General features: G+C 39.0%; 2 protein-coding genes and 1 long non-coding RNA gene across 3 annotated transcripts in view; 1 reads left to right on the plus strand and 2 right to left on the minus strand.

The window, feature by feature from the left end:
- The window catches only part of LOC138888678 (uncharacterized), a 408-nt gene extending 178 nt beyond the window's left edge, over positions 1 to 230 (minus strand). Inside the window, exon 1 of the mRNA XM_070170584.1 lies at positions 1 to 230. This exon is cut by the window's left edge and continues 178 nt beyond it. Within this exon, the coding sequence (XP_070026685.1) occupies positions 1 to 230 (230 nt within the window).
- A 41,756-nt stretch (positions 231 to 41,986) lies between these two features.
- LOC138888786 (uncharacterized) lies at positions 41,987 to 51,847 on the minus strand. The gene is made up of 2 exons (XR_011406354.1): positions 51,726 to 51,847; positions 41,987 to 42,441 (listed from the first exon to the last, which is right to left on the minus strand). It is a non-coding gene; the product is annotated as an uncharacterized lncRNA (long non-coding RNA).
- On the plus strand, positions 42,093 to 43,320 carry LOC138868090 (E3 ubiquitin-protein ligase RSL1-like). The gene is made up of 2 exons (XM_009775312.2): positions 42,093 to 42,808; positions 42,958 to 43,320. Exons 1-2 carry the CDS (start codon positions 42,093 to 42,095, stop codon positions 43,028 to 43,030), a joined length of 789 nt encoding a protein of 262 aa, XP_009773614.1. The 3' UTR covers positions 43,031 to 43,320.
- Positions 51,848 to 60,948: the final 9,101 nt, after the last annotated feature.

The following is a 60,948-nucleotide window of genomic DNA, read 5'->3' on the forward strand; positions in this document are numbered from 1 at the left end:
CCGTTCCCGTCATCTACCATTATTCTTTTCACATCAGTATTTGCAATACGTAAAGTGATAACAAGAGTATCGTAGTGAGGGAAAGACAAACCGCCGACATCCAACTTATCAAAGACGATACTATCTTCGAGATCCTCATATTGTTCATGAGTGATTGACCATTTGAGTTTATCTGTGGTGGTGAACTTTACATGGTTGATTGTTGTGTCGTCGCCACCACCGATGACCATTTGTATAGTGCGAGCGGGAGAATGCGATTTTGGAGGTCCCTGGGTTTGCTTATGTCTGCGGGAAAAGTTAGCCCGTCCTCCATCGCTCAGCTATTCTTTCAGGTGTCCCTGATTTAGCATTCTCACTACCTCCTGCTGCAGTCCTATGCAATCTTCGGTTTTGTGACCCCTTTTCTAGTGGAATTCGCAGAGAGCGTTCGATTTTTGAGTGTTTGGGTCGGACTTCATCTTTTGTGGCCAATGTACCTCGGTACCGAGTTTCTCCAGTGCGTACACTATTTCTGAAGGAGAGACACAAAAAAGCGGAGTCATACCTTTTTCGTGTCGATGTGGTGCTGCATGTCGAGGAGGAGCATCCGTGTGCCGCGGAGGGGGGGGATAGATGTCCTGACATAGGGCTGATGCCTTTCTCGGCCGAAATGAGGCCCCAACTGATCTCTTCGAACGTCGTTACAACGATCTTTCCTTGCTTCAGTTTGAACTGCCATCAACTATTGGATCAAACCGTTAAGTTTGTCCTCGTCAGCTCTTACCTCGACGTAGTAAGCGTTATGGATTTCTTCCCAAGTGGTTGGAGGGTATTTCATGAGCCTGCTTAGCAATTTTCTGGTCGCTCTCGACCCGTTCCTGTTCAGTCCGTTCTGGAAGGTTTCTACCGCCGTTCCTTCTGACACATTTGGTAAGCTCATTCTCATCCTATTGAACCGGGCTAAGAAGTCCCTGAGTCCCTCGCCATGCATTTGCCTAACAATAAAGATGTTGTTCACACTAGCTTCTGCCTTTTTGGCTCCTGCATGGATGGTGACAAACTTGTCTGCCATTTCCTCGAACGTTGCTATTGACCGTGCTGGTAGTTAGGAGTACCAGGTCAGGGCTCCCCCTGTTAGGGTTTTGCCGAACTTTTTTAGTAGCACCGATGGTACCTGTTCGTTTGAAAGATCGTTACCTTTCACGGCTGTGACGTAGTGAATGATATGATCTTTTGGATTGGTGGTACAGTCATATATCTTCAGGTATGGTGGCATTTTGAAGGTCTTTGGAATGGTGTTGGGGGCTGCCTCCTCATTGTATGGTTGCTTGATGAATCGACCAACGTCCCGTTTTGGCAACAACTTTGGGGCGCCCGGTATTTTGTCAACCCTCTCTAGGTGCCCCTTCATCTGGTCACGGAGTGCCTTATTCTCATTCTCCATCTCCTCCATTTTCTTTAAAACGGCTGCAAGTGTATCATTACCTCCATCATCAACAACATGAGTGTTACCTGTACGGGGGGTATCTCGCTCATCAACGATTGTCGTGACATCTGCATGTGCCACATTCCTGTTATCCCTTTGGGCGGGTTTATCAAGTATGTTGTTCAGAGTATTTGTTTGACCAAAAGATATTGAAACCTTTTTTATTAAATCAATTAATGAAGATGAAGAGGTAAATCTCAGCCAAGTATAATAAAATCTAGATTAAATGATGCAAGAGAGAAATAAGGTGAATGATGCTTTCTAGGCTGTCGGAACCAAATGATTATTCATAAATGTGTTAACTTCAAATGTAGAAAAATATTGCAATGAATGTGATTGACCAAGATAAAAGATGATGTATGGATTTCAGATCTGTAGTAAGCAAAGTTGTCTTTTTTGCATTCACTTTCTCTCCCTCTTTATAAAGTGTTCTCCCTCTATTTATTATGGACAATCCCCTTTTAAACCCTAAAAAGGTATAACATAAAGAATATTTGAAAAGCATATTCCCACAATATCCTACTATGCTTACTCTACTGCAGACATTGTACGTCCGCTAACCACTGTCGGTGATCACTCTTTATAATGACCAAAGGACGCTACATCGTAAGGATCTCGTTCCTCAGCGTACTCAGTAGTGGTCGTGGCCGTTTAAATTTGGACCTATACAGATAGTCCGGGGTCCAAGTAAAATACATGACACACCGTTTTTTCTTTTGGTTTAATACTTTAACTATTTGATATTTGAAAATTATTAACCCGACTAATTTAGTGCACCACCTGTGGAACCATGTAAGAGGAAAACGCTCTTTATCAGAAAATTTCCATCCGTTTATGCCATACATTGTATACAACTCATAACCAGGGGCGAAACTATGTGTTTGAATATTTTTAGGTGAAAAATTATACGGTATATAGGGTAAATTATTACTTGATATAGGTAAAAATAAAAAGATTTTGAATACCCTTCGCACTGTTCATGACTAATTGTTCGAAATCCTCCTATATATTGGAGAGTCTATACCCAATACAAGTATCCCTTTTCTTTTCTTAGTTGAGCAAATTAACGCGCTATAGTATTTTATTCTTCACAAAAATGAATAAATATGCATGTGTCATGTGTGTATGTCAGTATATATGTGGCCACTGGCCAGCGCGCTCACGCTTTGCACGAGATATCATAATTTTGCTTCCATTAATTTTCTGCGAAATTTCATAAAATCTGAACACAAATAAGACTGGTTGGTATTCAAGAATAAGGATTATTTTTCTCCTTGATTAATTATTGTTTATGGGCCCGTCAAGTAATTTAGCCAACTGATTTGACCCTTATTCAGTAAGTATTGATATCGTCATTTGAAGCCAAGGATAGTTACTATTGGGAAAGAACACGAACATCTATTTTTAGGAATACTATTTAGAGTTTAGCATATACTTATTTTGTCCTGGAAATTTAAATTTAAATTTTTAAATTCAGAACTTTGTGTCCTGAAAAATTGAACTAAAAATTAAAATTCAATTTTCTCGACCATTTCAACACTTTTAATATGTGTGTAAACACACTTTTTAATTCTTAAAGGTGTCGTATATTGCTGCTGCAACACGCATTATTGGATTCTATTAATACAAAAGTAAATTACGAGGAAATCACCATTGTCGACTTAGGCAATAACTCCAATAAAGAAGGAATCAATAATGCATGACTTTTTTTTTTTATATGTATGGTATATATATGGTAGGAAATTTGATTTCCTTTTCAGCATTCTTTCCTCCAAAATTTCCACAAAGACTAGACTTGTTTAACCTGTCTATTTATATATAGAAAGAGTTCACTTGTACAAACATTCCATTGAGTTAATATTAATTCCAACAAGAGAGTTAATTAATAGCTCTAAAGAAGAAAATTAATCTATAGAAGCTTGCAATGGAGAAGATTTTTTCAATCTCAGCAAGTAGCCTCTCATTATTGGGCAAGAATCTAGCTGATGATCTCAAACAATTTTTTTGTATCATTTTAAGGTGTACCATTCTCAGCATCCGAAATACATTTCAAGATTTCTATTCTTGTTTTTCTTTTTTATTCCGAGCCATTCTTGCCTTCTTCGTCACTGTCCAAAAATCCTGGACTCGAGGTAAGTATGATAATTCTAATGCTAACGCTAAAAATTCATCAAACAGCTTGAAAAATTCAAACTGTGGCCATGAAAAACTGGATAATGAGGATTTACAAAAGGAAGATGTTGAGGTTGTAATTATGGATAGGCTAATGAATTTCTGCAACCAAAATGGGGATAGAATTGAGGATATTAAGCCAGAGTTGGCCGAGGTTTTGAGTTTGTTTGAGGAAGTAGAGCCTAGTTTTGAAGAAATTAAAGAAGCTTTTGATATGTTTGATGAAAATGGAGATGGATATATTGATGCAAGTGAGTTGATGAAAATTATTGGGAGAATGGGTTTCTCTGAATTTTCAGTGGAGGATTGCAAAAAGATGATTATGGCCTTTGATGAAAACAAAAATGGAAGAATTGAATTTCGTGAATTTGTGAAGCTCATAGAGCAGAGCTTTCGGGAACCTGATCAGAGTTAGACCGAGTTTTTTTTTTTAAAAAAAATAAAAAAATACCTTACTAGTTACTATTATTAAGTATTATCCTAAGGTATTGAGCATTCAGAGCAAATGATGTAAATCCATTAATAATGTTATCATGTACGCAATATATTTAAATAAAATTAACAAAACGGAATGTTAAATTTACTTTTACGCATAAGAGATTTGAAATATATCTGAAAAGGTCATTTCCTAATCTACCTATCTATCAATTCAAATTATAAGTGGCCACAACAAATCATTTTCTCGATCAATTGTGATTGTTGTTTGTTGATATTAACCTTATCGGATACAATAAATTCTTTAAATCAGCTGTAACGACCCGATTGGTCGTTTTGCTTTCTAAAATCCCGCTTTCCTAAATAAGACTTCTCTTACTTGCTTTAACTGATTTATAACTTGCGAGGTTGGTTGGTTCGGGATTTAGAAGAGTTTGGGTTGAAATCGGAACACTTGGTTCCTTAAGGTTGACTTAAAAGACCAAGTTTGACTTCGGTCAGCATTTTTAATGAACGGACCCGGACTCGTATTTTGAAAGTCCCGGAGGATCCATAGTAAAATATGGGGCTTGGACGTATACCCGGAATAGAATTCCGAGGTCCCTAGCCCGATTAATGAATTTTTGTTAAAAATTGTTAAACTGAAAATCTAAGGATTTAAAGAAAATGAATAATGTTTGATCATGATGGTATCAGACCTGTATGTTGATTCCGGAGCCCGGTACAGATCCAATATAACATTAAGTCATGTCTACAAAATTTGGCGAGAAACAAGATTGATTTGACGTGATTCGGACGTCCAGTTTTAAAAATAGAAATTTTAAATGTTCTTAAGGATTTCACGTGTTTTGGTGTAAAATCCGTAGTTTTAGGTGTTATTTCGGTGATTTGATCGCACGAACAAGTTTGTATGAAGTTGTTAGACTTGTGTGAGTATTCAGTGTGGAGCCCCGAGGGCTCGGGTGAGTTTCGGACGACTGTTGGGAGTGAAAACACTCCAGTTTTATGGTGTTTCTGGGCAGTGTTGCAAGTCTCGCAAATGCGAGAAATTGTTCCCATTTGCAATGACTGCATTTGCGAGGAAGGCTTTGCAATTGCGAAGGAGCCTGAGCTAGGCAGTCGTCGTATTTGCGACCCTTTTGTCGCATCTGCGGAGGATGCCCAGGTTCGCATTTGCGATGGTTTTGTCGCAATTGCGAACCTGATGTCGCAAATGCAACATCACAGACCTAGACACAACTTTTAAAAACGGGACTTAGGCCATTTATTTCATTTCACTTCTAGACTTGGGCAATTTGGGAGCTTCCAAAGATGGGATTTCAACCTATCATTGTGAGGTAAGTTATTTTCACTTAATGTGAGTTTAATACTTGTGTTTTGGGTAGATTAATACATAAAAATTAGTGAAAATTATGAGATTAGAATAAAACATAAGGTTTTAATAAAAACAAGATCTAACCACAAAATTTATTATGGAATGGAGTAAAAATCATATATTCTTGATCCTTAGGTTATGGGTAACAACTTTCTTAAAAAATATCCGGAATCCGGGCACGTGGGCCTAGAGATGAATTTTAGGAACTTTGCAATTAGGGTTGAAAAATTACTCTAATAGCTAGAATATGAACTCTTGAGCTTGTATTGACTAGTTCTTACCTCGTTTGATTAGTTTTGGATCGTTCGGCTTCGAATTGAAGGTTTTGAGCACATTCTTGAATCGAGATATAGGCTTTGGGACGAGGTAAGTCTCTTTTCAAACCTTGTGGGGGGAAATGTCCCCATATGTGTACTTAATTATTATATGATTAATTGTGGGGGCTACGTACGCACGAATTGACGAGAGTCCGTATATAGCTACTATTCCAGTTATGTCCGGGTAGCTCTAGGATCACATCATGCTTCGTGGTCGTTATTAATTGCTTATATATATTAATGGTATGAACGGAATTAACTTGAAGGAAATCTAAAGATTTACGGGCTTCAACTGAATTGTAATCATTTTTGTAAAAAGGGCATTAAAGAATTTTTGTATTTAAATGATAAAAATTATGTTTACCACGCCGCACGTATGATTCGCAAGCGGGGTTATATTTTTACCGCGTCGCATGTATGATTGACGAGCGGGATGGATAGATGCATCTATGGTTCGTGTCGTTCGTCCCTTGGTTGTGCATATTTTATTTTTATGTTGGATCAGGTCGATCGTCCTCGGTGGTATTTGTGTGTGATAATAGAACCGTAACCTTTATAATTTGTATGACTTATTGCTGGAAAGATCACTAATTTAAATGAGGAAAGTGCTTTATTTTATTATATGGATGAAAGGATTTTCAATAATCATTCTTGTTTGAGCTTATTGTTATCTACATGCACCGTGAATGAAATATGTTGAACTTCATATTATTTGCTGGCCTAGTAAGCATCGAAGTCGACCCCTCGTCACTACTTCTGTGAGGCATCACTCTGGCGCATAGAGTGGTCATCTCAGCTCGAGACTTTCCGATGAGCTGCCCTTCCCAGCCGATCTGCAATAGCTGGAGTCTCTCTTTTGTCTTTATGTTCCTGTCTATTTCTATTGCATACAGTAGTGTGAGCATGTGATTTTTGCCCTATATGAATTACTCCCATAATTTCAAAACAAAATAGTTTCTTTTCATTATTTGCAATTTTATGGATTTTCGTGGCATTTTATGTTAAATATTTGCATTTGTTTGTGCATGTTTATTTTATTTTAATTAATGAAAAATACAAAAAATGTGTTGCATGTGCATTTAGGAGTTAATTTTGCATTTTAGGAATTAATTAGTAATTAAGTTATTTTATAAGAAGGAAAATCACAAAAATAGTTTAATTTGCATCCTTTTAATTTCAATTTTGATGTTGAGTAATTTTCATTTAATTTACTAATTGTGGTAATTATTTATGATTAATTAGTATTTTTGATAAATTAATTTGGCTTTATAACTTAATTTAGGATTTTAGTTTTGATTTTTGAAAAAAAAGAAAAGAATTTGTGCAAAATGATGAAAAGGAAAAAAATTAGAATGAGAAGGAAGTAGTTTGGGTCAGTCTTCAGCAATTTTCACTCGAGCCCACTCTTTATTCTCCATACCCGTCCCAATTCCAGGCCCAATATTACACCCAACCCGGTCAGCCATTCCTAATACCACAAATGACGTAGTTTCGAGTTCCCAATCTAAAATGAATCTGAGCCCTTCAATCTAACACATCCAACGGTTCCCACACTTTTCCCATTTCTCTTAAAAGTGTCTGAATCCACCCCCAGAGACCAAATCAGTTCTGCCCCGTCTCCTTCATCTTCTTCATCTCTTACTCCTCTAAAAAAATCCTAATCCACCATTTTCACAGGCAACAAAGCTCCAACCTCACCCAAATCAACACCAAATCACCATCACACTCCCCTCTCTCCAAATCCCAAGCCAGTTCTTCTCGAATGAGGCCAGAATTCGCCGAATTCGAAATCCAAGGTTTGAAGTTCCAGGGGACGAATATCCTAACATTTTCTCCAATTTTAGCAAGAGGTTTAGAGTCGAAACTAGCCTCGCTTGTCCGTTATTGACAAGAACGCATGATTGAGACCAAGTTCGGCTCGAAATCGAAAGGTCCGGGTTCCATCAAATTTCGTTTATCTGCGTCTCTTGATTAGATGCCCCTGTTCTTCTCCTTTTCTCCATTCTGTTGTTCGTCACCCCATCGTCACCTTCTGCTGTTCATCTTTTTTGTGCCTTATTATTGTTCACTTGTTGAAGCAATGTTTGCATGATTAAAGTGAAAGCATGTTAGTTGCATTTATTTGATTATCATGTTAGTGTTAAGTAATTCGTTTTTGTTTGTTTCTGATTGCAATTCGTAACTGATTTAGGTTGTGAATTTTGGGTTGTGTGCCTTGTCAATTATAAAATTGGGATGGGTTCCTGTTAAAATCTGAGGCCCAAAGTAAGGGAAGTCAATCTGGTTTTTGGGGCTAAATCTTGGGTTAACTTGACCCATAAGCTGAAGGTTAGAGAGCTGAAACTAAAGTAATTTTCATGGGTATGGGGGGGGGCAATTTGGGTAAGTTCATCTAGGAAATCTTTTGGTAACCACCTGAAGAAGCTTCCTAGAAGCTGAAAATCGGTTTTACTTGGCCAACAAGTCAATAATCTAGGGATTTTTAAGCAAAAAGAAAATTCAAAAAGGTCTAAAATGCAAAACTGAACATTTTAAAGCTGCCCTAGTAGCTTGCCTTTAAAGAGATTCCTAAAGAGAGCTGAAAAGGGGGGGGGGATAAAAAGAAGAAAAAAATCGGGTAAAAATTCTGAAAGGGATTATGAAAAGTTGAGCTGAAAGTACTGGAGAATTCTTGCATTTTTTGGTAAAATCAGACTGGTTTTTGCAACTGATCCTGATTCTGAAATCTTCATAACTTTTCTCTTTTTCTGGGATTCAAAGACTGATTCGAATGCTGCTGGTCAGTATTCCATTACTGGTTTTGAATTGATTTTGTTGCTGTCTCTTCTTTGCTAAACTGCTCCTGCAATTGGGTCATAACTTCAGGCTTTGGTGTTGTTTGTTTGCCGTGAACAGGTATTCTCCAAAACTCCATGGACATCACCTAGGTGTATTTGAAGTTTGGCTTTGGAATTTGAACAATAATGATGAAATCCATGTTGGATCTCATTCATTTTGTCCAACCTCATTTATGTTTGTAATATTCAACCTTAAAAATGTTTCAGTTAATATAATGACCTAAATTTGCTATTATGGCGTGTATAAATGGGACTGTGCTGTGAATTGTGAAGTTTCATGGTAATTGTAATTGAATTTTTCCTAGTATTTGTTGATTCAACTTGTTTTGGATGCATCTCTTAGAAGTTATATTAGTCGGGCTGTGGTAGGATCAACAGGGGAGAGCCTTAGGATTCTCTTAGCAAATGTGAATGTTAAATGAAGCTAGATTCAAAGCTTGCATGTGTGTCTTTCTCTGTCATTTTTCTATACTCATTTGTTAAAATAAGTCCTTGCGATTGAGGATGTGACGTAATTTGTTAAGATGTGAGTGAATCTGCATATCGACTTCAGGGGTTTTAATAATATTGGATCATGCTCATCTCAATTTGAATTTATTAATTAGCTGGTAGTGTAAATGGCATGTGTTAATTTTTACGATTAGTCGTGCATGAGCAATTTAAGTTACAGTGGTGTTAGAATTCCAGAAAGGTTAATTAACTAATTTGTATTTAAATAACTTGCAATCCATAAGTAGACAGTTAATACTATCTCATATTTCATGTAGTATCTTGACTGACTTACAATTAATTTGTTGCACACAAAGGTGAGGTTTGAACCTGGACCTGGTGATGACCCAATTAATGAAATCAGGGCCATTTTGAGACTGCCAGTGTCTTTCTTTTGAATTGGATTCGCTTTTTGCTTCAAATAATCTTATGTTTGCATGTTTGGACTCGATCTAGAGTCCCATTTCTGCCGATGCTCAATCCTCCAAGAACATGAGCTCACGTTGGGCCTGGGTTAAAAATCGGCCACATTTCGTTATGTTCAAGGCCAATTGTTGGAGCTCGAGCGTCTCTGGAGATCATTTCTGCCTTTTCTTTCGATCTTGCTGACCTTGGACATGGGCTTGAGATTGGTTCAAACATTAGTTTAAGATAAAGTGATAAATTCTTTTGAGCTCTTTTAACTAACAAATATCTTTGAGGCACGCCGAGTCGAGTAAAATATAGTTATGGCCCTTAAGAAATTAGCTTGACTTTCTCCTTAAATTAGAATTGAGGCGTGCCATGCTAATTAAAAATTATTATTGCATAGCCCTCGGTTGGTTACTCTTGTTTATCCTTAGAAATCGAGGCGTGCCATTTAGAGAATTTTCACGGCCCTCGCAAAGTTGCAAATGCACAGTTGCTTTTAGGCGCGTTACTTTAATAATTTACCTTCTTAAAACTCGGGTGCGCATTTATGTGACCCAAATCCAAATCTCAAAAATGTTAAAATATGTCAAAGACCACGGGTGCATTTATGTGACGTGGTCCAAGACGTGTTTTAATAGTGTTGCAATCTTCCTAAAAATGAATAAAAGCGGTTGTCACACCTCCTTTTTCACCCGCGCCGCCGCAAAGGGGCGCAGAAGGGAGTTTTTTCAATTAAAGGACAATCGAAACGGGATTTTATTTAAAGATTCAAAGTCGCCACTTGAGAGATTTATGGTGTCCCGAGTCACCAGTTGAATCCCGAATCGAGGAAAATATTGACTCTGTTTAACAGTCTGCGCACCAGAAATCCGGATAAGGAATTCTGTTAACCCGGGAGAAGGTGTTAGGCATTCCTGAGTTCCGTGGTTCTAGCACGGTCGCTCAACTGTCATATTCGGCTTGATTATCTTATTTTATACAATTATGAACCTATGTGCAAATTTTAACTGTTTACCGCTTTTGTTATTATTTATTCAAATAATTGCAACGTCGTGAGAATGCATCTCGAATTGCGCCACATAAATGTACCCTCAATTTTCGATGCATTCCAACTTCGTTGAGATTTGGATTTAGGTCACATAAACGTGCACCCGAGTTTAGGAAGATAACATTATTAAATACGCGCCTAAAGATACTAACGCGTTGTTATTTTGAGAAAAGCCGTAAAGTTCGCTATGCGGCCTGTCTCAAAATCTAAGCATTCGAAATAACTGTTCGTTGAGCGCCCCACAATTTGTGTATTCTTGTTTGTCGAGGCTCGTCTCATTCATTTTAAAAAGGACAATCCTAAAGTGACTACATTTTTCTATTAAGTTCGTCTCTAAAATAAAAGAGAAGAGGTCCTAATTAGTTACATGTTTATAAGCTCGCGCCTCTTATTGTTTATTAGATTAAGACAAATGCAAACAGAAAATTGCAACAGAGCTTACTCAAGAGAGATTGTATTGTCCCTTATTCTATTAGTTAATAACACTAAAGTTGAGATTATGAATAGAACACGAGATCGATACCCAGTAATATCAAAACAAACTAACTATTCTTTGATTAATTTAAACTAACATTATTAGATGAATTGAACTATTGGAACTAACTACGTGTAATACAAAGCCACTTTTAACTCTTTTTATGACTTGTCGAAGAAATGCGTCAATGCTTTAAAGCTGACATCAGGCTAACATCAATCACTAACATTTGAGAATATTAGTTACTAACATTATTCACATTGCTATTTAAAATGATGTTACTTACTAAGTGAACTCGCAATTTCAGAACTAACCCTATTAAACCAACACGCTAATCTCCATGAACTATTTGAACCTGTTTTGTGGCATAACCTATTTTAAATTATTACACGACTATTAAAAAAAACAATTAACTACACTATATTTGATAACTAGTAATCACAAACTAAGATTAATTGCAATTGATATTCACATGTTTGTAGGAATAGATTCAACAGTCCAGTTTATGCATTCCAAAGTCATGCTAATACATGCTATGCGATATCAAATGAACTACTGCTTATACATCAAATTAAACACAAAGAAATAGTTATTTTCAGAAATCCATTCCAACAACTCTTTACTTCCTTTTCTTTAAATTTGAGAGTTGTAGAACATGTACCTGGATAATGGAAGTACAAGAAGATGAAGGAGCAGTCGGCAACAGTAGTAACACAGCAAAACAACAGCAACCCAACAGCAGCAATTCAAACCAAATTCAAGGCTCAAAAAAATTTGAAGAAAACCAAACAATCTCGAAAGAACAGCCCCAAAAGTTTGTAAAAGACTAAACAACAACAATACTAATTCTGATATTCAACAGTAAAAGAAGAGACCCACTTTTCAGTTTCTTAGCTCTCCAAACACTGAACCTTTTGGACTAAAAAAAACCAACCTCTTTGTTACTCTCAAATTACTGAACTTTTAATTGTTAAAAATCCAGCCTAGACTCTAAGAAAAACTGGAAGAGAAAACGATTTTCTTCCTCCAAAAAACCAGCCCCAAACTCTCTCCAAAAATCTGCCCCTTTTGGTCTTGAAATGACCCTATTTATATCCCAAAACAGGTATGGACAACATATTTTAATCAATCCTTTTTTTTAATCTTTTCATCCCATTATGTTTTGTTTCCCACACTTTCATGCTTTGTTTCCCACTATATTAAACAAATGTATTAGTCCCCACTACCACATGTCTTGTTCCCCACTATATTAAACAAATGCATTATTGCCCACTATCACATGTCTTGTCCCCCACCATGTATTAAACAATGTATTAATTCCCACCATCATATGTCTTGTCCCCCACTAGGTATTATTTTAATATTATTAATGCCTAGTAGACGGAGCACTCAAATTAATCACTTTTTAAGACTCAAAATCTCGAAAATGCCCCTGAAAATACTGAAATTACCATTCTACCCCATCAGCCATATCCAATCCTCCTAAGTCAATTAACCAAACTTTAGCAGCTATAACCAATTCATCTAATCAATTTTCAATTAATAATCAAACTCTGCATAACAAACTCGCCAAACATACTCCTAATCGACAACGTTCATGAATTAACAACAGAGTCAGATTCTTAACGGAACAAACGAGTAGATTTCAATCACTAACTTGAGCATCAATCGAACTCAAAACAGTAGGAAAGTCGTCCAAAATGCACACACACACAATTTCAACGAATATGCAGTAGGAATATCATGCGAAAAATGTTCAAAAAAAATGAAACCACATACTAAAACGAAACCAAAGAAAAAGCAACAAAAATCCATGAACGAACTAAGGCTGACCTTTATGCTAACGATCCGACGTCGAACAATGTTGAACTTCCAATGAAACACAACTTAGTTCGCAACACTGTTTCGACGCTTGACTAACAGACACGGACTCGAACGGAACCTCGACGTACTATGTGTGTGCGTGTGATGGAGCTGCTGGTCGTGAAGGTATTGAAGACGACTATGTGTGTTATGGGTGAGATGTTGGTCGTGAGGTGGAGCTGGACGTTGGGTTATGGTGGATCGTCGACGGTGGTCGTTTGGGGAAGATGAGGACGGGAGGTTGGGCTGTTGGTGGTCAGCTGGAGACGATGGGTGAAGCAGCGGCCATGACGAAGAAGCAGCAGCAGCAACGTTTGGTTTGTTTTGTCGCCGGCTTGGTGGTTCGTCGACGGACTATGTGAGACGACGAAGGGGTCGTTGGCATGACAGTGTAGTTGGAGTTGCTGACGAAGAAGAAAAGCAGCAGCAGCAGCAGCAGCAGCGCTGCTTGACGTGAGGGACGATGGGGACGAAGAAGATGCAGAAGGGCAGCCAGGAGAGGGTGGTCGTTTGGACGAAGATGAGTGAACCAACAACCGCCATGGAGGTGAGGGCTTGGAGCTGGAGGGGTCGCTTGGGGCAGATGGTGGTGAGGGGGAAGGAGGGCAGCCATGGGAGCTTGAGGGGCTGCTTGGGGATGGAGAAGGAGAGGGGGGCGGGTGTTTTAGGGTTTAGGGGTAAAAAATGGAAATGGAAAATGGAAGAAAAGGGGGGGGTGTTTGTTTGGGTTATGGGGCGGACCGGGTCGGGTCGACCCGGTGGGGGTTTGGTTCTTTGGGCCTGTGGTTTAAAATTGAAGAAAAGGCTCAATCCGATTTTCTTCTTCTTTTATTTCCATTGCTTCTTTTGCTTTTTCTTTTTCTTCTTAAAATAAAACTAAAATTCTAAAAATTCTAAATTAACCTATAAAACTAAATTAATTTATAAAAATGCTAATTAACTCTTAATAACAATTAACACATAATTAAATAGCAATTACGATAAAATCACACAATTTGGACATTAAATGCTAAAAATGCAACGTACATTATTTTTATGATTTTTTGTTCTTGTAAAACAAACTTAATTGCTCCTAATTGTAAATGCGACATATTTTGTATTTTTTATTAATTTAATAAATAAACATGCACAGACAAATATAAATAATTATTCAAAAATGCCACGAAAATTCTCAAAATTGCACACAAAGGAAAATATTTTATTTTGAATTTTTGGGAGTAATTTTCACATAGGGTAAAAAACACGTGCTCACAGCAGTTATAATTGTTAAAATTGAACCATAGGCTAAAACATGTATTAAAATCAGATAATAGGCCAATTATAACAGTTGAGCGACCGTGCTAGAACCACGGAATCCGGGAATGCCTAACACCTTCTCCTGGGTTAACAGAATTCCTTACTCGGATTTCTGTGTTCGCGGACTATAATACAGAGTCAATCTTTTCTCGATTCGGGATTTGAACTAGTGACTTAGGACACCATAAATTATCCCAAGTGGCAACTCTGAATCTTTAAATAAATAAATCCCGTTTTGATTGTCACTTTAAGTTGGAAAAAGCTCCCCTTATACCCCTTCATGGGGGTGTAGGTAAAAAGGAGGTGTGACAGCTCTGACGACTCTGCTGGGGAACGAACCCAGAATTTCTGGTTTAGGGTTCAGATTCGAGCTTAGATAAATTGTTATATTTGACTTTATCTGATTTTGTTACATGTTTGGGCCTAATGTGCTAAATGTTGTTTTTTTTACCGCTTTGATATTATCTGAACTGTATATAAACTCCTACGAAACCCCTCTCTTCTCTCTCCTGAGGAGTGCACGCTGGTCGTGACTTCTTTCTGTTAGTGTCATATCCCAAATAGGACGAGGTTCGGATAAGTTGCAAAGTCGGATGATCTTTTGGTTATCGGTACGTAGCCCTCCCTCGGCTCGAGTTGTCTGCTCGGGTAAGCCAGGTCTAGAACAAATAAACCCAGGCTTTTAAACCTAGTAGGAACGTTTGTTTGCATCATGTGTATTTTGACTTTGGAGACTCAACACATGGGTTAGGTCTGTCTAGGACAGGTGTACCAAAAATGAAAAAAGACCATCATGATGCATCTTTCCTGCTACTTGTGCATTTATTTGCTTCGGATTTGCATCCTGACCGGCTTTTGAATAAAAGGAGAGAGTTTGGAAAAGAAAATAGCGGTGTAAGGGCTAAGGGAGGTAATTACCTGTTTTTAAAACCAATGTCCCAAAATATACCGAAACTCTGCCGAGATTTTGAAAAAAAAACAACAAAAGAGATTTTTTTTATTGTTTTCAAGGAAAAAGAAAAAAAAGTTGGTTTTTGTCAAAATTGCCTGAACTACGCCAGTTTGATTCTCACAGGGTATGGGATACGTAGGCAACCCTCATCGAGTCCTACTTCCCTTTTGCAAAAATAGCCCAAAAGAACAAAAACATTACTTTTATTTGAAAATAATTAGGGTGATGTCATTCTTGTCAAAAATAGCTGAATGTCCCTAAAAAGGCGTTGAAAGGTTGCTTTTGCAAGAACAGCCGCATGTAGTCATTTTTCAAGGTTTCGCTGGTTAGCCAACACAACCTTAAAATCTTCGTCTTCGAGGTGCTGAAAGGCCGTATTTGCAAAACCGGATTTTATTTTTAATTTGAAAAAAAAAGAAAAAAAAGTGTCAACTTTGTCTTTGAGTTAAATGAGTCTTGATTTTTGCTTAATCACCCTAATAAATATGCAGAATGAGCACCAGTCTAAGTTTGCCGATAACAGTCAGGAACAAGATCCCTTTGGAGTTGCATATGTGGTAGGAGGATCTGGGAAAATCGGAGCAAGATAAGGTCAATCTACATTTGGAAGGTCTCACCGGGTTGTTAAAGATCAGACCTAAAGGAGATATCATAAAGGCTTTGGTTACGCTTTGGGACCCGGCCTATAACGTATTTCACTTCTCGGATTTTGAACTCACCCCAACCTTGGAAGAGATAGCAAGTTATATGAAAAGTACTGAAGGGCTGAGGCATAAGTATCTGATCGCTCCAAGAGCCGTTAACTCTCACAAATTCATGGATTTGCTAAATATAAGCAAGGAAGTCTCGTACTCCAAGTTGGAGGGTGGTTTTTCCACTCTACATTTTATATACCAGAGGTACGGGCATGTAAGAGGGTTCAACGATCCAGAAAGCGGGGTTTGTAGCAAAGGGAACCTAACAAAATGGTATGAGCATAGGCGTTTCGCCTTCATGGTCGATTTCTTAGGCCTTGTGGTGTTTCCTCGAAAAGACGGGAATATTGATTTACGGGTGGCTGGAGTCATCAAGATCCTGATTACCAACGCCAAGAGCACTTTTGCCCCTATGATAGTGTCTGAGATATACCGAGCTCTCACAGCTTGTAAAGTTGGGGCATATTTCTTCGAGGGATGCAATTTGCTATTACATATGTGGATGGTCGAGCACCTGTGTCATCGCCCTCAGTATATGAGTTACGGATCCACAGAGAAAAGTTGCATTGAAGAGTTTGACACAAGGATTTCAGGGTTCAAGCTGCCAGAGGGGTTTGGAGATTGGGTATCTCGCCTTCGTTCCATCACTGCAGGACAAATAGAATGGACACTGGGTTGGCTTCCTGTTGAAGAAAATGTGTATATGCCCGCGACTGGTCCTTACTTCCTCCTAATGGGTCTGCGAGGTATTCAGCCATACGCTCCTTACCAGGTGATGAGACAGTTGGGAAGGTGTCAGGTGATGCACCCAAATGAAGATCTTAGTGTTTATGCGGTCAAAGTCAGTTCCGACGGCCAATTCATGAAGAAACAGTTCGTTCTATTTGGAACGAATGCCAGCATTTGATGGTGAACACTCGAGTGCGTGACATATCTAGAGGCGAAGTCTCACCCGCCTATCTTGCCTGGTATAGAAAGAAGAACTCTGCAAGGGCCGAACCATAAAGACCTGCCAAGAAGCCTCATATTCAGGGATTCGTTGAGGCATCGCAAGAACAGTGGGTTTGGTTGGCCAAGGAGAATGAGTACAGGGACACAATAGGAAAACTGGAAAAGCAAGTCAGGGATCTCCAAGTCGAGAATGGTTTGCAAGCCGCGGCGGATGAGGGTGAAAAGAAAAGGCTAGCCAAAGAAAATGAGGCCCTTCGAGCCCAAATTCAGAAATGAAAATAGCAGCTGAAAATCCCGCCAGAAGTGCAAAAGATGAAAAGCTTATAAAGAACCTTAGGCAGAAGGTGAGTGAGTATGGCTTCGATTTGAACAAGGCAGATGGCGAATTAGCAAGGGCTCGAACAAAGCTAGCTAAAAATGCGGAGGAACGAGAGCGCTTGGTTTATCAATTAAAAGAGAAATATGATAATGAGGTTGTGGGGTTGAAGAAAGGGGTCACCATCTTTGAGAACAAAATGATCAAGCGGGCAAAAGACTTTAAGGCAGAAGGGGAACACTGTTACGCAGCAATGGCACAGTTAGAGAGAGATTTGCAACAACTTCAAGAACAGAATCATGTAGCCGAACAAACTTTGGAAGCCAGGGCCCAGCAGATTGGGCGTTTGTTGCAAGAAAATGGTGTCATAAGAGAGAGTCAGAAAGATCGCCGACTACATTGCAATGAAGTGCAGTAGTTGTGAGGATATGACTAGATCCATGTTCTTTGCCACCGCGATGACCTTTGTTCGCCAGATAATGGAAGATCTCTACCACCTCCAAGGGGAGTTAGTGTGTAGGCCTGTGGCTAGACCGAATGATGTCCCGTGGGCCCCAAGAGCAGTTGAGGCATTGATGTATTCATGATTTTCATTGGAATCTGTTAGTCCGTTTTCGAATCTGTGCTTTCGTCTTTTGTTGGAGTCTGTTAGTTTGCTTTTAAGTCTGTATTTCCATATTTTCATCAAAGTCTGTTAGTTTCTTTTGAGTCTGTTAGTTTTTGAATCATTGTAATCAAAGCATTTTCTTTCTTTATAAAATTTGAAAATCCCAAAATATTTTATTACTTATTTTTACATTTATCTCTAGAACTACGCTTGGTCTGATTCATGCGGGGTCATGACACGTAGGCAATCTCCATAGGATTCGACCATAAGAAAAGGAAGAAACCGTGAGAAGGAAACAATGACAAAACAAGAGAGGGAAATGAGAGAATAAAAAGGAAATCAAGCAAAGGAAGGAAAAGAAAGGAAAAGATAAAAAAGATAAAACAAAAAGAGAAGAGAAAAAAAAGAGAAAATAGAAGTTGAAAATGGAAATAAGGAAAAGCTGGAATGACGCAAGCAACCGATCAAATGCATAATAGAAACGGTTAACTGCTTAGGTGCATTCACTCATAAAATGTGTGGTTGCCTATCTGTTAAAGCCCTAATCGCTAACAAGTTTGTTATTGATGAAAAATAGTTAGGTAGGTGGTTAGTTTGATTGGCATTCTGGCAACTCACTCCTACAACACCCAGTCCAAAAACAAGTTGAACATGGCCAACCAGGAACTTGAGGCAAGTATTGTCGATCAGTCAAAAGAGGTGGAAGAATCAGAGGTTAATCTGAAAGATGAGTTGTATAAGCTGAACCAGCAGATGGCTGAAATGTACCAAGCATGGGAAAAAGGGCACCCACCGCCAGTTTACCCCGCCAACCCTATTTTTATCCTGCCATTAGCTCAGACCCAGGAACCTCCCACTGTGAACTCATCTCTGGCCTTTCCCCTCTACCAACAGTGCTATGGCACCACTTCCCATACATCACAAGCTCCACCACCCAAACAAGTCCCGTACCCTCCTCCACTAGTCACTCCTGTTTTTGTGGCACCTCCACCTGCTGCATTACACCGGTCCTCCAGTGAGCCTCTGTTCCAGACTTACGACAACCAGTATTACCCCCCGGAGCCCACTTTCAAGGTCCCCGAACCCTATTCCTACACTCCTCATTGTGATCTCCCTGCGAAAACTGAAAAACCATCTAAAAATCCCAAACAGGAGGATATGTTCAGGAAAAGTTAAAAGCCTGGAACAATCATTCAGGGACATGCGGGGATTGGGAGGTCAAGTAAGTGTGGCCTACAAAGATCTATGTCTATTTCCAGATGTGCAATTGCCGGTAGGGTTTAAGATGCCCAAGTTTGATTTGTATGATGGACACGGTGATCCAGTGGCGCATTTGAGAGGTTTTTGTAGCAAAATGAGAGGAGCTGGCGGGAAAGACGAGTTGATATTGGCGTATTTCAGTCAGAGTCTGAGTGGATCAACGCTAGAATGGTATACTCGGCAGAATCACGGAAGATGGTACACATGGGATGATCTAGCCCAGGCATTTGCTTGTCACTTCCAGTACAACCTCGAGATTATTCCGGATTGTCTGTCTTTGACGAAACTTGAGAAAAATCACAATGAGAATTTCAGGGAGTGTGGTTTTAGGTGGAGAGAACAAGCATCAAGGGTTGACCCTCCAATAAAAGAAAGTGAAATGATGGATTATTTTTTGCATGCCTTAAAACCTACTTATTACGATCATTTGGTGTCAGCTATAGGCAAGTCCTTCAATGAAGTAGTAAAGATTGGCAACATGGTAGAAGAAGGGCTCAAGACAAACAAAATCATGAGTTATTCGGCTATTATGGCAACCACCCAAGCCATTCAAAGCGGAACTGGGGGAGTGATTGGGAAGAAGAAGAAAGAGGATGTAGCAACGATTGATTCAGGAGTTTGGTTCAGACCTAGGGGTTTACCGCACCACTATCATCAGCCTCGTCCCCATCACCAAACCTACCCCCGTACCCCGTATAATCCACCCCAACACTACTACCCACCACCAAACCCCCATTTTTCTGTCTACCATGCCCAAACATACAGCCAACCTCCGGCCCACGTAAAATGGCGTGTGCCAGTCCCACAAAATACATACCCAGCTCCACAACATGCCTATCCACCCCTAAGAGCCTACCGAAACCCTTTTGGATCAGGTTTCCGACCCAACCAAGAGTTTAAGAACGAGAGGTTGCAAAAGAAGAAAACTTTCACTCCATTAGGAGAATCATATACCAGTTTATTCCACAGGTTGCGACAATTGGGTATGATGAGTCCGATCGAGCCAAAACTGTCAAATCCTTCCCCGAGGAACCTTGATCATTCTGTGAGTTGCGAATATTATTCTGGTGCTCCGGGGCACGATACAGAGAAGTGCTGGCAATTGAAAACAACTATTCAAGAGCTCATTGATACTAATCGGATTGAGGTCCAAGCTCCGGAGGCACGCAATATCAACCAGAATCTGTTGCCAGCCCATCTTGAGACAAATATGATCGAGATAGTGCATAGGGGAGGGGAACCCAAGAAGCCTTCATAGACCGTCATGATGATCCGGTCCAGTGAAGTTAGGCCGGTTGAAAAGCCAACAAGTGAGAAATTAGTAATCCGGTTGAGCGAGGCAAACAATGAACCATCTATAGTAGCCAAAAAGGGGACCCCAAGTGATGTGGTAATAAAACAAGAAGTAGCCAAAGTGGTTGTGCCAGGAGTGGAGAACAAGCCTGTTGTAATTGTGGAAGGTGCCCACATAGACCCTGTCATTATCAAGCCGGTAACTCAATTATCGATAGTCAACAGCAGGACGGTCCCGTGGAATTATGAACGAGTGACACTGACTTACAAGGGGAAAGAAGTTAAAGAAAAAGTTTGTGAGACCCATGGTTTGACTGGATCAGGGAGATGCTTTGCCCCCGAAAAGTTGAGAAAAGCTAAAAGCTCCAAAGACAACCCAGTGCTAGTGAAGAAAGTTGTGACCGAAGAAGAAGCAGAGGAATTCTTGAGAAAGATGAAAGTGCAGGACTATTCCATTGTGGAGCAGTTAAGGAAGACACCGGCTCAGATCTCACTATTGTCATTATTGATCCATTTAGACGTGCACCGTCGGGATTTGATGAAGATCCTGAATGAGGCCCACGTTCCTGACAAAATCTCAGTAAACCACCTGGAAAAGATAGCTAACAAGATATTTGAGGTAAACAGAGTCACTTTTTCTAATGATAAGTTGCCCATAGAGGGTACCGAGCACAATAGAGCCCTCTATCTTACGGTGAAATGCGAAGATTCTGTGGTTACCCGAGTATTGGTCGACAATGGTTCCAGTGCAAACATTTGCCCTCTCTCCACTTTGAATAAATTGAAGGTGGATGATGAAAGAATTCACAAGAATAGTATCTGCATTCGGGGATTCGACGGTGGAGGGAAAAATTCAGTCGGGGTCATAGTGCTTGAGCTTACAATAGGGCCTGGTAAATTTACCATGGAGTTCCAGGTGCTCGATGTGGCTGTTTCTTACAATCTTCTGTTGGGTCGGCCTTAGATTCATGCTGCAAAAGCGGTCCCGTCTACTCTGCATCAAATGGTCAAGTTTGAATGTGATAGACAGGAAATTGTTGTGCACATCGAGGATAATTTGTGTGCCCACAGTGATGCCAATGTTCCGTTTGTAGAGTTTGAAGACGACAAGGGGCCATGGGTTTATTAGGTTTTTGACACGGTATCGGTAGAGAAAATTCCAGAAGGGAAGTGCATTCCAGCACTGAGGGTAGCCGCTGCAGCAGTCATGGTAGCTGTTAAAATGTTGAAAAATGGTTTTGTACCAGGCAAGGGTTTGGGTGCATCTCTGCAAGGTATCGTACAGCCGGTGTCTCTCTCCAAAAACTTAGATACATTTGGTTTAGAGTTCAAGCCCACAGTTGCGGACATAAAAAGAGCCAGAAAGCTGAAACATAGGGCATGGGTCCTCCCAAAGCCCATACCACGTCTCTCCAGATCATTTGTCAGTCCCGGCACCAAGAAACGCCCAACAATAATAGTTCCCAGTTCTGTGGTTGGTCCTAATACGAAGTTGCTTGAAATGTTTGAGAAATTATTCAATGAAGTAAATATGGTGGCAGCTGGAGAGGGTTATAGCGAGGCAGATGTGCAAATTGTTAAGCCCAGTGCAAGGATTAACAATTGGGAAGCTACTCCTCTCCCCACCAGGAAGGAGTTTTGGTAGTTTGCTTTGATTTTCTTTCAATTTATCTGGATTATTCCAGGGTTGTAATTCAGATTTTATGTTCCGTCCGTTTGGATGTATAAACCTTGTTATCTTTCGATTTCAATGAAATGCAATTTCCTTTTTCCTCATTCCTGACAATTTTATTGTTGTTTTCTTTTCTTCCTTGTACAACTCTTTTTATGCTGGTTTTAATAACATGACATGTATGGGGAATCTTCGGCCCAGTCTCAAAAGCCAATCTAATTCGGAAATAGTAATTCAAGGAATAGAGTGTGATAATGAATCAGAATACAACGAGGATGAGGCCTTTGAAGAGATTAGTAAAGAACTAAGCCATTTTGAAGAAAAACCCAAGCCTAACCTGAGTGATACAGAAGCAATCAATTTAGGGGACCCAGATAATATCAGAGAAACTAAAATAAGTGTTCATCTTGAACCTCAACTCAAGGAAGAGATAATTAAATCATTACTTGAGTACAAAGACGCCTTTGTATGGTCATATGACGACATGTCGGGTTTAAGTACTGACTTGGTGGTTCATAAATTGCCCACCGACCCGGAATTCCCTCCTATCAAGCATAAGCTGAGGAAATTTAAGACGGATATGAGTGTGAAAATCAAAGAAGAGGTCACTAAGCAGTTTGATGCAAAAGTCATTCGGGTCACTCGGTATCCCACTTGGTTAGCCAATGTAGTACCTGTGCCAAAGAAGGATGGCAAGACCAGAGTATGTGTTGATTACCATGATCTCAACAAAGCGAGTTCCAAGGACAACTTCCCACTGCAAAATATCCACATCCTAATTGACAATTGCGCCAAACATGAGCTTGGGTCTTTTGTGGACTGTTATGTGGGTTATCATCAGATCTTAATGGATGAGGAAGATGCGAAAAAGACGGCATTCATCACACCATGGGGAACATACTGCTACAGGGTCATGCCTTTCGGGTTGAAAAATACTGGGGCAACTTACAAGAGAGCAGTGACAACCATATTTCACGACATGATACACAAGGAGATCGATCTCCTGGGGCAACTTACAAGACTTTATGAGTGTCAAGAAGTATTTGATAAGATAAAAGGGTATTTGTCAAATCCACCTGTGTTGGTGCCACCAGAACCAGGAAGACCTTTGATTCTGTATTTGACGATTTTGGACAATTCGTTTGGTTGTGTGCTGGGTCAGCATGACATTACCGGTAGGAAAGAGCAGGCCATCTATTATTTTAGCAAGAAGTTCACATCTTACGAGGTTAAGTACACTCACCTTGAGAGGACATGTTGCGCCCTAACTTGGGTAACACAAAGTTGAAGCACTATTTGTCATCTTACACTACTTACCTCATCTCGCGCTTGGATCCATTAAAGTATATCTTTCAGAAGCCTATGCCTACAGGGAGGCTCGCAAAGTGGAAGATCTTGCTCACAGAATTTGACATCGTCTATGTGACCAGGACCACGATGAAAGCCCAGGCGTTGGCCGATCATTTGGCTGAGAACCTAGTGGATGAAGAATATGAGCCTTTGAAGACTTACTTCCTTGATGAAGGGGTAATGCATATTGATGAGTTGGAACAAGTTGGAGAGCCAGGTTGGAAACTCTTATTTGATGGAGCTGCTAACATGAAAGGCGTTGGGATATGAGTGGTGTTGATTTCTGAAACAGGACATCACTACCCTATTACGGCTCAACTTCGCTTTTACTGTACTAATAACATGGCTGAATACGAGGCATGCATTTTGGGTTTGATGTTAGCTGCAGACATGGGTGTCTAGGAAGTTTTGGTCTTAGGGGACTCGGACCTTCTGGTGCATCAGATTCAAGGGGAATGGGAAATACGAGATCTAAAACTCATACCGTACCGGCAATGTTTGCATGATCTTTGTCAACGGTTTAGATCAGTAGAGTTCAGGCACATTCCAAGGATCCATAATGAAGTTACTGATGCTTTGGCTACCTTGGCGTCAATGCTACATCATCCGAATAAGGCTTATGTTGACCCGTTGCATATTCATGTCAATGATCAGCATGCTTACTGTAATGTGGTAGAAGAAGAACTTGATGGTGAGCCCCGGTTTCATGATATAAAGGAATATATCAGATGGGGGTGTATCCGGTACAAGCCACAGGTGATTAAAAGAGAACAATTCGGCAGTTAGCTAGCTGATTTTTCTTCAATGGAGGGGCTTTGTACAAAAGGACTCTAGATCTTGGATTGTAGATGCATAGAAGCTAGACAGGCCACAACTATCATATCTGAAGTACATTCTGGAGTCTGTGGACCGCATATGAGCGGGTACGTGTTGGCAAAGAAGATCCTCCGAGCAGGTTATTATTGGCTCACTATGGAGCGAGATTGTATCAGTTTCGTGCGCAAGTGTCATCAGTGCCAAGTGCATGGAGATTTGATTCATTCTCCACCATCTGAATTGCACACAATGTCTGCACCATGGCTTTTTGTCGCGTGGGACATGGATGTCATTGGGCCAATTGAGCCATCAACATCAAATGGGCACAGGTTCATTCTAGTGGCCATCGACTATTTCACCAAGTGGGTAGAGGCTAAAACATTCAAGTCTGTAACCAAGAAAGCGGTGGTTGATTTTGTGCACTCAAATATCATTTGTCGGTTTGGGATACCAAAGGTGATCATTACAGACAATGGGGCTAATCTCAATAGTCATCTAATGAAAGAGGTATGTCAATAATTAAAGATTACGCATCGCAATTCCACCCCTTACCGCCCCAAGGCAAACAGAGCATTGAGGCGGCCAACAAGAATATAAAGAAGATACTTCGGAAAATGGTGGAAGGCTCCAAGCAATGGCATGAGAAGCTGCCTTTTGCATTGCTGGGTTATCGCACTACTGTTCGCACTTTAGTAGGGGAAGCTCCTTATTTGTTGGTATATGGCACTGAGGCGGTGATACCTTCGGAAATTGAAATCCCGTCCCTTCGGATTGTCGCTGAGGCCGAAATTGATGATGATGAGTGGGTAAAAACTTGCTTGGAACAGTTGAGTTTAATTGATGAGAAAAGATTAGCAACAGTGTATCATGGCCAGTTGTATCAATAGAGAATGGCAAGAGCATATAATAAGAAGGTGCGTTTACGGAGGTTTGAAGTGGGTCAGTTAGTATTGAAACGTATCCTTCCTCATCAGGCTGAAGCAAGAGGCAGGTTCGCCCCAAACTGGCAGGGGCCCTTCATCGTGACGAAAGTGTTGTCCAATGGTACTTTGTATTTAACAGATGTAGAAGGCAAATGTGTAGAAATGACCATCAATTCTGATGCGGTCAAAAGATATTATGTATGATCTCTTCGGTTAAATTGTGTTTGTTTGTAATTGGCATATTTTAAAGATTGGAATGGTGAAGGCATTTTGTTCCGCTATCTAAACACTTTATCCTTTGTTACCCCTTTGAGCCTTATTTATTTTCTTTCATACCCCTTTTCGGAATCAATAGCAAAGATCAGAAACGCAAGCGTGAAAGACGAGTAAAAGAAAAAAAAAGAAATAAAGAGAAAAAAACACAACAAAACAACAAAAGAGAAAAGAAGAAAGAAAAGAAAAGAGGAGAAAGAGGAATAAAAGGAAAGAAAATCACAACAACAAAGTAATTCCTATGACATGAACTACGTTCGACTTGATTCCTTGTAAGGATACGTAGGCCGCCTCACGGTTCGTTCCCCTCAAACAAAAATACAAAAGTCCCCAAGCAAAGAAACTGGGGCAAAAATTGTGGTTGTTGCAAGAAATTTGATTCTGAAAGTTGTAATTTTGAACCCATTTGAATTGTTTTGAGCCTTTGACACCCCTTCTTTCTAACCCTATCCAAAAGCCCACATTACGGTCCAAAGAAAGACTTTCTAATCAGTCTTCGAGAGATTCCAAGTCGAGCAAGTAAAGGTAATTCATATCAGGGGCAACACTTTGGTCCAAGCAGGAAAATAATGAAAATGAGAGAGTCTTATTGGTGAAAATCCTCATGGGCACCATAAGGCAACGGGAACTGAGAGAAATCAAAAATGAGAGAGTCTTATTGGTGAAAACCCTCACGGGCACCGTAAGGCGAAAGTGAGGTGAGAGATGAACAAATGAGAGAGGCTTGTTGGTGAAAACCCTTCAGGGCACCGCAGGCCGAGCATGGTCAAGGTTTTGGCGAAGAAGTCGGGTTATGGAAACTCCGGGGCAACAAAGTATGGCAACTGAAAGTTGATTGGTTGGACAGATTGGGCCGATTAATCTGAAATGCATGTCATGATCATTGGTACCAGCTGTTCCACTCAGATAAGACTCTTTCCTTTTTCCTTTAGCAAGTCATCTAGTTTTGGATTTTCTTTATCCTTAACTCTTAGGGTCATTGCATTTCATTTCTCTTGGGTTTCATTCCTCTAAGATGTTTCAATGTCAGTCTTGGTCAAGCAAGTAAGAAAGGGTTTCAAAGCTCACTACCAACTTCCAAAAATTGCAAAGCACAGCATGGCCAGAACATTCCAAAGATAGCATGATGTAGAGTGGGATAAAATGCCAACAGAAGATCCACCAATGGAATGATTTAGTAATTTCATGGGAAACGCAGAGGCTCAATAAAAAGGGTCAGAGGTGTAAATAGCGGTTCGGGTATAGAACAATCGGGTCATCCGAGGTCATGTGGGTTGAAAGATAGCCAGAAAGTAGGGTATAGAGCCAGTTCGGGGAAGCCAGTCAAAACAAAGCACGACAGCGGGGAGACTTTCAACAAGAATGCCACAAACTAACCACCACATTTTAAACTGACAAGACTTTTCTTTGATTAAAACAGGGGCAGAAAATTTCGATCGTTTCGGGGAAATCTTTCATAAGGAAAGGCAAGCACCAGACAGGTTTGACCGTAAACTCTCAAGACCCGCCTGGATAATGGGATTTCATTCGAAGTTTTTAGGACCCGCCTGGATAATGGGATTTCATTTGAAGTTTTCAGCACCCTCCTGGATAATGGGACCTATTTTAAAATTTAAAACAATCATGAGTAGCAAGATCTCATATAAATATACCCCAAAGGAACAAAGCTAGGCTTCAAATTTTGCATGTTTGAGATATGATTCAATTAGGATTTTTCAGGACCCTTCTGAATAATGGGACTTAGCTTTAAGATTGCCATTAGATAACAATGTGTAACGTAAATTTTGCTATAGGGTAGTATAATTCAGCCGTAAGGAATTGTCACTCTTAGGATGAAATTTGACTTTGGATTGTCAGGACCATCCTGGATAATGGGACGTAGCTTTAAAGTCTTCTTAGATAACAGAATGTGGTGAAAGTTGTACCTTTAGAAGATATAGCTTAGTGTTAAAATTGTCGTTAGTTAAGAGTCGTCAGGTTCCTCCTGGATAATGGGACGTAGCCTTAATATTTTCTTGGATAACAAGATATAGTGGAAGTAATACCTCCAAGGTATAACTTAGATTTAAAATCATCGTTTAAATTAAGAGTTGTCAGGACCCTCCTGGATAATGGGCGGTAGTTTTAAGACCCTCTTAGATAATCGAACTTAACGGAAGTCATACCTTTAAAAACGTAATGCAGCTTTTAAAACTGTCATTCAACTAAGAGTTGTCAGGACCCTCCTGGACAATGGGATATAGCTTTCAAATTCTTAGAATATTTGGTAACATGATTCAGTTTAACACTCACATATGTACCCAACTACCAAACTAGGGAAGAAAATTTTCCTTGTTTTGTCTATTTTTGTTGAAATCAGGAGCCCACCTGGAGAACAAGGGAATACAATTCAAGTTTTGGTAATCAGGAGTCCACCTAGAGAACAAGGGAATACAATGCAAGTTTTGGTAATCAGGAGCCCACCTGGAGAACAAGGGAATACAATTCAAGTTTTGGTAATCAGGAGACCACCTGGAGAATAAGGGAATATAATTTAAGTTTTGGCAATCAGACACCCATCGGGAGAACGAGGGAATATAATTCAAGTTTTCGGCAATCAGGAGCCCACCTGGAGAACAAGGGAATACAGTGCAAGTTTCGGCAATCAGGAGCCCACCTGGAGAACAAGGGAGAACAATACAAGTTTTGGTAATCAGGAGCCCACCTGGAGAACAAGGGAATACAGTTCAAGTTTCGGCAATCAGGATCCCACCTGAAGAACAAGGGAATATAGTGCAAGTTTTTGGCAGTCAGGCGCCCACTTGGAGAGCAAAGGAATACATTTCAAGTTCAGCAATCAGAGGCCCACTTGGAGAGCACGGGAATACAATTCAAGTTCAGCAATCAGTAGCCCACCTGGAGAGCACGGGAATACATTTCAAGTTCAACACTCAGGCGTCCACCTGTAGAGCATGGGAATACATTTCAAGTTCAGCAATCAGGTACCCACTTGGAGAGCACGGGAATACAATTCAAGTTCAGCAGTCAGGCGCCCACCTGGAGAGCAAGGGAATACAATTCGAGTTTTGGCAATCAGACATCCACCCGAAAAGGGAAAATATCTCAAGATACAATCTGAATTCAGCAATCAGGCGTCCACCTAAAAAAAGAGGAAAACATCTCAGATTATAATTCAAGGCGGCAACAAAGGGATTTCACCAGGAGAATACAAGTCAACAAGGCAACAAGAATCACAAGAGCGAGTTTGAAGATATAGATAAGATTTTTGTAATGCATAGATCATAGTCTAGTCTAGCTTCTTTTTATTTTGGCATGGTGAAATAAGGGGGTTCAGTAAGCAGTAGCAGCAGCAACAACAACAGTGAAGTCACAGCTTCTTGGTAGTCCCAGCTACCAAACATTCCTGAACTATACTGACCTGATTCCTTTTTAGCCAAGGATATGTAGGCAACCTCGGAAGCAAGGTGCGGTCAAATATTTCAGAAGTGCTTCCCACGGAGTATTCAAACGGACAAAAATCGCTCGTATCCGCTCACTTTATCTTTGCCCGAAAACTCTTCGTGTTTCCGAGCAAAGAGGAGCAGCTGTGAGCACATGATTTTTGCCCTATATGAATTACTCCCATAATTTCAAAATAAAATAATTTCTTTTCATAATTTGCAATTTTATGGATTTTCGTGGCATTTTATGTTAAATATTTGCATTTGTTTGTGCATGTTTATTTTAATACAAAATACAAAAAATGTGTTGCATGTGCATTTAGGAGTTAATTTTGCATTTTAGGAATTAATTAGTAATTAAGTTATTTTATAAGAAGGAAAATCACAAAAATAGTTTAATTTGCATCCTTTTAATTTCAATGTTGATGTTGAGTAATTTTCCTTTAATTTACTAATTGTGGTAATTATTTAGGATTAGTTAGTATTTTTGATAAGTTAATTTGGATTTATAACTTAATTTAGGATTTTAGTTTTGATTTTTGAAAAAAAAAGATAAAAAAAGAAAAGAAAAGAGTTTGTGAAAAATGATGAAAAGGAAAGAAATTAGAATGAGAAGGAAGTAGTTTGGGCCAGTCTTCAGCAATTTTCACTCGAGCCCACTCTTTATTCTCCATACTCATTCCAATTTCGGGCCCAATATTACACCCAACCCGGTCAGCCTTTCCTAATACCACAAACGATGTAGTTTCGAGTTCCCGATCTAAAATGAATCTGAGCCCTTCAATCTAACCCATCCAACGGCTCCCACACTTTCCCCATTTCTCTTAAAAGTGTCTGAATCCACCCCAGAGACCAAATCAGTTCCGCCCTGTCTCCTTCATCTTCTTCATCTCTTCCTCCTCTAAAAAAAACCCTAATCCACCATTTTCACATGTAACAAAGCTCCAACCTCACCCAAATCAACACCAAATCACCATCACACTCCCCTCTCTCCAAATCCCAAGCCAGTTCTTCTCGCATGAGGCCAGAATTTGCCGAATCCGAAATCCAAGGTTCGAAGTTCCAGGGGACGAATTTCCTAATATTTTCTCCAATTTTAGCAAGAGGTTTAGAGTCGAAACTAGCCTCGCTTGTCCGTTCTTGACAAGAAGGCATGATTGAGACCAAGTTCTGCTCGAAATCGAAAGGTCCGGGTTCCATCAAGTTTCGTTTATCTGCGTCTCTTGATTAGATGCCCCTGTTCTTCTCCTTTTCTCCATTCTGTTGTTCGTCACCCCATCGTCACCTTCTGTTGTTCATCTTTTCTGTGCCTTATTATTGTTCGCTTGTTGAAGTAATGTTTGCATGATTAAAGTGAAAGCATGTTAGTTGCATTTATTTGATTCTCATGTTAGTGTTAGGTAATTCGTTTTTGTTTGTTTCTGATTGCAATTCGGAACTGATTTGGGTTATGAATTTTGGGTTGGGTTCCTTGTTAATTATCATATTGGGATGGGTTACTGTTAAAATCTAAGGCCCAAAGTAAAGGAAGTCAATCCGGTTTTTGGGGCTAAATCTTGGGTCAACTTGACCCATAAGCTGAAGGTTAGAGAACTGAAACTAAAGTAATTTTCATGGGTATGGGGGGCAATTTGGGTAATTTCATCTAGGGAATCTTTTGGTAACCACCTGAAGAAGCTTCCTAGAAGCTGAAGTAGGTTTTACTTGGCCAACAAGTCAATAATCTAGGGACTTTTAAGCAAAAAGAAAATTCAAAAAGGTCTAAAATGCAAAACTGAATATTTTAAAGCTGCCCTAGTAGCTTGTCTATAAAGAGATTGCTAAAGAGAGCTGAAAAGGGAGGGGGGGAGAAAAAGAAGAAAAAAATCGGGTAAAAATTCTGAAAGAGGTTATGAAAAGTTGAGCTGAAAGTACTGGAGAATTCTTGCATTTTTGGGTAAAATAAGTCTGGTTTTTGCAACTGATCCTGATTCTGAAATCTTCATAACTTTTCTCTTTCTCTGGGATTCACAGACTGATTTGAAAGCTGCTGGTCATTATTCCATTACTGGTTTTGAATTGATTTTGTTGGTGTCTCTTCTTTGCTGAACTGCTCCTGCTATTGGGTCATAACTTCAAGCTTTGGTGTTGTTTGTTTGTTGTGAACATGTATTCTCCAAAACTCCATGGATATCACCTAGGTGTATTTGAAGTCTGGCTTTGGAATATGAATAAGAATGATGAAATCCATGCTGGATCTCATTCATTTTGTCCAACCTCATTTATGTTTGTAATATTCAACCTTAAAAATGTTTCAGTTAATATAATGACCTAAATTTGCTATTATGGCGTGTATAAATGGGACTGTGCTGTGAATTGTGAAGTTTCATGGTAATTGTATTGAATTTTGCCTGGTATTTATTGATTCAACTTGTTTTGGATGCATCTCTTAGAAGTTAGATTAGTCGGGTTGTGGTAGGATCAATAGGGGAGAGCCTTAGGATTCTCTTAGCAAATATGAATGTTCAATGAAGCTAGATTCAAAGCTTGAATATGTGTCTTTCTCTCTCATTTTTCTATACTCATTTGTTAAAATAAGTCCTTGTGATTGAGGATCTGAGGTAATTTGTTAAGATGTGAGTGAATCACATATCGACTTCAAGGGTTTTGATAATGTTGGATCGTGATCATCTCAATTTGAATTTATTAATTAGCTGGTAGTGTAAATGGCATGTGTTAATTTTTACGATTAGTCGTGCATGAGCAATTTAAGTTAGCAGTGGTGTTAGAATTTCAGAAAGGTTAATTAACTAATTTGTATTTAAATATCTTGCAATCCATAAGTAGACAGTTAATACCATCTCATATTTCATGTAGTATCTTGATTGACTTACAATTAATCTGTTGCACACAAAGGCGAGGTCTGAACCTGGACCTAGTGATGGCCCAATTAATGAGATCAGGGCCATTTTGAGACTGCCAGTGTCTTTCTTTTGAATTGGATTCCCTTTTTACTTCAAATAATCTTATGTTTGCATGTTTGGACTCGATCTGGTGTCCCGTTTCTGCCGATGCTCAATCCTCCAAGAACATGGGCTCACGTTGGGCCTGGGTTAAAAATCGGCCACATTTCATTATGTTCAAGGCCAATTGTTGGAGCTCGAGCGTCTCTGGAGATCATTTCTGCCTTTTCTTTCGATCTTGCTGACCTTGAACATCGGCTTGAGATTGGTTCAAACATTAGTTTAAGATGAAGTGATAAATTCTTTTGAGCTCTTTTAACTAACAAATTTCTTTGAGGCACGCCGAGTCGAGTAAAATATAGTTATGGCCCTCAAGAAATTAGCTTGACTTTCTCCTTAAATTAGAATTGAGGCGCGCCATGCCAAACAAAAATGATAATTGCATAGCCCTCGGTTAGTTACTCTTGTTTATCCTTAGAAATCACGGCGTGCCATTTAGAGAATTTGCACAGCCCTCGCAAAGTTGCAAACGCATAGTTGCTTTTAGGTGCGTTACTTTAATAATTTACCTTCTTAAAACTCGGGTGCACATTTATGTGACCTAAATCCAAATCTCAACAATGTTAAAATAAGTCAATGACCACGGGTGCATTTATGTGACGTGGTCCAAGACGTGTTTTAATAGCGTTGCAATCTTCCTAAAAATGAATAAAAGCGGTTATAAAATTTAAAATTGCACCATAGGCTAAAACATGTATTAAAATCAATGTAATAGACCAATTATAATAGTTGAGCGACCGTGATAGAACTACGGAATCCGGAAATGCCTAACACCTTCTCCCGGGTTAATAGAATTCGTTACCCGGATTTCTGTGTTCGCGGACTGTAATACAGAGTCAATCTTTCCTAGATTCGGGATTTGAACCGGTGACTTGGGACACCATAAATTATCCCAAGTGGCGACTCTGAATCTTTAAATAAATAAATCCCGTTTCGATTGTCACTTTAAGTTGAAAAAAGCTCCCCTTATACCCCTTCATGGGGGTGTAGGTAAAAAGGAGGTGTGACAAGTAGGATAGTATGGTTTTGTATATTCTACTAAATTGCCCACACACTTGTGACACTAGGTCTTAGCATACATATTAGTAGAATTATGATATTTTAGCGTGTCTGCTTGATTGAGATTCACATTTATTCCTTTCACTTAAATATGCTTAAGCTTTTAAAAACTATAAATTTCTTAAATTTATAAAGGAAGTTATCACGTACTAACTACGTAAATGAGGATTTATTATACAAACAGTGTTGGCTTGCCTAACAACGGTGTTGGGCACCATCACGGCCTAATATGGAATATGGGTCGTGACAACATGGTATCAGAGCACTAGGTTCACGTATGTCTCACAAGTTATGGGAAAACCTGGTTGAGTCTTGTGAATCAGTATGGAGACGTCTGTACTTATCTTTGAGAGGCTATATGGTGTTAGAAATTAGACTTTATTCATCTCCTATCGTGTAGTTGATGATGTACTAAATTCCCTTATCTTATTCTCTCACAGATGGTCAAGACGCATACGGAGGACGTTCCAGACCTGGGAGGAGCTGCTCCCCCGGTTGCTAGAGGCCGAGGCAGGGGCCGGGGAGGGCACCAGCCCGAGGTAGGAGACGAGGGCATCCCAGAGCTGCCCTAGTTGCACCATCGGCGGATCCAGCGGGGGATCCCATTATCGAAGAGTAGGGCGAGGTGCCTGCAACAGAGCTTGCCCTGGTAGATTTCATGATAGCAGCGGGCTTCCAGGAGGTCATCGGTTGTATGTTGCGGTTCATGGACTCGAAGACTCAGGCTGGTTTATTTCCAGCAGACCCGGCCACATCTCAGGCAGGAGGGGGAGCACGGACCCCTATTGCTCAGGCTTCTAGGAACGCAATCACCGTATATCAGACTCCGGGTACACTTTTCATGGGTAGTCCACAGCCAATTGCAATAGTGGCACCTGAGCTCAGACTAATTGCGGACAGCGATCGCAGAAGTTATTGGACATATGGACCAGGCTACACCCTCCTATCTTCGGAGGTGAGCGTTATGAGGATGCCCAGGATTTTATTGATAGGTGCAGGGATACACTATACAACATGAGGATATTGGAGTCCCATAGAGTGGATTTCACCGCCTTCCAGTTAGAGGACAGGGCCCGCAGATGGTGGCAGTCTTACCTTCTCAGCAGACCAGCAAGTTCTCCTCCTATGACTTGGGACTAGTTTACACGGCTTCTATTAGACAAGTATATTCCACCCTCCTAGAGGGAAGAGTTACAATGTTAGTTTGAGCAGCTCGAGTAGGTGCAGATGTCTGTAAGATACTATGAGGCGAGATTCTCTGAGTTATCTCGCTATGCACTCATGATACTTCCTACGAACGTAGAGATAGTGTGGAGATTTGTTGTAGTGTTACACCCTATATTCGAGCTAGTATGGCCCAAGAGGTTGAGATAGGTACTGAGTATCAGCTAGTCGTAGAGATTGCGTGGAGGGTTGAGGGTTACCGCCAGAGGAGCAGAGAGTAGTTGCAGCAGGACAAGAGGGACCGATTCTCTAGAGAGTTAGAGGTGCCTTAGCTAGGGGCAAAGGTCAGTTTGGGAGGGGCCAGCCCAGCAGACCCCCATATTCAGCACCACCACCGGAGAGTTCTTACCGCCCAGTGAGGCCTTATTTTAGTGTGACGCCGGAGAGTTCTTACCGCCCACCAGCTATTCAGGGTTCCTCCAGCGGGTATTCTAGACTTCAGGGTTCTTCGAGTAGATATTTGAGACATCTGGGTCAGGCTTCAGGACATCAGTTTATGGCACACGGGATTTTTACGAGTGTGGACATTCGGGTCACATAAAGAGGACCTGCCCCAGACTTCAGGGCAAGGCAGTGTAGCAGGGTCATCAACCTATGATTGTAGCACCTGCTGTCCGACCGCCCAAAGGTGGGGGACATGTTGGTAGGGGTCGTCCTAGAGGTGGAGGCTAGGTAAGGGGAGTTCAGCTAGCTACTGTTCAGCCAACCGGTGCTCCAGCTAGATTCTATGTTTTTCCGGCCAAACCAGATGTAATGGCCTCGGATGTCATGATCATAGGTATTATTTATGTATGCGGTAGGGACGCTTCGATATTATTTGATCTAGGGTCTACATATTCATATGTTTCATCTCCGTTTACTCATTTCCTGAATATCCCTCATGAGTCTTTGGGTACTCATGCTTATGTGTCCACTCTTGTGGGAGATTCTGTAGTCGTGGATCAGATCTACCGGTTCTATATAGTTACATTCTGTGGTTTCGAAACTAGAGTAGACCTTCTGTTACTTGATATGATCAATTTTGAGGTCATCCTAGGCATGGATTAGTTGTCTCCATATCATGCCATTCTTGATTGTCATGCCAAGACTGCTACTTTAACGATGCCAGAGTTGCCGAGATTGGAGTGGAAGGGTTCCTCCGTTAGTGCATCCAATCAGGTTATCTCTTTCTGAAGGCTCGACATATGGTTGAGAAAGGTTGTTTAGCGTATCAAACATATGTTCGGGATACCACCGCAGAGTCTGAGACGATTGATTCAGTGCTAGTAGTCTGAAAGTTTGCCAATGTGTTCCCTTCTGACCTACAAGGCATGCCGCCAGATTGTGACATTGATTTTTGTATTGATTTGGCTCCAGGTACCCAGCCTATAAATATCCCACCGTACCGTATGGCGCCGAAAGAGTTGAAAGAGTTGAAGAAGCAGTTTGAGGAATTGTTGGCAAAGGGGTTTGTGAGGCCCAGTGTATCACCTTGGGGTACACCAGTGCTATTTATGAAAAAGAAGGATGGGACTATGCGGATGTGAATTGATTACTACCAGTTGAACAAGGCTACCATCAACAACAAGTACCCATTGCCGCATATTGATGATTTGTTCGACCAGTTGCAGGGTGCTAGGGTGTTCTCTAAGATCGACGTAAGGTCAGGGTATCATCACCTAAAGATTCGGGACTCAGATGTCCCGAAGACTGCTTTCGGTACTAGATATGGCCTCTACGAGTTTCTGGTGATGTCCTTTGGCTTGACCTATGCTCCAGCGGCATTTATGGACTTGATGAATAGGGTGTTTAGGCCTTATATTGATTCTTTTGTTATTGTTTTCACTGATGACATCTTAATATACTCACGTAGTCTGGGAGAGCACGAGCAATATTTGAGAGTAGTGCTTCAGACCTTGCGAGAGCAGAAACTATATGCTACGTTCTCCAAGTGTGAGTTTTGGCTAGAGTCAGTAGCATTCTTGGGGCATATTGTAGCAAGAGAGGGTATTAAGGTAGATCCCAAGAAGATTGAGGCAATTCAGAGTTGGCCACGTCCTACTTCAGTGACTGAGATCAGGAGCTTCCTGGGGTTAGCGGGTTATTACCGCCGATTTGTGCAGGGCTTTTCATCTGTTGTATCACCTTTGACTAGATTGACCTAGAAGGGTGCTCCTTTCCATTGGTCCGATGATTGTGAGGCGAGGTTTTAGAAGCTCAAGACAGCTTTGACTACGGTGTCGGTTCTAGTGTTGCCTTCCGGTTCGAGGATGTATACGATATATTGCGACACTTCACGTATTGGCTTGGGATGTTTATTGATTCAGGAGGGACGAGTTATTGCATATGCTTCACATCAACTGAAGATTCATGAGAAGAATTACCATGTGCACGACCTAGAGTTAGCAACGATTGTTCATGTTATTAAGATATGAAGGCATTATCGCTATAGGGTGTCATGTGAGGTTTATACCGATCATCGCAGCTTGTAGCATTTGTTCAAGTAGAGGGATCTCAATTTGTGGCAGCATAGATGGCTTGAGTTACTAAAGGATTTTGACATCACCATTCTTTGTCATCCGAGCAAAGCAAACGTGGTAGCAGATGCCTTGAGTAGGAAAGCAGAGAGTATGGTAGCTTGGCATTCATACCAGCAGAGGAGAGACCACTAGCTTTGGACATTCAGTCCTTGGCTAGCAGACTTGTGAGGTTGGATATTTCACAGCCCAGTCGAGTCCTTACGTGTGTTGTTGCTCAATCTTCACTATTGGGGTAGATCAAGGCTCGGTAGTTTGATGATCCGCATTTGGCAGTTCTCATAGAGACGGTGCTATAGGGTAGTTCCAAGGAGGTTTCTATTGGCGAGGATAGTGTTCTGCGACTCCAGGGTCACCTATGTGTTCCTAATGTCGATGGCTTGAGGGAGAGGATTCTAGAGGAGGCACACAGTTTGCGGTATTCCATTCATCCAGGTGCTACGAAGATGTATCGTGACCCGAGGCAACATTATTGGTGGCGACGGATGAAGAAAAACATAGTTGAGTATGTGGCTAGATGTTTGAATTACCAGCAGGTTAAGTATGAGCACCAGAGGCCAGGTGGCCTACTTCAATAGATACTTATACCTGAGTAGAAGTGGGAGCGCATTACTATGGACTTCGTAGTTGGGTTGTCGCGGACATTGCAGAAGTATGATGCAGTTTGGGTCATTGTTGACCAAGTCGGCATACTTCATTCTAATTATGACTACCTATACTTCAGAGAGGTTGGCTCAGATATACATTCGGGAGATAGTTCGGTTGCACGGTGTGCCTGTTTCCATCATATCAGATAGAGGCCATCAGTTCACTTCCCAATTTTGGAGAGCCATACAGAGTGAGTTGGGGACCTGGGCAGAGCTCAACACAGCATTCCACCCGCAGATCGACGGGCAGTCGGAGCAGACAGTTCAGATTCTGGAGGACATGCTTAGAGCATGTGTGTGACTTTGGAGGGTAGTGGGATCAGTTCTTGCTTTTGGCCGAATTTGCTTACAACAACAATTATCAGTCCAACATTGAGATGGATCCATTTGAGGCTTTATATGGTCGGCGATACCGTTCTCCTATTGGGTGGTTTGAGACCGGCGAGACTAAGTTGTATAGTACAAATTTGGTGAAAGATGCCTTGGAAAGGGTAAAGTTGATGCAGGAAAGACTTCGCACATCTCAGACCAGACAGAAAAGTTACGCAAATCAGAAGGCACGTGATGTATCATTCATGATCGGCGAGAAATTTTTCTTGAAAGTTTCGCCGATGAAGGGTATTATGAGATTAGGGAAGATGGGCAACTTGAGCCCAAGGTTTATAGGCCCATTTGAGGTGTTGAGGCAATTTGGGGAGCTTGCTTATGAGCTTGCTCTACCTCCCAACCTATCTGGAGTTCATCCAGTTTTTCACGTGTCTATGCTTCGGAGGTATCACACTAACTTATCCCATGTGTTAAACTTCAGTACTATCCAGCTAGATGAGAGTTTGGGCTATGAGGCGGAGCTAGTTTCCATTGTTGATAGACAAGATCACCAGTTGAGATCCAAGAGGATTTATGCGGTAAAGGCCCGGTGGAGGGGCCAACCAGTCAAGGAAGTGACCTGGGAGTCTGAGAAGGACATGTAGAGCAAATATCCCCACCTTTTCCCTAGCTCAGGTACTTTTCTATGTCAGGTGGAGAATGTAACGACCCGATTGGTCGTTTTGCTTTCTAGAATCCTATTCCCCTAAATAAGAGACCTAACTGATTTTTTTGATTTCTAGAATTATGTTACCCTAAATAAGACTTTCCCTACTTACTTTAACTAATTTATGAATTGTGGGGGTAGTTGGTTCGGGATTTGGAAGAGTTTGGGTTGAAATCGGAACATTTGGTTCCTTAAGGTTGGCTTAAAAGGCCAAGTTTGACTTAGGCCAATATTTTTAGTGAACGGACCGGGAATCGTATTTTGATAGTCCTGGAGGATCCGTAGTAAAATATGGGACTTGGACGTATGCCCGGAATCGAATTCCGATATCCCTAGCCCGAATAATGAAGTTTTGTTAAAAATTATTAAATTGAAAATCTAAGGATTTAAAGAAAATGAATAATGTTTGATCATGTTATATCAGGCCCGTATGTTGGTTTTGGAGCCCGGTATAGGTCCATTATAATATTTAAGTCATGTCTGTAAAATTTGGTGAGAAAAGGGACATATTTGATGTGATTCGGACGTCCTGTTGTAAAAATAGGAATTTTAAATGTTTTTAAGGATTTCATGCGTTTTGGTGTTAAATCCGTAGTTTTAGGTGTTATTTCGGCAATTTGATCACACGAGAAAGTTTGTATGAAGTTGTTAGACTTGTGTGAGTATTCAGAGTGGAGCCCCGAGGGCTCGGGTGAGTTTCGGATGAGTGTTGGGAGTGAAAACACTCTAGTGTTTTTGGTGTTTCCGGGTAGTGTTGCGGGTCTCGCAAATGCAAGGAATTGTTCGCATTTGAGATGACCGCATTGCGAGGAAAGCTTCGCAATTGCGAAGGAACCTGAGCTGGGCAGTCGTCGCATTTGCGATATTTCGTTCGCATTTGTGAACCCAGCAGGGTCCGTATTTGCGACCCTTTTGTAGCATTTGCGACCCTTGCAGAGGATACCCAAGTTCGTATTTGCGATGATTTTAATGCAATTGCGACCTTTGCATTTGCGAACCTGATATCGCAAATGCGATATTTATTTCATTTAAAAACGGGACTTAGGCCATTTATTTCATTTCACTTCTAAACTTGGGCGATTTGGGAGCTTTCAAAGAGGGGATTTCAACCTAGCATTGTGAAGTAAGTTATTTCCACTTAATGTGAGTTTAATACTTGGGTTTTGGGTAGATTAACACATAAAAATTATTGAAAATCATGGGATTAGAGTAAAACCTAGGGTTTTGATAAAAACAAGATCTAACCACGAAATTTGTTATGGAATGGAGTAAAAATCATATATTCTTGATCCTTAGGTTATGGGTAACAACTTTCTTTAAAAAAAATTGGAATCTGGGCACGTGGGCCCGGGGATAAATTTTAGGAACTTTGTAATTAGGGTTGGAAAATTACTCTAATAGCTGGAATATGAACTCTTGAGCTTGTGTTGACTAGTTCTTATCCCGTTTGATTAGTTTTGGATCGTTCGGCTCCAAATTGAGGGTTTTGAGCACATTCTTGAATCGAGATATAGGCTTTGGGACGAGGTAAGTCTCTTTTCTAACCTTGTACGGAGAAATGTCCCCATAGGTATACTTAATTAATATATGATTAATTGTGGGGACTACGTACGCACGAAGTGACGAGAGTCCGTACGTAGCTACTATTCATGTTATGTACGGGTAGTTCTAGAATCACATCATGCTTCGTGGTCGCTATTGATTGCTTATATATGCTAATGGTATGAACTGAAGTAAGTTGAAGGAAATCTAAAGATTTACGGGCTTCAAGTGAATTGTATTCATTTTTGTAAAAAGGGAATTAAAGAATTTTTGTGTTTAAATGATGAAAATTATGTTTACCGCACCGCACGTATGATTTGCGAGCGGGGTTATGTTTTTACTGCGTCGCATGTATGATTTGCGAGCGCGGTGGATAGATGCATCTATGTTTCGTGCCGTTCGACCCTCGGTTGTGCACACTTTACTTTTATGTTGGATCGGGCCGATCGTCCTCGGTGGTATTTTGTGTGATAATAGAACTGTAACCCTTATAATTTGTATGACTTATTGCTGGAAAGGTCACTAATTTAAATGAGAAAAGTGCTTAGTTTTATTAATTGGATGAAAGGATTTTCAATAATCATCCTTGTTTGAGCTTGTTGTTATCTACATGCACTGTGAATGAAATATGTTGAACTTCATATTATTATATTTGCTGGCCTAGCAAGCGTCGAAGTCGACCCCTCATCACTACTTCTACGATGTTAGGCGAGATACTTACTGGGTACATATTTTTATGTACTCATGCTATGCTTATGTACTTGATTGTACAGGCTTTGAGGCAAGTGCATCTGGCCATCAGTCCGGCGCATAGAGTGGTCATCTCAGCTCGAGATTTTCCGGTGAGCTGCCCTTCCCAGCCGATCTGCAGCAGTTGGAGTCTCCCTTTTGTCTTTATGTTCCTGTCTATTTCTATTCGAGACAGTAGGATAGCATGGTTTTGTATATTTTACTAGATTGCTCACACACTTGTGACACCAGGTCTTGACACACATTAGTAGAATTATGATGTTTTGGCTTGTCTGCATGATTGAGATTCGCATTTATTCCTTTCACTTAAATATGCTTAAGCTTTAAAAAATTATAATTTTCTTAAATTTATGAAGGAAGTTATCACATACTAACTACATAAATGAGGATTTACTATACAATCAGTGTGGGCTTGCCTAATAACGGTGTTGAGCGTCATCACGGCCTAATATGAAATATGGGTCGTGACATCAGCAAACATTAATTTAACCATTTTTGGGACCATTTTTTTTGGAAATATTGCACTTTGCCCACAATTATTCTTGTACAAATAATTTGATATATCCCTCATTGAAAGGCATCTAGAGCCTTTGTAAAGTGCCAATGTGGAATAAATAACTTTCTCAACCTGCATAATACGAACAAGCTATTGCAACGATTAACAAATAGAAAGTCAACGAGTTGGAGGCAATTTTATCATACTATCCCTTTCAATTTTGTAGCTGTTTCTTATTTTACGAGCTAAATCAACCTAAAGATAAATTAGATCACGGTATAGCTTAAAATGTTTAAGTTCAACGAAAATTGAAAAGACACATTTGAAGACCTCCCCAAATCATTTAGTATAAATTTTATTGGTAAAACTAATCACTACTACTTATTAATTCACAAGAGTAATACGATGAAACCATAAAAACTATCATATACTTCTAAAGAAGCTTTTGATGTGTACAGTCTGATGATAATATTGAACGTGTATGGTTTTAACCAAATGGCACCTAAGTTCAAAAATTCAATTTTATTTTTGCAAACTCAATTTAGAATTTTTATTTAACCAAATCCCGCCTAAGTCTTTTTCAGTACTATAGCAACTTGAGATCATTAAGTAAGATTTTGTATGTATGCTAGCTTTTTCTTTATCGTCTTTCACTTAGTTTACTTCTTGTTCTGAAGACCTAAAGTTGACTCGGACTATTTCAAAGGGTGAAAGTTCCTTGACATCCCACATAATCTTTTTAAAACCACAATTTCTTGGTGTTCCCCCCACCCCCTACCCCCCCCCCACCCCAAAAAAAAACATGTCACTTGAACAGGAACTTATTTGATTGGCAAACGTCAACTGCTTAGCATTTTGCTTGTATCACATAAACCATCGTACTAAGTCTCAGTCTTTCTTTCAAAGTATTTTCTTGGTAAGTGTCTAATGAAGACGACTTAATTTGTCTTTTATTTTATATAAATACGCGTTGTTATCCAATAATAGAAAGACAATATAAAACCCTTTGCATATACCAAACTAAATAGTCTCACAAATCTGCAAAGATGATCTCCAAGAAATCTTCTAATTAACCAACCAGTGATCAATTCCATGGCAGACATAATTTCAAAAGTGTTTGATGAAAATGAAGATTTCCGCGCTCTCACAGTATCAGATGACGAGTGTGCAGAGGAATTGCAGCTCCAAGAGGTTCTTGCAGCCTCTTTTTACCATCTTCACATGTCATCATCAACATTAATCCATGAATCCCCTGAATCATCTCAAGGTTACTGTGAGATTTGCATGGACACAAAAGGAAAAGATGAAATGTTCAAACTCAACAACTGCTCTCATCATTCCTTCTGTTCCGGCTGCATAGGCTTACATGCCCAGTCCAAGATTCAACAGAACATTTTTCCTGTAACTTGCCCAGGTTTGAGATGCCGCGCAATAATTGAACCTGAAACATGTAAGTCCATTATTCCAGAAGATGTTTTCGCGAGGTGGGAAGAGGGATTGAGCGAGTCAAGTCTTCTTGCTTGCGAGAAATTTTACTGTCCTTATAAAAATTGTTCAGAGCTGCTCATTTATGATCATGATGAGGAGATAATTGAGTGTATATGTCCTTCATGCCAACGGCTGTTCTGCGCGTCGTGTTGTGTCCCTTGGCACACTGGACTTGATTGTGACAAGTTTCAAAAGGAAGAAAAAGACAAAGAAGAAGATTTAAAAGTTGAGGAACTTGCTAAGAATTCCAAATGGATGAAATGCCCTCACTGCAAACACATTGTGCAGAAGGCTGATGGCTGTATACACATAACCTGCTGGTTAGTTAATTTGTCATTTAATCCTATACTTTTGTGTTGGTGGGAGGATTAATTTCCTTTTAATTTATATTGATTGTGAGTTAGTTTAAATTAACTAATCAATTAGTACTATTTTTACATGTGGCTCATTCTATATATTGTGGATTCAGGTGCAAATATGAGTTTTGCTATGTGTGTGGAGGAACATGGAGTGAAGAGCATTGGAGTTGCCAGATTAGTTAATGATCATATCGGATTGCCTCTTCATACCAATTCGGATGATGGATGTTTGTTGTCCACTAGCCACAAGGCTCAGAATTAAAAGAAGAACAAAGTCAATTTTTGATGTTTGTTTAGTTAGTACTATTATTATGTACAGTTAATTTTGCTGTCGGGTCCAAGTTGTGACTTAGTGGGCATTTGGACATAAGAATTGTGAAATTTCGGAAAAAATGAAAAAATTTCAAGTGAAAATGGTATTTGAAAATTAAAGTTGTATTTGGACATAAATATAATTTGGAGATGTTTTTGAATTTTTGTGAGCAATGTGAAGTGAAAAGTTTGAAAACACCTTTTGGAGTTTTTCAATTTTCGAAATTCTACTTCAAGTGAAATTTGAAATTTTCATGGCCAAACACTGATTTCGGAAATTTCCGAAAAAAAGTGAAATATTTTTTTATGGCCAAATGGGTTATTAGTATAAAGTAAGTACTTCTATAGCTTCCGTATTGGACCTTGTATAACCTGTTTTGCTTATACGATGCTTGAATTGGAGAACAAAATCTAAGAGACATTTTCTACTCAATCCATCTCATTTTATGTGAAGTTTTTTTCACACTGAATCTTTAAGAAGTAACAGAAGATGTTAAACACATAGGTTAAAGGTGCTGCAAAGTATCAATTTGTCCTTACTGCCAAATAATTGTTGGGAATAAACCCCTTACCAAAATAATATTCACGGTAATAAAGCGGAATAATAATGTAGCACCGAGATACGGTAATTAACAAGAATAAAAGAGTAACAATGACACCAAAATTTTTACGTGGAAAACCCTTCTGAATAAGGGAAAAAACCACGACCCCGAGAGGAGCAACTGATATCACTATAGTAAGGAATTTTACACTTTGTAGGTCGGAGGTAAATACTCCAAAGACCACTACAACACTCAAAAGAAATAACCCTCTTTTGATATTCTCACCTCACTACAATATCGCTCACTCTCTATTTTCCTCACAGACTATTTTCTTATACCTTGTCTGTGAAACCTCACTCTTTCTTTCTCTCTTTGTTGGTGTGTAGAAATGAGAGTTGAAGCTCTCCTTTTATAGCCAAAGCTTCACTCTCTAAAGCCTACCATATTTGACAATTTACACACACTTTTCACAATTCAACAAAGTTGGCTACCAAACCAAAGAAATTCAACAAAGTTGGCTACCAAATCAAACTAATTCAACAAGGTTGGCTACCAACCAAACCAAGTCAACAAGGTTGGCTACCAAACCAAAGAAAACTTTTATTAGGCACATGGTCTAATACTTCTTCAATGAGATGGACCTCATCAATCTCCCCCTCCAGTCTCATTCATCTAGAGGAGGTAGCACTGTCTTCTAGTTTGAGTGCATGCCGACAAGTTCTTTGCATAGCTCGAACTTGTTCCTTGGTACCACCTTGGTCAGCATATCTGCGGGATTCTCACTTGTAGAAATCTTCAAGACTTTTAGAGATTCATCATCTACCATTTCTCGAATCCAATGATATCTCACATCAATGTGTTTGGTCCTTGCATGGTACATAGAGTTCTTGCTAAGGTCTATTGCACTTTGACTGTCACAATAGACGACATACTCCTTCTGATGCAATCCAAGCTCTTGAAGGAATCGCTTGAGCCATATCATCTCCTTGCCAGTTTCTGTAGCGGCAATGTACTCTGCTTCAGTTGTTGAAAGTGCAACGCACTTCTGCAACTTAGACTGCCATGATATAGCTCCCCCTGAAAATGTAAATAAATATCCAGTAGTAGATTTTCTGTTGTCAATGTCACCTGCCATATCAGCATCTGTATAGCCCTTCAAGATTGGATCAGATCCTCCAAAGCACAAACAATCTCCCGTGGTACCTCTCAGGTACCTGAGTATCCACTTGACTGCTTCCCAATGTTCCTTTCCAGGATTTTCAAGAAACCTGCTGACAACACCAACTGCGTGAGCAATATCAGGTCTAGTACATACCATTGCATACATCAAGCTTCCGACTGCTGAAGAATAAGGAACTTTAGCCATGTTTCCTTTCTCCTCCACTGTTGTAGGACACATCTTCTTACTCAACTTTAGATGACCAGCAAGAGGTGTGCTGACTGGCTTAGCATTCTTCATGTTGAAGCGTTCTAGTACACGTTCAATGTACTTCTCCTGAGATAGCCACAACTTTCTACTTGTTCTCTCTCGAACTATCTTCATCCCTAGAATTTGTTGTGCTGGGCCCAAGTCCTTCATATCAAATGACTTGGACAGATCTCCTTTCAACTTTGCTATCAACCCCTTGTCTTTTCCTACAATTAACATGTCATCCACATACAACAACAATATAATAAAGTTATTCTCAGAAAATCTTTTGAAGTATACACATGGATCAGAATAGGTCTTTAGGTATGTTTGACTTTTCATGAATGAGTCAAACTTCATGTACCACTGCCTTGGTGCCTGCTTCAATCCATAAAGACTCTTATTCAATTTGCACACCATGTGTTTCTTTCCAGCTACTTCAAATCCTTCTGGTTGCTCCATATAAATCTCCTCTTCCAAATCTCCATGAAGAAATGCAGTTTTCACATCCAACTGCTCCACTTCAAGATCTAGGCTAGCTGCTAAGCTCAAAATTGTTCGAATAGAAGTCATTTTAACAACGGGGGAGAAAATTTCGTCAAAATCAATACCTTTCTTCTGTTCGAAGCCTTTAACCACCAATCGAGCTTTGTATCTGACCAGCTTGCCATCTCCATCTTTCTTGAGTTTAAAGACCCATTTGCATTTGAGTGGTCTTTTACCCTTTGGAAGTTCAACCAGCTTGTATGTGCCATTTTTCTGGAGAGATTCCATCTCTTCTTGCATAGCTTTCATCCACTGGTTCTTTTCTGGATGGGACAACACCTCCTTAAGACTTTCTGGCTCCCCCTCATCACTGATGAGGACATACTCTGTGGAAGGGTACCTGCGTGACTCTACCCTTGGCCTCTCTGATCTCCTCAGAGGTTGAGGTTGTTCTTCTCCCTGAGTGGGGTGCTCCACTTCCTCGACACCTTCATCAAGTTGCTCCCCCTGCTCAATAACCTCACCAGGTTGCTCCACCTGCTCGGCAACCTCGTCGGTTGTACTTTCTGCACTTGTGGGATTGTTAGAAGTAGAAGGAATAGTAACAAAGTTAGGAATTATACCATTTTTCGCCTTTTCTAACATATCAGCAGCAGTTCCAACTTCACTTTCTCGGAAGACTACATCTCTGCTTCTGATGACCTTCTTCTTTACAGGATCCCACAGTCTGTACCCGAACTCTTCATCTCCATATCCGATAAATATGCAGGGAACAGATTTATCATCCAGCTTTGTTCTCTGCTCTTTTGGTACATGTGCAAAAGCTCTGCAACCGAACACCTTCAGATGCGAGTAGGACACCTCCTTGTTGGTCCAAACTCTCTCTGGGATTTCAAACGCCAACGGAACTGATGGACTCCTATTGATCAGGTAACAGGCTGTCTGAACTGCTTCACCCCAGAATGACTTAGGCAGTTTAGCCATTCTGAGCATGCTTCTCACCTTCTCCACAATGGTGCGGTTCATCCTCTCGGCTACACCATTGTGTTGTGGGGTTCCAGGAACTGTCTTTTCATGTCTGATCCCATGACTTGAACAATACTCTTCAAATTCCCTTGAAGTGTACTCACCTCCATTGTCACTTCGGAGGCGCTTTAGCTTTCGACCCGTCTCCCTTTCTACTAGAGCATGAAATTTCTGGAAAACTTGAAACACCTGATCTTTGGTTTTCAAAATATAAACCCATAATTTTCGTGAAGCATCATCAATAAAAGTAACAAAATATTTGTTACCGCCCATTGATTCAATTTCCATTGGGCCGCAAACATCAGAATATACTAAATCAAGTATATTCAATTTTCTTTCAGACGATGTCTGAAATGAGACTCTATGCTGCTTACCAAATAAACAGTAGTCACAAGGTTTTACAGTTGTACCTTTGGCATAAGAAATGAGTGATTTCTTGGCAAGAATCTTCAATCCCTTCTCGCTCATATGACCCATTCTTTTGTGCCATAAATCTACAGAAATCTCATCTTGTGCCGCGTTCAATTCACCTTGGCATATTTCTGCATTTGTCCTGTACAACGTGCCACGAGCAACTCCCTTTGCAATCACCAATGATCCCTTAGTGAGTCTCCACTTTTGATTTGCAAAATAACTCTCGTATCCATCTCGGTCTAAAGCAATTCCCGAGATCAAGTTCATCCGCAAATCAGGTACATGCCGCACATCCTTTAGAACCAATGTGCATCCGACATTTGTCTTGATACAAATGTCACCAATCCCCGCAATCTTTGAGTAACTTGTGTTACCCATTTTCACTGTGCCGAAATCACCTGCTACATATCTGCAAAAAAGATCTCTTACCGGTGTGGCATGGTGAGATGCCGCTGTGTCAACCACCCATTCCGACTCTGGACCTGACAGGTGCATGCATTCCTCTTCCTCATTTATAAAGAGGACAACATTATCATTATTTTGCACCATGGCGGCTGTGTTGTCGTCATTCTTCTGGCCACTGGTTTCACCTTTGCCCTTCCTTGGATTTGGGCAATCTCTTTTGAAGTGACCTGGTTGATTACAGTTGTAGCAATTTCTGACTCTTGATTTGGATCGGTTCTTTGACTTCCCACGAGCTCCGGATCTACCATAGTTGTTCGAACTCCTTTGATAACTCCTGCCTCTACCTTCTGTGATGAGAGCCTGTCCTTGATTTTCAGGCTTCTTTCTCATCTTCTCATTGAGTAGAAGAGCCGATGTGACATCTTTCAACTCAATAGTAGTCTTACCGTGCAGGATGGTTGTTGCCAAATTATCGTACGAAGATGGCAACGAGTTCAATAGCAAGATGGCTTTATCTTCTTCCTCGATTTTCACTCCGAGGTTGGCAAGCTGTGTGATTAGTCCGTTAAACACATTTAAATGTGACAAAAAATTCGTACCTTCACTCATGTGTAGGGCGTATAACTGCTTCTTCAGGTACAATTTATTTGTCAGCGTTTTGGACATGTATAGGCTTTCCAACCTTGTCCAAATTCCACGTGCAGTGTCTTCATCAATGATGTTATTTACCACATCATCTGATAAGTGCAACCTGATTGCACTAGCAGCTCTTTCATCCAAGTCAGCCCAATCCTCAGCTTTCATGGTATCAGGCTTTTTGGAATCAACATCTAGAACCTTGTGTAATCCTTGTTGGATGAGCAGATCTCTCATCCTTCTTTGCCATGTTGAGAAACCGTTATCTCCGTTGAATTTTGCTACCTCGTACTTTACTTCGGACATTTTTATTTTTCACCAAGTATAGTACTACCGACAGTGAATAGTATTTCAGTGAATGAGCAGAACCTGTGCTCTGATACCAGTTGTTGGGAATAAACCCCTTACCAAAATAATATTCACGGTAATAAAGCGGAATAATAATGTAGCACCGAGATACGGTAATTAACAAGAATAAAAGAGTAACAATGACACCAAAATTTTTACGTGGAAAACCCTTCTGAATAAGGGAAAAAACCACGACCCCGAGAGGAGCAACTGATATCACTATAGTAAGGAATTTTACACTTTGTAGGTCGGAGGTAAATACTCCAAAGACCACTACAACACTCAAAAGAAATAACCCTCTTTTGATATTCTCACCTCACTACAATATCGCTCACTCTCTATTTTCCTCACAGACTATTTTCTTATACCTTGTCTGTGAAACCTCACTCTTTCTTTCTCTCTTTGTTGGTGTGTAGAAATGAGAGTTGAAGCTCTCCTTTTATAGCCAAAGCTTCACTCTCTAAAGCCTACCATATTTGACAATTTACACACACTTTTCACAATTCAACAAAGTTGGCTACCAAACCAAAGAAATTCAACAAAGTTGGCTACCAAATCAAACTAATTCAACAAGGTTGGCTACCAACCAAACCAAGTCAACAAGGTTGGCTACCAAACCAAAGAAAACTTTTATTAGGCACATGGTCTAATACTTCTTCAATGAGATGGACCTCATCAATAATTACATGAGTGGTGAGAGCTTTATGTCTTTTCATTACATGAGTAATGTCATTAAAAGTACAATTGGAATGCTAATTCTTTATAGTTTTCAAACAGAGCAAATTATTCCTTTTTTAAGACAAATTAAAAACAGAGGCACGCAACATAAAATTCGACAAAGTGGTTTATCACTCCCATGGGCGCGAGGAAACCTTATCTGGAACATCTACATCACTACGCTAGGGATGTTGACATTAGAAATCTATGTAGTAAATCTGCTCTTCTTCTTCTTTTTTTTCTTCTTCCGATAAGGTAAGATTTAAGAATAATTATCTTTATTTATATTGGAAGTTTCTGAACTTGCAGGAGTGCCTGTAGAGAAGAGCATAAAAACGGGAGCGTTCGCGAAGAAATCCCCCCCCCCCCCCCCCCCAAAAAAAAAAAAAAAAACCAATGAGAAGAAACAAATCTAACAGAAACATTAGTATTGCTTTCACCACTTAAACATCATAGTTTCTATTTTTATTTTTACTTATTTTGCTTTCACCATTTAACCATTTGGGTAATGACTACATTAGACTAGTAAGAATGTTTTCCAGAAAGCAACATGGTATGTCCAACAGCTAAGTTAACAGAAGAAAAACATAGATGGACAACAAAGACTCAAATTTACCATGATTTACAAATTCAGCACTCAGCAGGGTTGGTTGGATTTGTGGTCCCATGATCATCATGTGTCCGTGCAGATGTAACAAACTAACAGAGTATTATTAGGAAAGCAGAGGCATAGATTTAAGGTTACGTGCAGATGTAACAAACTAACAGAGTATTATTAGGAAAGCAGAGGCATAGATTTAAGGTTAACTTTGATGTCATATCATATTTATATTGAGCAATGATTATAAAGCGGTTGGTCAGACCTTGTAAAATTACATCGTAACGTGCTATACTCATAAGAATTAGATGACAACCTGCTAATCTGCCATACTCCAAAAATTGTGCAGTGCAATGCTATCAGTGAATGCTTTTAAAATTTGGACTGCTCTTTAGAACTATCACACATTAAAGGATTCATAATGCCAAGATAGAGGAATGTGCAAAGGACAGGAGAAAACAAAAAAGTTAATGAGTCGCATCAAGTTAGTATTGGTTAACTTTAGTTAGAATTCATGGAAAATATTTAACGTATTCCATGAGAGCGTAGGTCAAGTTTTCTGGGACTAAGGCCTACAGGAGTACATTCAGACAAACTAGATTAAGATTTACCTTTGAGTTCTTTTGAAGTATATTTCCTACGCTCTAGAAAACGTTTCTCGTTCTTATGATGTTGTTATTATTTCTATGGTTTATGTTGATGATATTGATATATTGTCTCTTTTCGTCTTTTTCATCTTCTTGAGCCGAAGCTGTCTATCGGAGTTATTGTTGTTGTTGTTGCTCTAGAAAACGTAAATACTGAATCATTGTGTTCCTTTTACTTTCTCTTATAGGGGTTAATGATAGAGATGGCAATTGGGGTTGGGGGGGGGGGGTTGTAGCCTTATCCCACAAAGACTTCAACCCGTCCCGCCCCGCAAAGCAAAGCAAAATTTTTACTTTTAATTTTTAATGAGTAGTTTTTCTTTGATTTTTTTTAATTTTAAATATGTCCTTTTCTCTTTACCTTGGGCGTTAGTGGTCCTAATTTCCCCCTCTGAAGTCTGAACTTCTTATTAACGCTAAATAAACAAAGCAACTAATAAACGAAAACTTCCAGCATACACAAGCCTTAAACCAATCACATTCCCACTATGATCTTTTCTTGTTCTCCCTTGATCCATTGTATTTCATATAATGTAGAAACACAAATAAATCATTTATACAATATTAGCAGCATTTTAGTACGAAGATCACAAAACCGAACAAGAGAAATTAAAAGAAAATACTTTGCAAGTTGCAGCTGAAAAGTAAAAGCAGAAAAATAGAAGAGGAATGGCAGTTTGGATGAAGCCCGCTAGGTAACCCGCCGAAACCCGCAACCCCGCCCCCGCATTAGATTTTCAAAAAACAGTTTCAACCCGCCCCGCATAAGATCAAACCCACCCCACCCCGCCCCGCACCCACACCGCCGCATTACCATCCCTAGTTAACGATCGCATAACAGGTAGACAGGTACTTCTATAAAACCTTCTATAATATTCAATCAGCACAACTTACAAGACTTCCTGTTGTCAACATTCCTTCCTTACTGTTTGAACTTAACACGATTCCTGGAAATATTACATGCTTCAGTACTTTTATTGCTGAAACCTAATGTTTATGCTTTTCTTCTTCTTTTTTTTCTTCTTTTTTTTCATTATTGGGGAAAATGAGCCCTTCTAGAATCAAGAATTCCAGAATTATAATCTAAACGTAGTAAGAAAAATGGATCAGGCAGTAGAAACTATACGAGTTCACCACAGATTCTATAATGGATTACTCCAAGTAACATTCACCTCAAATGCCTCTCTGATTAATTCAGTAAGAAACTGGATAACACAGAAACGCTAATTGAATGGGAAAACTAAAAAACCTATAACAAAGCCCTGCAATTATAGATAAATTCAATAAGTCATGCCCTAGGAATTTTCGAAGGAAAGGGATGTAGTAGATAGAAGAATACCTGACTGAGAGAGAAAGGCATCTCTCTCTCACGCTCGCGTCGAAAACCTTCCCAAAATCGATCGCTGTTGAAAGTGCCTTCTGATCAAACTTCAGAGAGTCGCAACCAAAAACAAAGTGAAAGTCCACACTTTTTTATTTTAGTCCATACATAAATAGGTAGTTTCCCTTATAATAAATCGTAAAAAAGTTAACGGAGCGAGATGACGGCGTTATGGCCCAGTTAACTACAGGTCGTCTAATCAGCGACCTGCCTGTATTTAATTAACGGAGGGAACTGACGGCGTTTAGGCCCGGTTTTATTTTTAATTTTTTTTTTTTTACATTTTTGTAAACCCGGTTAACTACAGCTCTCAGACCTGTGTTTGATTAAAATTTATGATAATTTGTGTACTTAAGTTTGTTTTAATATCCATTTTGGGCGTGGACTCAAATTTTAGACAGCTTTTTCAACTTCCTAAAAACTCCTTTTTCACATGTACCTTGTTCCTTTGTACTTTGAGAAAAATTCAAGAATACTTGCAGGACTAAAAACTATTTGTCTGATATACCCGTTAAAAATATATTCCCTCTGTTCACTTTTACTTGGCATGTATATTAAAAATAGATTTTTATTTTTACTTATCACGTTACGCATATCAAGAAAAGACCCACAATATTTATTGCTTATTTCAAATCATTTTCTCAAATACAATAAAATATGCACCAATTAATATGAGTATAATCCTAAATTATGCACTTCATTTATTGTTTCTTAAAGGGACGTAAAAAGTCAACGGAGGAAATATCTTATTAAATACTCTCTCCGGTCCATAATAAGTAGGGGTGTTCAAAACCGATCCGAAACCGAAAACCAAACCGAACCGAAGCTTAATGGCTTACTGGTAACGGCTTAACGGATGGGGAATGAATTAAAAAAATTTTATTAACGGCTTATCGGTTTGGGGGCGGATTATTTAATTTTCTTAACGGCTAATCCGTTAACCCGTTAAGAATATATATATATATATATATATATATATATATATATAAACCAAGGAGTTTAAACGGGCAACTAACAACATGATGTAATCACAAATCATAATACCGTCAAATTGATATCAACTGTGCATTCTCATATTTGAAGCAATCATGCTATTGGTCAGCGCTTTATTTTTCATATAGCAACTCTTTTGAAAGAAAATGAAATTCAACATAAGAAAATTTAATGGCCAATTAAAGTGTTTCTTATGGTTTTTTCTGGGAATGGTGAAGTGGTCTTATGGTTAACAATAGAAAACATTGATATTGCAACCATTTTGGGTTTTCGAAAGGGGGTGGGTGTGGAGGTTGAACTCTCTTCCTGCACTTCTCTATTATCCCTTATATTACGAATAGAAAGCTCTTCCAAGATGGACAGTGATGTCCCGTATAACTTGCATAATTCTTAATCTTTGAACGAAAAAGTTAACTAAAGGAAACCCCATCTTCATCGTAGATCAAACCAGCCATGCTATCATCTGAACCTTATTTGCAGAAGCCAACATATAGTGATACAAAAATTATGGAGATGAACAAGTATTTGCCATGTCAGAAATTCTTGCTGGTTAGCAATATCCTTTTAAATCAAGTTTCCAATTAACAAAAATAATCACTGGCATGCCAATGTCTGAGGCTCGTGAATGTGTGTGTGTATATATATATATATATATATGAATTGCTAGGCCGATAAACTGCCCGATAAGAGCTAAACCGATACCAATCCACCGATACCTTATCGGGTGGCTAGCGGATTAATACATTTAAAAGCCGATAACCGATAAGCCAAACCGTTAAGAGTAAAAAACCGCCCAATCCGCCCGATAAGCAGCCCTAATAATAAGTGACCAATTTACTTTTTTATTTTGGTCCAAAATAAGTATCCATTTATATAATCAAGAAAGAATTCAATTTGTTTTTACAAAATAACTCTTATGTACATATCCCTAAAAAAGTTTTCTTACTCATCACATTAAATATATAATTAAGGGTAGTTTAGTCATACTAGGTATTTTGTATAGAATCTAGTATTTTCTTAGTGGGCGTGCCAAAAGCAAATTGATCATTTATTGTGAACCGGAAGGAGTAATTATAATTACTGCCTATTGAAGCTTAAAGAGGCTGAAAGCAGCACTCAAATCTAAACGATCAAACGTGGCCCTAACACAACTACTTATTAAAGCTGAAAACATACTCAAAGCAGCTACTTTCTCCGATCCAAAATAAGTGATTTTTTGGCTTTTTTTTGTGGTCCAAAATAAGTGATTTTTTCAGATTTCAAGAATGATTAATTATTTTTTTCCTACATTGCCCTTGGAGTAAATAGTGTTGGAGTGTGTGTTAGAAGTATTTATGTGAAGAGATAGTAAAAGTTAATATGGTCAATTTCATTACTAATTAATGTTAAAAGGTAAATTTCTTAATTTGTGTGAAAACATGTAAAAAAAAACACTTATTTTAGACCGGAGGGAGTACATTTTAGACAAAGCCATAATAGATAGACCTATTGGAGCTAAAAGAAAACATTTGCAATAAATTTTAATTATATCCACCCGAATCCAAAATCAAAATAATTATATTAAGCTTTCAATTTCCAAACCCAAGCTGCTTTCGATACCCACTAAACAGATTTTTAGAGTTAGTGTGAAAGAGGAAGGCAAGTTTCGACTTTGGACTAGGGTGTACACTGTACACATTCGTTCAGACAAATAATTAAAGAGGGGAGGGAATATGTAGGTTGGGTAAGGGCATCTCCGACCTTTATCTCATTTTTGGGGACAACTTACTCCAATCATTCCCCTATTTTTTTCTCCAAATTTTTTTATATTCTTCTCTCTCTTCTATATTATATTATTATCTTTCATTTCAATTTCATTTTTTAATTTCCATTAAACAAATTCCATCTTTTATTTTTATTAATTTGTAATTTTCATAATTAAAACAATTCCATAAAATTTTAAATAATATAATTTGTAAGCAATTATTATAGATTAACTAATAATTCAAATAAAAGTGAAATCATTGTGATACAAGATTAATTAAATACATATTACATAACGATAAAATTCATTCGAAATACTAAATAAATATTCAACTTCAACCTCTAGTATTCTCCCATAAATGATCTATTAATGCATTACGAAGTGCAAAATGAGCATCTTTGTCCTTAATTCTTCTATGTTGAAATAAAAATTCTTGAAATCGTTGATTTTCATCTACTGCCATTTCTACATAAAAATAATAAATGCACGAAAATTAATTTATCAAAATTATACACCAAAGTTAAGATATAATATTAATATTATAAATACATTACATAAACATAATTAGATATATATAAAGAGATAAATTAAAAGATTAAATAATAAAATAATAATAAAAAAGTGATGAATAGTAATGGGGGAGATAAACAGTGTATCCCCATATTTGAGGGAACACTATTCATCCCCCATTTTGGGGACAAAAATGGGGGAGGGTTGGAGCTAAATTCCCCCAAATATTTTTCCCATTATGGGGGATGGGGGCAAGGTTGGAGATGGCCTAATATTTCTTCGCTAGATAGATATTATTTGCAACAAAGTTTCTAATGGCAAAATCGACTAAATAAATTGGCCTAAGTAGGTGCTTGACCAAAAATGTGGTTCTTGGCTCAAATAATTAAATCTATGTATTAAGAGGTTAAACCTAATTAACAATAATATTTCTAGATGCGAGTTATGACAGCATGACTAAAGTTGGACAAATCGGGTAGAAATATAATAATGATGTGTGACAACCATTCCAAATAACGTGAGCAATAAATGAGCCTTAAATAGCAATGAACAACAATAAATGGCATTTAAGTAATAAAGAGATAATGATTCACTCAATAAAAGAGAAGCTAGATGTTATTCATCCTAATAATGATGAATGACAAACAAATCTTTGAATATTCAAATTATCCTCGGATTTGGTGGAAATATGGAATAATTTGGACAAGAATCTAGGTAAAAAAGGTGTTGTTTATATCTTAATAAGAGAAAGAATATCTTTTTATCAAGGTGTGTTCTTACAAATGAATATCACATGCCCTCCATCATTGTCTCTTTTCTATTTATAGGAGGCACATTCCTAACAAACCCTAATACTACAAGTGCACAGAACATCCACTAGAATATTTTCTTTAATATCCTATTTTAAAAACTAGTTGTTACTGTTAGCACGTGATTTTTGCCTCATATGAATTACTCCAAAAGAATACCCAAAATTAGGTTTTTTTTCTTTAATTATGTGTTATTCTAGGAATTACTGTGCGATTTTCCTGATTGTTTGCATATCTTTGTGAGCATATTTAATTTTATTAATGCATTAAAAAATACAAAAAATATAGCATCTGCACTTACGATTTGATTTTATATTTTTTGGTTAATTTAGTAAAATGTTTATTTACAAAAATGAAAAATTCACAAAAATAACGTATTTTTGCATTTTAGTGTTTAATGTCAAAATTTTGCGATTTTCTTTTAATTTGGTATTAATTATGTGTGATAATTATTATTTAGAGATAATAGTATTTTAAGATAATTTGGGTTTTTATATCTTAATTTAGAATTTTTAAATTTTAATCTTTGAAAAAGAAATAATTAGAAAGAAAATAAGAGAGAAAATCTGGTTTTGGGCCAATTTGGCCAAAAGATCCGCAAGCCCAAACAAAACCCGTCCAAACCCACCCAAAACCAGCCCAGACCCGTCTCCCATACCCGGTCCGCCCCAGCTTAACCAAAACGACCCCGTTTTAATTATATTCAATCGGGACCGTTGATCTCACTGGATCGAACGGTCCGGAATCAAGGGCCCTTTTACAGGTTTAATTATCCAAATACCCTCTACCCCATCCCATCTCTTCATTTCACCCCCACCTTCAGAGACACCCACCTAACCCTAGAGCCGCCCCCAAATCCTCCACCTTCTCCGGTGGCGCCGCCGCCTCAAACCACCACCAAATTAACACCAGGGAATCCCCATGTCTCCATCTTCCCTAATCTATGATTGGTTTCCCTCAAATCACCTTAGTACTTCTCGAATCTTCAATCGAAGCAGTCCGGTCCCAAAATTCCCGAACCCTAGCTTACTCAATCGACCCCAAATCAACACCACATAACCCCCATAACTCCCTCATACCAAATCCATCATTGGTTTCCTTCGAATCTGACCGGAACTCGTCGAATTTTAAATCTAAGTTCGAACCTTAAAAGTTCAAAATCAGTTTTCGTTGAACCTGATGACATGCATCGATCCAATCCTCTAGTTTTTCGTGATTAGAAGATCGATTCACTACAAAACCGATGTTGTTCATTTGTTCTTGACAAAGAACAAATGATTAGCATCAGTTTGGGTTGAGTCAGAGTATCAAGGGTAAATTCAAGTTTAGCCGGTGAGTTCCTTTAATTTTTATGTTCATTTTTAGTGTTTGTTTCGCTCCTTCTTCTTTTCTTCTCTGTGTATCTTTGATTGGTCTGTCTTTCGACTGAAATTGTGATTAGTTTTAAAACCTAGTTCTTCCCTTTAAGTTAGTTTGTTTTTATTTCCATTTTTCTAGTTTTCTTTTCAATTTCTAAAAAAGGGGGTTGTGCTCTGATTTTTTTATTTATCCATTCTGCTTAGTTTTAGGTTTAATTAGCTTCTGTGTTCAATCGTTAAACGTTCGGGATTGTCATTAGGTCAATAGGGTTCCAGTCTTTAATTTAAGTCTGTTGTGTTTAATTGAAATCAACATGTTAGTCTCGTTTGACTCCCTGATTAGATGACTTGGTGTAATTGCTTCAAAGTTTGAAATAGGGCATTTATTGTTTGTTTCTTCGTAAATATCAGTTTCAGTTACTCAGTCGTTGATTGATTTCTGATTTCAGTTCATGATAAGGCTATTTAGGTTTTGGAAATTGACACCTTCTTGATTCTGTTTATCTATGTTTTTGTTAGAAAATTGTTTGCCTTAATTTGTAAACACCTAGAACTTTAAGGGGATGTTAAATGATATTAGGAACTTAAAGGGTGGTTTGGAGAATTGTTCAATAAAGAGAATTTTACGTAACTTTAAGAAGTTTCTATAATAGTGGGGTTGTAATTACACTTTGAATGATATAAAGAAAAGGGTGTTTGAGTGGAGATAATTAAAAAAAGAAAAGGAGATTTGCAATGGAAAATGCACTAACTTGCTGTCTATTTTAGAGGTTATAAAACAGATAGAAAAGGGGAGAACAAGGAGAGAGAGAGAGAGGGAGATAGGCACTGAGTTCATATACACAGCAGTCTGATACCCTGAAATAAAAAAAGATAAAGTACACACACACACACTGAGTTCAAAGACAAGGAGCTCCAGAAATACTGAAAGAGTTAAAAGAACATTTTGAGAACTCTAAAGAATAAAACTGTTTCATTGAGTTACTGGTGATTTCTAAAGTTTCTTTAGGACTGAAACAATTTCTGGATAGTTGATAGTTTAAACGAGTTGAAATCAAATCTGGTTCAAGTTTTCTAGTTCATTACTTGGATTGAAACTGTTTTTCTGGGCTGTTTTATTCACTTTCTGGGTTTGAAACTGGTTGAAAACTGCTGCTGATTGCCTGCTACTATTACTTCTGATCCCTCACCTTTTATTTCCTTTCGTTACCGGGTATTTCTCAAACCATTGTCAACAAGTGATTAGGAACATGTATTTCGAGTTGAAGCCTGACTAAATACAAGTTGTTGAATTTCCTTTCATTTGCTTCTTCTTCTTCTTTAATTGTTCTGTACTAGACCCTGTTTATACATGATAGCTCGATTATCTTATGTCATTGGTATGCTGTAGAGATGAATCTATGCTCTTTAAGAGTTTGGGGTATTGATTTCTCTTCTTCTTTTGATTCAAGTGAATGGTGCTAATTTCCTAGACTCCGTTACTATCAATATTGAGAAAGAGTTAAGTGAGTTTAAGTTCAAGTTTTAGAATTTAGCTTAGAATTGAATTCAAACATGAATATTTGGGTAGTTGAAGTCAAGCATGTGCTCTTAGTAGCCTTTGAAACTGCTTTGTGTCTCAATTACTGTGTAGAGATGAGGGTTAACAGGTTTATTGTTATTGCAAATGGTAGCGTGTTGATTGGAATAGACTCGATATCGAGTCCTGATCTTCAACCTTGGTTTTTACAAGGTTTGGGTTCACTACTCTGGGCTATGTGTAAAAAAGAACAAGTGTGCCAATGCTATCTGGACTTATGTCTTGAGCCCAACAACGTATTTAATTGTTGTTGCTGGATTCACTTTTTCACAGCAGATTTGGCTTGAATTGCATGAGAAATTAATGTCCAGAATTCTGCCTAATCAGTTCAAGTCCACGTAGCTAAAATCCAAGAGTTAAAAAATGTTATTTCAAGCTTTTTGTTTCAGATAGTTTCGATTGATTTGTGATTAATTAACTTTTGTACCAAATTGTTTGATTCCCATGATTGGGCCTAATGTTTAGCCTAATTGAATGAAAGATTCCAAGTAATTTGGACTGCCCTTTTCACTCGTCTATTCTCCGGGGCGCGATTCGACCTGTGAGCCCAACTTTCTTCGATGTAGCATTTGCGCAAACAAAGGTTCCAAGTTATATTTTTGTTGAAGTTAATTAAGCTCTCCTTGATTTGAAGCGTGCCATATTAGATAGTGCAAACAGTTTATGACCCTCAAAACTTAGTTTAGAAATACTTTTGATAGAATAATCGAGGTGTGTCGTGCCAAATAAAATCTCAAAAATGCATGGCCCTTGCTTAGTTAACGTTTTAATCCTTAGAATTCGAGGCGTGCGATTTAGCGAATTTCTATGGCTCCCACAGAGTTGAAAACGCGTAGTTGCTTTAGGCGCGTAATTTAAAAATACTTTCCTAAACTCGGGTGTACATTTATGTGACCCAAATCCAAATCTCAACGATGTTTAAATATGTCAAAAAACCACGGGTGCATTTATGTGACGTGGTTCGAGACGTGTTTTAATAACGTTGCAATTTTCTTTACAAAATGAATAAAAGCGTTTATAAGGTTAAAATTACACATAGGTTCGAAATGTTTTAAAATTAGAGAGTTAAGCCGAATATAACAGTTGAGCGACCGTGCTAGAACCACAGAACTCGGGAATGCCTAACACTTTCTCCCGGGTTAACAGAATTCCTTACCCGAATTTCTGTGTTCGCGGACTATAATACAGAGTCAATCTTTTCTTCGATTCGGGATTCGAACCGGTGACTTGGGACACAATAAAATATCCCAAGTGGCGACTCTGAATTTTAAATAAAATAATCCCGTTTCGATTGTCACTTTAAGTTGGAAAAAACTCCCTCATACTCCTTCTGGGGGTTTAGGTAAAAAAGAAGGTGTGACAGTTACAGCTCTATCAATGGTGCTCGACCTCGACCATTGTTGACATCTCGACCACGAGTCTCGCTGCTTCTTGGTCGACCTCGACCGACTCTTTCCTTAGTGCTATCTTGCCCTAAATATTCTAGGACGGATTTTGACCTATACAGTAGGTATAATTTGATTTGTGTAAGAGTACATAGCAAATTATTATTCCTTCGTTATAAAAGTTTTATACATCTTTGGAAAGTTAGAATTGTTTGCAACTTTTCCTTTGCCAGCTCCTCTTCTAAATTCTGATAGTTGTATACCTTACTAATTAAACCCCTATTATTACGATCATGAGTCAGAGCAGAAGGCGTAAATCCATTAATAACACTTCGTGTGTCTAATGTCATCCATGTACTCAATTTATTTACAAATAAAAATAATAAGGCGGAAAATTATGAACCACACCACAAAATTATGACTTTTTTAAAGAAAGTCAAGAGGATCTATTAGGATTCTGTTTAAGTTTCCTTGATTAAGATTCCAATGATTGCAGTAGATGTAGATGCGAATTGACCTATAACTATCTAAATTCTAACTACAAAAATCAAAAGTAACAGGCTAAGATTCTAAATGAACGATAATAAATATACGGGGTCTTCTTTTAAACGTCTTGTGATCTTCTATCAATTATGTGCTTACGGGGAGTTGGCCTATAGCGCTTGATCGAAAGGCCTCTGCAATTTCAGGTAAGTACATAGCTAATCGAAACACCAACAAACAACAACAATAATGTTCCAGTAAAATCTTACTAGCGGGGTGTGGGAAAAATAGTGTGTATGCAGGACTTACCCCTACTCCGA

This window comes from Nicotiana sylvestris, chromosome 3 (genome assembly GCF_000393655.2).
Source record: "Nicotiana sylvestris chromosome 3, ASM39365v2, whole genome shotgun sequence".
Classification (NCBI taxonomy): Eukaryota; Viridiplantae; Streptophyta; class Magnoliopsida; order Solanales; family Solanaceae; genus Nicotiana; species Nicotiana sylvestris.

Bases quoted from the DNA above. Each gene is read 5' to 3' on its own strand.
- LOC138868090 (XM_009775312.2), top strand. From the start codon at position 42,093: ATGGCAGACATAATTTCAAAAGTGTTTGATGAAAATGAAGATTTCCGC. The intron at 42,809-42,957 runs GTTAGTTAATTT...TTGTGGATTCAG, and splicing joins TGTATACACATAACCTGCTG to GTGCAAATATGAGTTTTGCT.